The following is a 72,089-nucleotide window of genomic DNA, read 5'->3' as shown; positions in this document are numbered from 1 at the left end:
ATACTCTGTGTAAAAATTGCTTGGAGATCCTAGATCACTTGGAGCTCTGCTCTGATGATGCCAAAGTGCCACAGCCCTTGTGCATTCTGCACCAGTACCCCCCATAGTTTACTGCTAGTCAATCAAGCAACCAGGGATTGTTAAAGCGCACCACCTACCCGTTCGGATCTCTCTTGGATAGGGCAGATCAGTTGGGGTCATCTGAAGAGTCAGGCCTTGAGGTCTTTCCTGAACTGGAACAGTGTAGGGCTTTGCTGGAGGCGGAGTGGGTGGCATTCTTTCCTCAGTCTCCCCTTTCCTTTGTGTAGGGCATTCTAGAAGCTTGCCCTTTCAAAGCCCCTCTTCTAAGCCATTCTGCTTAGGATGAGCAAGACCTACTTACTGCTGCAAATCTCTGCCTGCGAAAGAGAGCGACGTCCACCTCATTGTAGTGCAGTTAATGAGCAGGCTTTGATTCTATTCCGCCTTCCTCATATAGCCCAGGATCACGCGTGCTGTATACAGTCAAAGCAGTCCTGTTTCTTGCAGAGCTCACATCAAATTAGAGGGCCTCTAAGGAGATACATCTTGTTATCAAAAAACCTCCTATTGTGGGACTTCCTTATAGCTTTATAAGAGAAATGATTTTCAGAAGGCAGAGCATATGCAGGGTCAGACTGGCCTGAAGGGTAGTCAGGGTGCGCCCAAAGGACTGGTCTGACAGGTCAGTTTTGTGGCTGTTTGTGGACCTGTTATATGGTCTCTTGGGTTGGTTTTTAGTGATGAATCCCGTCATATTGAAAAAACATTGTCTGCAGCAAGCTCAAATTCATACAGTCTTGCATAACCTGGGAAACACTTCTATAGCATGTCTTTACAAGTTCAAAACGGCCCCAGTTTACAAGCATGGGCCCATTTTTTTAGGTATCTAATTCACTAATGAGGGCCACTTTTACTTTGGTGCCAGGCCTTATTCTCTATCCCAGTTCGACTGTAAGCATATTTCCCATATTTTGCCTCCAGTAGAGAAAGATGTGCCCAGAAAAACAGATCAAACGGCATCTGGTTCTAGATGTTTTCAAGGTTTGGCGTAAAGAACTTTGGGCCATATTTATGAGCCCAGGTGTGTCTCTCTTGCACTACACAGCCTGGTGCAAGAGAGGCATAATTCAGAAAAGAGATTTCTGAAGCCACACAAGGCTTGTCTCGACTTGATTAATGCAACAGCCTTTATCTTAACATTCAAAAAAGACACTTAAGCCGACTTCAGGTCGTGCAAAATGCAGCAGCCAGGTTCCCCCTGGGTACTCCGAAGTACGTCTCAGTGAAGAAGGGACTTTTGAATCTACACTGGCTTCCTGTAAAACAACGGGTGGAATTTAAGGCCCTTTGCACTGTTTTAAGGCCCTAAGGGGTTTGGGCCCGGCCTACATGAGACAACACCTTCAATGGTATGTTGCCAGCAAAGCACTGCGCTCTGCCGGGGCAAAACTAATAAAAACTCTGCGAGAAAAAAAACAGCTGGGGGTGCAAGAGTTTCTTCTGCTGTGCAGCTAAAGCATGGAACGGTCTTCTCCTCCATCTCAGAAGTGCAACAGAGCTCCTTTCCTTTAGAAAAGGGCTGGAAGCTTTGCTTTTTTCCTGAATCGGTCACTTAACCAGCATTCCAAGTGGGCAGCTCTTTCAGCACCAGGACACCTTAGGGTAGCAGCACGCTTTATACGTTTTTAATAACAGAATAACATAACATACCACTTTGCATGGCTCTGCGTGGCTTCATATATTTGGAGTAACGCCACACAGTGCAAATTGCTGCATTGTATTATCTTGCCCTGGCAAGACACTTCATTGGCATTGCATGGCTATTCTTATTCAACTCCCATGGTTTTTTGCTCATTATTAGATTTCCTAGAACTTGTAGACCTGAGAATGATACAAAAAGATACACTTTCTCAGGGGATGCATAAGGAGTAGGTATATCTTTATTTCTCATTGTTACTTCCTCTTTTTATGCAAGCTTCATCCTGCAGCACACATAGAAAGAGGAATATGCCTCTCATGATTTTGTAGTGAAGGAAGATATCCTCTTCTTCACCAAAACAATCCTGCATGCAACTCAGGCACCCTTGCAACTTGGTGCAAGGGTGCCTGGGTTGGCACTTGGTAGCCCATTGTGTGCAAGCGCTAGGGAAAGGACAGGGTTGTGCCATATTACATTAAATATGATGCATTCCTGCCCTTTTCCCGTAACACAGCACTGCAAGGTGATAAGCTTTGCTGTGTTGCGTTGTGTTACAATCCTATAAATATGGGCCTAAGTTTACATGTCTAGCACTTTTGCCTGCAAACTGTAGCGGTTATGCCATTTCTGTTTTATAGAACTTCAATATTTTTTTTATAGATTTTGCTGGGCACGAGCATCTAGAATCAGATCTTCTTGGCACGACTGTTCAAGAACATGATGAATTTGGCTGCTGTTGATATCTTGTACAGAAGTGGTCATTTTCTGAGAGGTGCGACAGGCAACATGGCTATTGCTAGTAGAATGAAGTTAGAAGAAATATTTAATATGGATGTATGTGTTTTCAAAAGAAAACACACATGAAGAAAGTGGTTCTGATGATTTCTTTTCATTGAACACTTTGCGATGAATTATTTTTCAAGAACGGCTTTCACCATGTTGACAAAAAAGACCCTGGTGAAATCTTTTCTGGTAAAGGATGCATTTTTTGTTGTGTTTTTCGTTTTGTTTTTGTTTTGTCCCACCAGGCTTTCCAAAATCTCTTCTTTTTTTCCCTCTTAAAACCCACCCTTTAGTCCTACATCACATTTTTTCACTTCCATTAAAGTACCTAGCACTGCAAAACATCACTTTCCCCCAGTTAATCTACTTACGCCCTCAAAGAGATACCCCCATACTCTTCCACCTTCTTATCTATTCTTAACTGAGCACCCTTCTATCTTAAATAAAACTGCAGGCTGCGCACCCAAGGGGGCCTTGCTGGGGGACCCTTAAACAACGCTTTCCGACATAGTTTCCATGTCAGACAGGCCAGCATGGAAACCATGTCGGAAACTGTGCAACGTAATCCCAAGGGTGGAAAGGCCTGCTCTTTGGGATTACGAACCCGTTCCGACTGGCCGGTGGACTCCTTGTGCCCATTGGAATCCAGCCAAAATGACCAGCCAGCTGCATCTTTATCAGCTGGTTGGAATTGAAACGGACAATGGAGGTCGGACGGCATCTGACTGAAAGTCGGAAGCTTTCTGACCGCCATCGTAATAAGCCCCTCTATGTGAAGGCGGTGTCTACGAAGACCAGCGCCTTCTGGCATATTTACTGGAGTTGGTAATTGCTGCAATGAAAGAAGCAAGTACCATAAAATGCCCTTAATAAACATCGTTCCAAAGGCTAATTGAATAAAAAACTAAATACAGACAGCATTTTATGATAAAAATGTTCTGTGCAGCTTAGTTTCATTGTGAAGGGAAGAGCTACTTAAGCTGTATTGTGCTCACTGACAATGCAATCGACAGTGACTATAAAGCATAAGTTAAGATGGCCACACGCTGGCTGTGAGATGAAATGGAGATATGACAGCACGTCTCTATAGCCAATGATGTGTTATCCAATGGGAGCAAGTGCAGTTATATTTTAAGAACAGTCCGGTGACTTTACACGCAAAACATTGGCGAAAAAAAATCAAACTTTTAACAACCTGCAGAATGCTCCTTGTTTCTTTTGGAATTTTGTTGGAAATTTAACAACGTAAAACCATTTACACGGTATGGAGGCACATGTTCTATTGTGTTTGGAAGTTTCAGAGTGGCATTTGTGTTGTATATCTATCTATCTATCTATCTATCTATCTATCTATCTATCTATCTATCTATCTATCTATCTATCTTGATAGAGAGAGATAGCTAGATAGATAGATAGATAGATAGATAGATAGATAGATAGATAGATAGATAGATAGATAGATAGATAGATAAATAGATAGATAGATATACAAATGTATTGTTTCACTATGAAGAAACACAAATTCTATTTAGTGAGCTCAAGTGATTTTATTCAGGCAACAATAGACTTCATACCCTATGCGTTCCGAGGATTGCTCCCCTTGCTCATGGGTCAAATTAAAATGGACACATCTACACATGTTATACAGTGACTGTGCTTGTAAACATTGATGATGATCTGTGCACATAGTGTGCGCATAGTGCACGTAGTGATATACATGGAAATCAGGTTTGGACTGATTACAAAGTGATTGGGCATTGCCCATTATTCATTGTATAGTTTCATCAATGTTCTTAAAACAGTAATCTTATGACTGTGATAATGACATAAGAATAATGAAATTATTTCATAAAAATTGTGACAAAAAATGTCACATTCCGAAATGATGCTACTTCATTTTTGAGAGTGATCAGTCATTTTTTTGCTTTCAGAATATAATTATGGAAAAAGTTAAGAATCATGCCCAGTGGACTTGTGCTATCCACCAACCTTAATAGTACGCTCAGTAAATTTTTCAATAAATACTATCATATTCAATTTAATGAAATACAGCATATCAGTCCGATGGGTCTATCCATAGTGTGTCATCAGTCACAAGCTAACTAATGGTGTCAATAATAATCTAACCGGTCATTTATTTTTTCAAAAGCGACTAGTGTCCACAAGCTATCTCCTCAATGTATAGAGATGTTAATACTTATAATTGGTGTATATTAGTGTCAGCAGTTGTTATCTTTAAATAAATTACAAAGTTATTTGAAGCCCATCTTCCATGAGATCATGTTGTTCATGAACGCTTTTAGGCACCTGTGTAAAAAACATTTTTAAATATTCTATTAAAATCGAAGTGTACCCACTTCACTTATTTACAATCCAAGCTCTTACTAGTAATATGTGAAAAATTGGGAATAATTATAACAATAAATAAATACAAAGTATTTATCCCAAGTGAACAGCCAACTCCTCAACGGAGTTCAAACCGACCGGACATTAAATATTATACACAATAATGCAGCGTGAATTCAAATGTCTTAGATTAAGGATTCTGTTACTTCCTCTAAAGTTCGATGCTATTCTGTCAGTTACCATTGTTTATGACGGAGTATTGTCCCCAGAATGGAATTCATTGAAAAGCCTGGCAACAGAGTATTGTCTGTCATTGTGAGTGATTGCTCTGAGGTGTTCTTCACTTTATGGATCATGCTTCCAATATAGAATATATTACAACTGCATTTCAAACTGTTTAAGCCGAAGTCTGAATTGTATGTAAGGTGTAAGTTTATAGTGAAAGTTTTAACAGTATTGCGGAATGGTATCTGCTTGATATTCAAACTATGTTTACTTGCTCCCAACAGCCTAGGTATAAACTCATATAGCTGGGAGTGAAACAAGTACCCATCGCGGTGCCCTGGGTCTACTACAGTTTGTCATCAAGCTACATCCTAATGAATCAAGTTTATGCCTAGGCTGTTGAGAGGAACCTGGATATGAGGTCGGGGATTTTGTAATGTAATAACTGCAATTGTTTGGAAATATCACAATCATTACCTCATTTTTCAATATTGCAATGTGGCCAAGATTTTGATATGCCTGTTAAAGAAACAGATGTGAAATGCATTGGAGTCTTTAGATAGAATCCTTTCCAGTGTGGAATGCTGGCCTATGGCATCCATTCACTAAAATCAAAAGGCTACTGAAAAATCTTGGTTTTGATACCAGTGATTTCAGCAAATTTGAAAAACTCTTTCTGCAGCAGGGTATGGAAGAAGACCTCATATCTATTTTTGTGTTAAAACACCAGCCCACTGGTACATTTTGGAGTCCACATATATATATTTTACAGTTTGTATAGCACAAACACGGCCCAAGGGCATTGGAGCACTTCACATGAGCATCAGATTGCATTCTACAATGTCAGATTCATTTAATTCTAAGCACAGGGGAATAAGTGATTTACCCAGAACCACGGGACATTGAGCCAATGATGGGACTCAAACCTGATTTTCCAGATCCAAAAACTGCAGCTCTGGCCAATAGGACACATCCAGATTTCTCAATGTATGTGTTAAAGTCATAGCTAAGTGGTATGGTTGTGTATGATCTACGTGTGGCAGACCTATTGCATCATAGGTCTCTCACCCGCGGCACTGCTGTGGGGGCTGAATCACATTCAGCAAAAAATTCACGTGAATAATTTCCTTAGTCCAATTCACATTTTAATTCATATTTCAGTTTCATAATTTTAATCCATATGCGCTCTCATCATGCTTTCTATTCCTTGTTTAAACAATTCCAATTTTAAATAATCCAATGCATTTCGGTGCATCCAGCACCTTCATCAGGGAAAAATCTAGAACATACAAATAAACAAACTTCAGTATAAAAAGAAAAACAATTGTGGCCACTTTCAATGTTACAATGTTGCAATCATGTTACACTCATATCCATACTTTGTAATTCCCTGTTTAAGCTCTGTATTTTACGGAGAAAGCTTACACTTGACAGTTAAACCCATGATTCGTGTAAGTATACACTACTCTCATGTAATGCCTCAATGTTAAAAAACAGGTCGCGTATGAGCGTTGCGTGGGCGGGTCTGTTGCTGGAGTTAATAAATAGCTAAATACGCTGCCGTGCATGCTTGCAAGTTAGTTCTATATGTGCATTTATCTCGGCCATGTTCGCTCTTACCTCACGGTTGTAGTTCATATTCTACCGTTCCCTCTCCGTATCAATGCGGATTACAGCCGTCCGCTCTGGTCGGGTATTTACGTTACGCGCGTTACGCGCCTAGGTTCTGGGAGTGGCTAATGTTTTTTATCAGTTTTAACTTTATTGATTGACTGCTATATGCATTGTGAACATCGGGACCTTTCATGTGAATGCTACAGTCTGTACCTGTGTGAAATATTTTAGTATGTATTCAAACATTAGTAATGATTAGAATGTGTCAATATGCTGCATTTAAACATTATAAATAACATGTAAGTTCAACACGATCATTGAGCCCGTTGGGCTTGTAGCTGTTTAGGTGGTATATCCAATAGTTTTCTCGCTTGAGCAAGTTCTTTCGATTTAATGAACCCTCCGTTTTTGGAACCACTTCTAGAACACAAGCTTGCAATTGGCTGATGTGGTGTTGTTTTTCCATAAAATGTGTCGCCACTGTAGATTTAAGGGAACCAGTCCTTATGTTGCTCTTGTGCTCATTTAGTCTGATTTTAAGCTTTCTCTCTGTTTGGCCCATGTACACTGACCCACACGGGCACTTCAATACGTAGATAATGTTCATTATATCGCACGTGGCGTTGACTTTTAGTGGAATTTTATGTCCCTTCATGGGATGAGGGATTGTGTTTCCCTTTATTATATTATGGCAATTGCTGCAGTTCATGCATGGGATGGTTCCTCTGTAAGAGTTCAATGTCTCTGTTTTTTTCGTGTATTTCAACATTTCTCCTAAGTTCCGGCCTCTTGTATGGGCAAACAGTGGTTCCTTGTCAAATATTCCTTTGAGATCGGTATCCAGTTTTAACATTTGCCAATGTCTCTTTATGACTTTTTTAAAAAGAGAACTCACTTTAGAGAATTTGCTGACACACGTGATTCTGTTTTCTGTTTGTTTAGGTTTGCCTATTAGTAATTCATCTCATGGTTTCTGTGAGGCTCTTATTAATGCTGTCTTGACCGTGGTGCTGGGGTATCCCCTATCCAGGAATCTATGTTCCATGTATTCCAATTGTTTGTGGCATTCTTGTTGATCCGAGACCACTCTCCTGACCCTGAGAAACTGGGAGTACGGCAGATGAGTTTTGAGTGATTGGGGGTGATGACTATCGAATTTCAACAGGTTGTTCCTATCTGTGGGCTTTCGATACAGGTTTGTGTGGAATGTGTTGCTCTTTCTGGTTATTTCCACATCAAGGAATTGAATGTTCTTCTGACTTATTTGCCATGTGAAGCTTATGCGGTCGTTTCTCTGATTGAGTACTTCCAACTGATTAATCAAAGATTCAGTCTCACCTTTCCAAAAAATGAAAATGTCATCAATAAATCTTACATACATGAGAAGTTGTGATGCCCATTCTTGGTTGTTGTAAATGTATTGCTCTTCAAATGATGTCATGTACAGGTTAGCATACGCTGGAGCAGCGCAATTGCCCATCGAAGTTCCACTCAGTTGAATGAACCATCTGTTGTTGTATGTGAAATAACTGTTCATAAGGGTAAATTCCATTAATTCCATCAAAAAAACTTGTAAGTCTTGTGGGTATGTGCTGTTCTATTGCTTCTAGTCCTTCTTGGTGGGGTATCGACGTATATAACGCCTTAAAATCGATAGTCGCCATCACAATGTTTTCTTCGGTATGTAAATGACGAAGTTTGTTCAAGAAGTCTGTAGTATCTTTAATGTAAGATAATGTTTTTAATACCAAAGGTTGTAAATACTTATCTAGGAATTTTCCCACTGGTTCGTGGAGGCTTCGTTTGGTAGACACAATTGGGCGGCATGGAGGTTTATGCAAATCCTTATGTACCTTGGGTACCATATATAGCGTTGGACTCATGGGATTTTCTTGTGTGAGGTATTTTTGAGTCTTTTCAGTGATGATCCCTCTTTCCTGTGCTCTTTGAAGAATCACTTGTAAAGATTTCCGAAAATCCTTTGTTGGATTATGTTCTATCTCCATGTATAGTTGTTGGTCTTCTGTGTGTTCTCTGACCGTTGTTTGGTAGTAGGATGAGTTCAATATTACCAAAGCCCCGCCTTTATCCGCTTTTTGGCATGTAATTTCGTTGTTGAGAGCTATAGCTTCAAGGATGCCGTATTCTTTATTGGTCAGGTTTCTCCTTTTGCTTTTCTTGTTGAAATGTATTTTAGCGATGTCACATTTACATATTTCTTCAAATAGATCAATGGTCTTATGGCTGATCGGTGGCATATAAGTGCTGCTTGTTTTTAAACCTCTGAGTTCATCTTCAGGCTTGGGTTTAATGTCAGTAGCCACGTTTTCAAAGAAGTGTCGCAGTCTCATTTTTCGGGTGAGTTTGAACAGACTGACGTCTAATTCCAGTTTATTAGTGTGTGCCGTAGGTACGAAAGACATTCCTTTTTGAAGTGTATCAATCTGAGTTTTGTTAAATTTTTCATCCGAGATGTTGATGACTAAATTTTCCATGTCTGTTGTTGTTTTTTCGGTTTGTCTCTCTTGGTGGTGGTTCTCGTTTGCGGTGGTGCTTTTTCTTTGTTTTTTTCTGCCTCCCCTCCGGGGTCTTCCCCCTCTATGACTCCTTCCTCTAAAAAAGGCACCGCTGCGGATGAAGTGGTCTTAGTCGCTGGGGGTTCGGTGCTACGGGTTCGCCCTTGGGGGGCTGTTTGCCTTTCACTATCCGTAGATGATGTATCGGTGTGTGATGTATAGCTTTTCGTCTGGCGTCTTTTAGCGTACACTTACGCCCACGTATATACTTCCGGTAGCTTATAATCAAGCGTGTCTCTACGATATTTTCTCAGTTTCCTTTCATTGACTTCTTGAGTGTGCTTGGATAATTGATTATTTATGTCCTCAAGTATTTTCTTTAATTTTTCTTCTGAGACTGCTTTTTTGAGCTCTTCTGTAGTGGTTTTGATATCCGTGGCAGAATCACTTGCGTCAGCAAATTCTCTAATGTGAGTTCTCTTTTTAAAAAAGTCATAAAGAGACATTGGCAAATGTTAAAACTGGATACCGATCTCAAAGGAATATTTGACAAGGAACCACTGTTTGCCCATACAAGAGGCCGGAACTTAGGAGAAATGTTGAAATACACGAAAAAAACAGAGACATTGAACTCTTACAGAGGAACCATCCCATGCATGAACTGCAGCAATTGCCATAATATAATAAAGGGAAACACAATCCCTCATCCCATGAAGGGACATAAAATTCCACTAAAAGTCAACGCCACGTGCGATACAATGAATATTATCTACGTATTGAAGTGCCCGTGTGGGTCAGTGTACGTGGGCCAAACAGAGAGAAAGCTTAAAATCAGACTAAATGAGCACAAGAGCAACATAAGGACTGGTTCCCTTAAATCTACAGTGGCGACACATTTTATGGAAAAACGACACCACATCAGCCAATTGCAAGCTTGTGTTCTAGAAGTGGTTCCAAAAACGGAGGGTTCATTAAATCGAAAGAACTTGCTCAAGCGAGAAAACTATTGGATATACCACCTAAACAGCTACAAGCCCAACGGGCTCAATGATCGTGTTAAACTTACATGTTATTTATAATGTTTAAATGCAGCATATTGACACATTCAAATCATTACTAATGTTTGAATACATACTGAAATATTTCACACAGGTACAGACTGTAGCATTCACATGAAAGGTCCCGATGTTCACAATGCATATAGCAGTCAATCAATAAAGTTAGAACTGAGAAAAAACATTAGCCACTCCCAGAACCCAGGCGCGTAATGCGCGTAACGTAAATACCCGACCAGAGCGGACGGCTGTAATCCGCATTGATACGGAGAGGGAACGGTAGAATATGAACTACAACCGTGAGGTAAGAGCGAACATGGCCGAGATAAATGCACATATAGAACTAACTCGCAAGCATGCACGGCAGCGTATTTAGCTATTTAATAACTCCAGCAACAGACCCGCCCACGCAACGCTCATACGCGACCTGTTTTTTAACATTGAGGCATTACATGAGAGTAGTGTATACTTACACGAATCATAGGTCTAACTGTCGAGTGTAAGCTTTCTCAGTAAAATACAGAGCTTAAACAGGGAATTACAAAGTATGGATATGAGTGTAACATGATTGCAACATTGTAACATTGAAAGTGGCCATAATTGTTTTTCTTTTTATACTGAAGTTTGTTTATTTGTATGTTCTAGATTTTTCCCTGATGAAGGTGCTGGATGCACCGAAATGCATTGGATTATTTGAAATTGGAATTGTTTAAACAAGGAATAGAAAGCATGATGAGAGCGCATAAGGATTAAAATTATGAAACTGAAATATGAATTAAAATGTGAATTGGACTAAGGAAATTATTCACGTGAATTTTTTGCTGAATTTGATTCAGCCCCCACAGGGTGGGAGACCTATGATGCAATAGTCTGCCACATTTAGATATATTCAGACACACTCCCGGAGGGGAGTGATACCTTCGAGCACGCGTAAAAACATTTAAATCAAGGCTGTGCACATCCCCAACCTAAAGCCATGGTTGTGTATGATCACATATAGTTAGCACACTCTCTGTTTAAATCCCTTTGTAAAGAACGAAAAACAGCAGCAACAACTACTGGAAGGTTCACCTGGAGTCTTGCTTGGGAATACTTGCATGCGTTTGGTTCAAAAGTGAATTTAAGGACAGTCTTCTGCACCTTTGCAGCAGTGTACAAATAGTTCTAATCATTTTAAATATTCCTTATAAATAGGCCAGTACTTTCATGACCGCTCCAAAAATAGACTTGCAACCTACCCGTGGATTCCAACCCACAGTTTGGGAAATGCTCAATTAGTGTGATTGGAAAGGTGTTTTCAAAGCTAGGTGAATGGTTTCAACATCTAGGTGGAATTATCCTAGGGAAAATATTAATGCCCCTGATAATTCTTTTAATTTATGTAATGGGTGTTGCTATTTTAATTAAATGTTTGTGATTTATTTTGTTTAAGAGTGGCTTGAATATTGAAAGAAGGTGTCAAAAACGATTGAAAGAAACAGAAGAAGAAAAGAGCATAAGATGGAAGTATCAGAACCCCATTTAGAGGTCTACAGGTTAAGCAGGGGTTACTGGGCCTAACATTGGGGGTTGAGGCGTTTTTGTCCTGATGTCCCAGGACCAGACTTATTATGGGTCCTGAGCAACTGGGCAAGTACCCTTTAAAACTTGACTATCAGTGTTAGCGTGGTTTGAGCAGTCCAAAACCTCTCGAGGGTGCTTAGACACGGGGTAAATACAGCCTTACAGCTCAAACTAAGAGCAGCAGCAGCAATAGATGATTTTCCACACAAATATTTGCTTTTAAAAAAAAAGAGTATTTATATAAGAACAGAAAGGTCAGGGCTCTAGCATTTCATAGATTGATCCCAGAATCCCATCCTCTCAAATTAACTGCAGTGGTTACTCCCCATGCACTTTAGGTGACATTCAGGTTATGTGAAGCCCCACTAGTTGTCCCAGGAGTGCCGCTCTGATTCCATATTAAAGTCAAAAATGTTGTAGCGCCAAAGCACTATCAGGCCTACAAGTTTCCCCGGGGTCATCTGGCCCAAAATTGGTCTTACCCATACGATCAGGATCCGAGTGACAGGAGTCTCTGCCTGTGGAAGCTGGAGATGCATAGGCTGTCTCGAGTAAGTTTTATCATGCTGTCCATGTGCGTTGCACTCAGCTGTCCTAGAGTTCCTCCACACGCAGCCCTGCAAAAGCACAAGTCAAGGTTTTTTCCCGGCTCCTCCAAGCTCGGTTTGCTCTTTGGTTCTTCCCACTGGTAGTGGGGGGGGGGGGGGGGAGCGATGAGCCTGGAACTGGTCATTAGTTGCTGCTCAGGCCTGTCAGGGTAAACATGGTGGACTCTTCATAACGTTCTCACCTGACATATCGGGTCATCATCTTCACACTGTACACAGGTCAGAATCAATTTGGTGCATCAGCCTTTCTGGCTTAATTCATGGCAGCCCTCTTCTGGAATGTGGAAATCACTGACTTTCCCTCCTCATGAGCACTGACCCAATCAGTACAGCAGTTGTCTCCTCACACCTCGCTAAGGGAATCCACTCACTAGGATTCATCACTAAACCTCACTCCCTCCAGTGCTCTCCTCTTCCTCACAGGGCACAAAGGTTTTTGATAAGGAGGCAGGTGCTAGTGCTCCAGGCTCCAGATTCCAGGGGAGATGGTCTTGGATCCCCTGGGTGATGTCCCCTCACCCAGAGACAAGCATGCCCCCAGTCCTGGTCATAGGAGGAAAACCTGCATAGTTTCTCCTCTATGCACAACATTACTGGCTGCTTGTTAGTAATTTTTGGACTCAAGCTCCCCTTCTTATGGTCAATTTCCACACACCCAATGTGATATACAGTCTGAGTTTTTGAAGTTAATGTTGGGGGTCAACTTCTTTCTGAAGTGCTCACTCCTCTATCTTCTCTTCCTCCAGAAGGCAGTCTGTCCGAGCAGGAGTGACTCCAAAACACAGATAATGGGAGTGAGTAGAGGTTCACACCTGGATGTCAGCCAGAGTGATTCTCTTATCATCCACATCTCCTTCTGAGATATGCCCAGGTCTTTTCCTTGTGACTCTCTCTGATTCAAAGCACACCCTTTGAAGTGTATTGGAGAGCCTGGCTCTCCCTTCCTCCAGTGTATCTCACCCAGCTTCCAGGAATGCAGCAATGCATAAATCTGTCTGGGGGATTTCTCTACCTCCTCTCCTCATGTTTCTTCATCCATGTGTTTTTTGCAACTCCCAAAATGAAACCCAGAGTCCTCCATGTATTGTATCCTGCACAGATATACATACACCCACTAGATGCATATACACTCTGCACACCAGCACTATAGCCTTCATGGGTTGTACCGTTCACAGGCACACATACAAATACCACATGCACTTCACAGCACTACATCCATTATGTATTGTACCACTCACAAGCACACATAAACCCAGCACATGCAGAAAATATACATGTGCTGCACAATACTGCATTATCTCAGGCTTCGACCATTCACAGGCACACATAAAATAGAACATAGATACAACAGCTGCACTCTGCAGCACCACACAGTAGGCAATGGGTGAGTTAAGCAAACTGCAGCAACACTTTAAATGAGTGACCCTGAATGCTCCACTCCATTGACACAGGTAAAAGGGACCTGTTCACTCCTACACACAGAAATTAACGTTTGCAATCTTTCACACTACATGCTCTTGGAAGCTGAGACGTCTCTCCTTAAAAAGGTTTGCCATTTCTTCCACCCACAACCCAAGATGATATACAATGAAAAAAGAGGTTTTACAATTCCTTTGGAGAATAAATTCACAAGTCTTCTTTACTAATAAAGAATACACAAGCAAAAAAAGTGTAAATGCTTTAAACAATAAATTACATTTTTGCCCTCAAACTACTGAGATGGCTCATCAAATAATAGTGTTTGATGAAACCATTTTTAATGAACTAGACAACCTAAACCATAAACACTCCTTTGTGCCTAAAACCCCAGACTAGGAAGAAACATACTCTTTGAAATCTCAATCACAAAACTTTAAAAATCTAGTGAAACCTGCAGATGAAGGCGGGGGAATTGTTCTTGACTCTGAAAAATATGACAAAGAGGTCCTTTGCCAGTTGAAAACAAAGAGCATTATCACCGCCTTACTCAAAATCTTGCCTTTAAACTCTGAAATAATGTCTCTCACTGAAGAGGTCCATACTAACAACTGGATAACTAATAAGGAATTTGACTTTCTTCATAATAAACATCCTAGAAGGCCAGTAATATATGTTCTTCCCAAGGTTCATAAAGATTCACCAAATCCCCCAGAGTGTCCAATCATTTCAGGATGCAGATTGCTACTGAGGAGTAGTGATGGGCCTCGCCTTCATGCCTGAGATAGCCAATATATTTATGGCTTATATTAGGACAAGTTGATATACAATGCCAGTCACATATGCCAAGATAACATCAAATCCTGGAACTGGTTTATAGATTAAATGTTTTTGATCTGGCAAGGGCCTGCTGATACTTTTTTAGAGCTTCATGGTGGGCTTAACAATAGGTCTTATGACCTCCATTTCACAATATCTTAAAGAACTTTTCTGGATCTGTGGGTGCCCATAGAAGAAGGCCAGATTTACACCAATCTATACACCAAGCCCACTGATCATAATACCCTTCTTCATCACAACAGCAGTCACCCTAAATTGCTTAAAAATATTCTGCCATATGACCAATTTCGGTGGATATGCAGATATTTTAGCGGAAAGATTATTTTACAACTGCAGAGTTTTATGCAGCATACTCAAAAATCAGGGTTATCCTAAATAACTGGTAAATACATCTTTAAATATAGCCTGGTTCACACCAAGGGCAAGCCTCTTGATTCCAAAAAAACTAAAGATAACAATATCCTGCTAACATGTGTACTGCTCTTTTTGACTCTTGTCAACAAAATAAAAGAAAATCATATACACAACCTTAAAATGATGGCACCATTCCAGATCTCTAACCCCTTTTTCTTCTTTAAATGGGGCAAAACCCTACAGCAACACTTAGTTAGAGCTGCACACAAAACTTGAGCCCAAAGATTTAACAGGAAACGTCCTCTGGTTATAGGACACCACAAATGCTATTGTGTAGTTCCTATATATTCCTATACAGAATCTGCACGGTCGGATAACATAAAATGTGGGTGTGGTGGCAGACTGATTCCGAGCACCCCCACCGGAAATGTTAGCCTGTTTGCATTAGCTAGCTCACAGTCTTTTCGGGGAGAGAATAGTTTCTGGCAACCTTAGTACATGACAACCCTGATCGCTCAGGATCGTGGAAACAATGTACTACTTTTTGCTCAGTTACTTGTGCTCACTTAGTTTGTCTCAGAGATACACAGAATAAACAGTCTGGGTGTTTCAATAAGAATTTATTGTATAGTTGTCATTCTTGTGTAAAATATATGAGCTGCAACAACCATTAGACAGTAGCAGAGATAATGATTAACAGTATAGTGAATATGAAATGATAGTACAGTTTACCATCTTGCAATAAGCATGAATAAATACATGAATATAAAATGCATGATAAAAGTGTGCGTACTCCTACGATGCCTATCTAGATGTACCTAAGTGTACCTAGCATGTGAGTAGGTGTAAAGCCAAGAATAACTCTAGGTTTTAGTCGAACCCCATTACCTGAAGTGTGAAAATATAGGAGCTTTTCTTGGTCTTGATTTGGACACCCACGAGGGATGTTCAGACCACTGTCAGCTGGAACATCTGCATGCAGGAGCCACAGAGTCTCTAGTCAGTGTGCCGGCCTGAAAGTCTCAGTTACCTTTAGCTAACACTAGCAAGAGGTGCTGTATTTATACAGAAAGTATCCAGGGTTCTTTTTGTCCCTTGTTTCTTGTATTAGCCATTGTTGGATTTTAGGATGATATATGGGATGAACCGTGTACGTAGATATGGGGAGAAAGGTGGTGTAGCCCCAGCCTGGTTTCCAAGAACTCCTATGAATATTCAGTCATACTGTGTGGATCTCTTGGTGGAGTTATAGGTTATTATTGTTTAGCAGAACCCTCCATCGGCACCCAGGACTGGAATTAGGTAAAGGTTCAATCCTAAAAGGCTCATTACAGTGTAGTGTAGGGGAGGTAATGTAGGTGAAGGGGTATGAAGTTACCCGAGCATATATTAGGGTACCTATATGAAACATAACCCCCACTCCTCTTTCGAATAGTCAACAATAATAAAATGCTACCGAACTACTATTTTTACTAGGTAGCAGCGCATAACATTATCAGTAAGCCACGTAAAAACATTTTTTTAATCATTAAAATCTTTTTAAAAATAGTCTAAGAGGGGAGAACATTTCTGACAATTAGTTCTTGGAATTGTTCTTTAAGCAAAAGTCCTAGATGAGTTTGTTTATATAATTCAAACCACTACAAGTGTTTAGAAGGCAATGTTTTTTCTAGCAAAAGGGTCAATTTTAGGAAAACTTCCAAATTTAGTTGAATTTCGAAAAAGGGAAGCAAAATCCAAATACTTTCCCAGCACACGATGAGCCAATTATAGATTAAATGTCCTGGCTGGGAGATGCAACATCGTCGTTGCTTGCTGCAGCAGGGGACAGACCTTGTAACGCATCACAGAGTATGTCAATGGAGCACAGATGATATTCAGCACTGCCAATAGCTGGTGTAGAGGCAGCCGGTGATGTAGTCGATACCTGGGTGCTAGTGGTGCTAGTGGTAGAGCTGATGCTCAACCCAGTTGTAAAAGGCACCTGTGGGTTTTCAAGTAATGCAGCCATCAGTATAGGAATACGCTGGGGACATTGCCGAGCATGAGATCTCAAGGGTTCCAGCCTGGTATTCAAGTCTGCAGGCGTGTCTGTTGCAAGTGTCACACAGAGGTCCAACATGCATTCTTCACCACAAAACAGGTATCGAAGACCAGGGAAGATGCAGCCCATCCAAACTGGTCTAAACAATAGGAACCAAAGGTGCTCAGTTCCCGTAGGTGGGGTGTGCCCAGATGTTGAACCATGCGTTTACGGTATTTTCGTACCCAGGAGTGCTTTTACCATCTCGTTAGTGATTGGGCCATCCATTGCGTAGCAGATAAATGCCGATTGGGATTCCTGCTATTGAGAGAAGAATCAGAGGTAAACCTTCAAAAATGGCTCCAAATACGGAGTGTATAAAGTTTGGAATAACTCTGAGGATTGTCTGAAAGGTGCTTAGAAATCCTGACCCTCTGGTCTTAAATAGGTGTACAATAACACTAGTATCAGAAATATAAAAGATACGACCCACCATTTCTGTGAAATAAAAGGGGCAGTTTGTATGCATAAGTGCCTGTATCTCAGTCGAGGTGATTTGGAGATCAATGGTCTCTAGAGCGGAGGTTAAGGGTACGGTTTGCAGTAAAAGAATGTCTTACAGTCTGCTTAAAGTATCAAACTGTATAAAAGAAACATTCAAGAAAGGCCATAACTGTGCCTCCTTGATTGGGCTTGTTGGGGGAAACAATAATTGCATACAGCAAGTAACCCTGGAGTTCACAGTGACCAGATAGGCAATGCTCGGAGGCATCCCACAGGAACCTTGATCGTTCACATCAAGTAACTCCCATTTGAGAGCAGTTCGAATACCGGTGTAATCACGGCAGCTGGGGTCCCTTTCATGTGGCAAAACAAATTTGCTACCGAAAGATTACATGCTTTGTGCAATGAAATTTCCGTCAAATTCCGGCACAAGATGTCCGCCTAGTAGGAGCTCCTGTTAAGAGCTCCCAGTGCTTGGGATCCCAGTTAGGGCTTTATCCCTGCTAGCACCCACCAGTCCTACAGAACGGAAACACGGAATACAATTGGAAAAGCTACAAAAGTAACTGGATTGCCCGCTTACCTGATCCTGGAACCTGCATAGCCCTGCGAGCGGCTACTGGACACTCGCCTTCAGGCACCCCCATCGCGCTGCTGGACTGTGCAGCTGAAGCCCCGGGAACCTGCTGAGTTGATCCTGGAACCTGCATAGCCTGCGATCGGCTACTGGAGCCCCGGGAGCCTGCTGAGCTGATCCTGGAACCTGCATAGCTTGCGATCGGCTACTGGACACTCGCCTTCAGGCACCCCCATCGCGCTGCTGGACTGTGCAGCTGAAGCCCCGGGAGCCTGCCGAGCCTCCACTTCCCCGCGGAGCAGCGCTGCGACCGGCAGAAGAGCCCCTGCGGCGTCGGAGGACTGAGAGAGGCCCCCTCCCGCCCGCTTCATGGCAGAGGACGCAGGTTGTGATGCCGGGAGCCCGACCGCCCCGCTGCACCGGAGCACTTGGGAGCTGATACTGGGCTAAGCGGCCGAGGCTTTTCAGGAGCCTGCCTGCAGGTCGCTGGTTGGGTTGCCTGGCCGAGACGAGGCTACGCGACGGTCCCCCCTCCCGCCCGCTCCACAGCACCGGAGGGTTGAGAGAGGCCCCCCCTCCCGCCCGCTTCAAGGCGCTGGTCGCTGGGTGCGTTGCCTGGCCGTGACGAGGCCACGAAGACGGACCCCTCCCGCCCGCTCCACAGCACCGGAGGATCGAGACAGGCCCCCCCTCCCGCCCGCATCAAGGCGCTGATCGCTGGGTGCTTTGCCTGGCCGGGACGAGGCTACGACGACGGACCGGAGGGCTGGGAGAGGCCCGCCCGCTTCAAGGCGCTGGTCGCTGGGTGATCGGCCAGAACGAGGCCACGACAGCGGACCCCCTCCCCCCCCGCTCGCTCCACAGCACCGGAGGCTGGATGAAGCACCAGGAGGGTCGTCGGTTAGTGGAGCCTGCCTCCGGCTGCACCGAAAGATGAATGCGACCGGAGGTGTGGCGTCACTGACCGGAGGAGCAGCTGAAGTGAGCCCTGGGTCAAACGAGAACTAGGGGGCCGACAGGAGCCTGCCCCCACCGGCACCGGGCGTGGATACTCGCTGAGGAGTTTCCCCACCGCTCAGGGAAATACAGGTTTGGAATTCTTGTGGTAAATCAGTTGAGATCACGTCGCCTGGAAGGTTTGGAGCCCTGAGGCAAACGCACAGCTCACATATAACTGCATTTAGGCACTTGGATTAAAGCACTGCAAATGCAAAACTCTGCTGGCAAGCTCAACACGCTTATGGAGGCATAAGGTATTTATTTCAGCCCACCCGACTGCTCACATTTTTAAACTACCTCCTTGGTGCAAAAAGGCTGGGGCCATAAAACTGCTCACATTTTTAAACTACCTCCTTTGTGCAAAATGGCTGGGGCCATAAAACTGTAGCCATAAATCCCCTCCGGTATCCTTGATGGCCGCGAGGCTCCTCAGCTTGCCTCCCCCACACAAGACCAACAGAAATAGAGATAAGACTCCCTCCCAGCAAGCTATGAGCAGTGCTTGCACAAATAGAAAGTGATATTGCCCTTCCCGGGGCTCAAAGCAATAGCAGCAGACAGAGGACCAACATTTCTATCTCCCCTTTCGGTTCGGCCATATTAGTCTGTCTATCTTTGGGCGACCATCATGGGCTAATCATCTCTACCATCGGACCTATGGCCTTTTTAGACTACTCATATCGGTTGCACAATGTACACCACTTGGCGCTTTCACGTCGGACTATGATAGAGTGTCTGCCTTTTATAGTGGTATTATATTACTATACTCCTAACTGTATCCAGCACATTTCACTTTATCTGCACCTGTAATGCACCGATTGCTACCTCATATATTTTTGCCGTTTACAGTGGTATTATATTTTCATATTCCTAATTGTATCTTGCACCGATGGCTACCTCATATATTTTTGCCTTCTACAGTGGTATTGTATTTAGTGTCACTTGTCTCATGTGACTTTTGTTTGCAATTGTATTTTGCTACTGACTCATGTACCTCACATATTTTTGACTATTCACTATTGTCACCTTCGATTCAGGTATTTTACTGTTTGCATAGGTATTTTATTCCAGTATATTATTAGTATTGTACGTCTACTTTATTCTGCATTTGACTTTTGTGCCTGCCAACAGAGACTCCACCGTGTTGTTACTGGGTGCTCCTTTGTTGTCTATTAAACCCCACGCCTCGCGGCCCCCGCTGCGCGGGAGCCGCTCGAGGCTCTCACCGTCCTGGTTGCCGACTGCCTGCCTGAGTAAGAGGTTTCGCCGAGGGATTCAAACATCACCAGGGACTGCGAGGACCAGCGGGCGCTGCGGTGAAAACTCGCCACAGCTGGTCCTCTTCCCGCCCCCTCCCGCCGGACCTTAAGGAAAGAGGGTAGAACTCACTCTGTGTGCCTGCCAACGGAGACTCCACCGTGTTGTTACTGGGTGCTCCTTTGTTGTCTAATAAACCCCACGCTTCGCGGCCCCCGCTGCGCGGGGGCCGCTCGAGGCTCTCACCGTCCTGGTTGCCGACTGCCTGCCTGAGTAAGAGGTTTCGCCGAGGGATTCAAACATCACCAGGGACTGCGAGGACCAGCGGGCGCTGCGGTGAAAACTCGCCACAGCTGGTCCTCTTCCCGCCCCCTCCCTCTATATAACTCTAACCAACGACGCGCTAGCGGGACGCGCGCGGGGCAAAGCGCGGAGCGAAGCCCGGGCAAAGGGCGGGCCGTTTTAGGCCGTTAGAGGCCGGAAGAGACCGGACCGGGCCATCCCTCTGACGCCCTGCTTCTTCCAAGAAGTAATTACCTCCTCTGGATTGCGACCTTTGTTTTCCCTAATATAATATGGCCACCAGGGTATCCAGGAGCAAGGCTGCCCAACAGTGCACTGGCACTTTGGAGAAATTCTTCCCCAAGGCCAATGCTTTGGCCAATAAAGGATTAACTGTGCTAGACAGCCAACCTGAGGAGGGCATAGATAATTTGTCACTGGACTCCCCGGAATCTTCAATTGATGCTAGCACACCACTACTTCTTGATGCCACCCACCTGTCGCTCATGGATAGTATTGACCAGACTATCGAGTCAGTCCTACAACAACTGAGGACTCCTTCAACTCTCCAGAGGGATAGAGAGTCATTACGCCTCTCTGGGGTTGTAGATCCCTCCCCTAACGTGGATTGTACGGAAATTGAGCTGCAGGAGGTGGGCCAGGTCACAGTTCCAACAGAACTCGCAAGTAGCAGAGGGGATCAACCGTCCAAAAGAAAGAGGTCAAGGAAGCCAAAAGGTGCAAAGAGGGCTAAAGTTGATTCAACTATGCAAAACCAGGATGTCAATACAGGCATCTTGGCCTCGCCTGGGGCTACTTCCCCGGGAAACAGGTCGGAACATCCTAGCCCCACACCAGCCACATCCATACCAGTGTGTACAGGGCCATTCATATTTGGTGGGGCCCCCCCCCCCAATACCACAGACTTGCTCATCAGCTCACTCACGGACATTTTTAGAAACTTACTGAATCCTCTGTCTGATAAATTGGACTCTATAGAGGCTAGACTGATGGCTATAGAAAACATCCACAAGAAAAACGGTCTTGGTCCGGGGGTGGGTTCAAATGTACAGAGGGCCCCCAGGGAGATTGCTAGGAATAGTCTTCCGACCCCTGCAACAATTACCCAGCCCCCAAATGTTTCACCAGTACAGCCAGGGGATATCTCTAGCAACAACATTGTTTCTGTTCCCCAATTGCTTCCTTCAACATCCCAAATGACGAGGCCCCCCGTTCCTGCTCCTAGAAGGTCTAAGCAACCGGCACCGTCCCAACAAACGAGAGAGGAAAGTTCAGCCAACGGCCACATTGGTCGTCCCATCAGCCCCAATGCTAGGCGCAGGATGGTTAATCTGCCCCCTGAGGCAGTAGCATACACTGCGATTATGGTGGGAGTGCCTGATCTTACCGGTGGTGCAAGGGAGCCGCAGGATTCGCTGCGCAATAAGGTAATTAGTTGGCTCAACATCAACAGGCCCCTTCCACCTAATTTAAAAGGAGAGGTTTTGATGGTCAAAAGGGTTCCATGGATTGGACCTACTCCTAAGAATAGAGTGGGGGACTGTATAATTGTTAGTTTTAAAAGCCCACAGGTTGCCCCATACATTTGCAATTGGCTTGTTAGGGCTGATAACACCTCCATTGAATTAGTGTCTCTCTCACATTTTTATCCAAATGCAGGTAACCCAGCTGTGGGGAGGGAACAGGGGTGGACTAGAGTAGGTTTTGCAGTGGATGGTTCACAATATAGGCCCAAGCACAGTGTATTTTCCACTCATGGTAATTTTATCCACCCGAACAGATTTTCCTGCCTTGATCAGGTGGATTGACCACAAAAGGGCGATATTCAACAGGCCCCAGTAAGATCTGTTATCGGGGTGGTAGGCAGGGGGGAAGTGCGAGTTTCTCATGTGACTAATAACAGGGCGCAGGATCTCGCCAAACAGGGAAGGGCTTCTCCTAGAAGCATCAGGGGCCAAGTACAGTCACCACTTAATACCCCGATTGGTACTAATTCGACAATGGCAGCTGTGGTTGTACCGCCTCCCACACTGGTTGCCACAAATGTCCCGGGAAATCCTGACCCTCCCTCAGTCATCGTACCAATTCCATCTGGCGGGGCAGGATCACCACCACGTGGTCCAGGGTTGAGAATTCTCTCCTGGAATGTGGCGGGGATCACAAATAAGGTAGACACACCAGACTGGGATCTCCTGATAAACAGCAGTGATATCTGCCTTTTTCAGGAGACATGGGCGAGGGAACCCCAGAGTAGAACGGCGTTCGAAATCTTTGAAATCCCAGCAAAGTGGAACGGGAGGGGGAGGCCCTCGGGTGGCTTGGCGATCTGGGTAGCGAGCCACATTGGGTGCCAGGTGGAAAAGATGGACACACTTTCGCAGGACATCCAGTGTGTGTTGCTTAGATGGCCTGGTAGAACAACATGGGCCATTGTCAACATTTACTCGCGCCCAGTCGCCGCGCCCAATGAATTCCCCACTCTAGACGAATTGTCATCCTTTTTGGGCCAATTGTCAGGCGACCACAAGATAGTGATGGGAGGGGACTTCAACTGTCACTTTGAACCCCTGGAAGGATTAAAGGAGGGTGCTCTCACCACTGAGGACGACTATTGGGGAGTCCCACCCTCGTCTTCACCCCACCCTAAATCCTGGTCCCCGTTGGCAGTACAGCTTATGTCCCTTACCTTGAACTTCGCAATGAGGGCTTGCAACGGACGTACTCCGTCCGATACCCCCTCAGTGTGTACTTTCAATAGAAAGGACCATGAGTCAAGGCTGGATTATATACTAATAGACATTACCATGTGGCCCAAAGTTCACGACTTCAGGGTGCTATCAAGGACAGATAGCGACCACAATGCCCTGCAACTGGAGATTCAGCATCCTGCACCCTTAGATGGGTCGTCCACCACTCCTTCCTGCGACGACCGTGGGGACTTGCTTCTCTTCACAAACAGGCGCCGCGTTAAATGGGGAAAGTTGCTTAATAGAGAAGATGGTATGAAGAAGTTATACGGTTTAGCACTCCCCAGGTTCAAGGAAGTCGATGATCTCATAAACCAACCGAGACCCACTGATTACAACGAGAGGCTAGCTAACATTCATGAGGAGCTAGTGAGGGGCCTTCCCGAGGTTTTCCATCCGGTGGTACCATCGCGCAGGAAAAAGGCTCGTACCCCGACCTGGTACAACTCCTCCTGTAGGAAAATCAAGTCCGAGTTAATTGCCACTATTAAAGAGGGCTCTGACAAGGCCAAGGTTGCAGATCTCAGGAGGGAGTAAAAAAGTAGCAATGGCTAACGCAAGGGCGGAGTGGGATTGGAACCATTGGCATGATCTGTCTGAAGCCTTAAATGCTAAAGATTTTAGGAAATTCTGGGCCCTGGTGAATACTGGGACAGGGGAACTCAAATCCGCAGTGGAGCCTAATATTGCCTCCTCTGTCTGGGAGACCCACTTTGGGACACTTTACCAAGATACCATCCTATTGCCCGATGGAGTGGCGGTTGAGCCCTCTGTCTCCCCGGAAGTGGCCCTGGAATTTTCTCTAGGTGAGGTGGTGATTGCAATGGAGCGCTTAGCGCTGGGAAAGGCCCCTGGTTTAGATAAGTTACCGGGGGACCTCTTCAGACATCACCCTGAAATCTGGGGCCCGTACCTTCTTATTCTTTTTAATGCCATCTTAGGAGGTATGGCGGTCCCGTGTTCTTGGCTGGGGGCAGAGATTGTGCCAATATACAAGAAGGGGTCTCCTCTCCTCCCGGCCAACTACAGGCCGATTAGCCTCATAGATGTCCCCCAAAAGCTTTTCGCGCGCCTCATCCTGAACCATCTGCTAGACTGGGTGGAGGCCAATGATATCATGAGCCCCCTACAGGCTGGCTTCAGAAAAAACACGTCGACCATGGACCAGATTTTCCGCCTCGTCCTGCTTTACTGGAAGACGGTGAGGTTGGAGGGGGGAAGGCTGTACATGGTCTTCGTGGATCTGAGGTCAGCTTTTGACCTTGTCCCGCGTAAGAAACTCTGGGAGGTCCTGGAAAAGTTAGGGGTACCCCCTCAGATACTCAGCATCATAACTAGGCTACACGAGAATAATTATCCGCAGGTTAGGTGCGGGAGGGATGCCACTCTCTCGTCCAGGTTCCCTGTCCGTAGAGGGGTGAGGCAGGGTTGTGTCTTGGCACCGACCCTGTTCTGTCTCTTTATCAACAACGTTATATCCCATCTAGAAAACGTAAAGGACAATGATGCCCCACATTTGGCAGGCAGGAGGGTTCCGGCAATCATGTTTGCCGATGATACCCTCCTGCTTTCCAAATCCCCGATGGGGATCCAGAGGATTCTGGATGGATTTGGTCTTTTCTGTAGACAACATGGTCTAGAGGTAAACACAGAAAAGACCAAATTCATGATATTTAATCCACCAAATAAAGCCAGGCCCAATCCCACCCTGGGCACTGCTAGCCTTGAGAGGGTAACTACTTTTACATACTTGGGGGTAACACTACAGGAAAATCTATCATGGGATCGACAGATAGCTAAATCAAGACTTAAATTGTCCCAGTTGTCGGGCGCAATCCTGAAGGTGGCCAACACTTCCACTTTTAAGCCTATAAGCCCGGCACTTGAAACCTACCGGACCCAAGCTAAGGCAGCTGCTATGTATGGGAGTGAGCTATGGGGGTATAAAGCAGGCCAAGATTTGGCAAGAGTGGAAAATAACTTCCTTAGATGCCTACTAGCTCTTCCACGAGGCACACCACTCCTGCCATTGAGACTAGATATGGGTCTCCCCTCTATTGCTGAGGAGCTGGTGTCAAAGCCAGTGAAGTTTTGGCACAGGCTTTGGTCCACAAACGATTTACATCATTATAGGTAGGACCTTATCCATGTCATGAGCCTGAATTGAAGCAATAAAATCCCCTGGCTTGCTTTCGTAAAAAATGAACTGCTCACTATGAACTTATCTGAGCTATGGGAGGATCCCGTGCAAGGCTGCCAAAGGGTTTCATGCAAAGGTCTGACCCAAATCTACAAAGACAAGAGTCTCTCACTTTTGATGAATGCTCAAAATAGCGGCACCCTTACAGTGCGATTTTTGGAATCCAAAAATTGTTATGTATTTGAACCCTTTATGGACTTTATTTTCCCTATCCTTGCGAGGAAATTGTTTGTACAATGGAGGTTAGGCTCACTCCCCATCAGAAAATTTACCCACAAATGGATTAAGGGGGGTGATAAAATGTGTCCATGTTGTAATACCTACGAGGAAGACGACCTCCACATTATGTTTGTGTGCCCTGCCTATCACAGACCCAGAAAATACTGGATAGCGCCGCTCTGCAGAAATTTGGGGTTTAGAAATTACTCACAGGCATATAGAGTACTGAAAACCAGCACTCTTGGCCATATGGTGTTCGCAATAGCCAAATTTCTAATGGCAGTATGGCTAATCAGGAAGAAAAAAGCCCCTTAAACTGTGGTCGCTGATTTGATACGCTTTTTACCTCCTCGCTGGATAAGTAGGGAACTTTTTTATAACTGTGTTTTTAATATGTATTTGTGTTTTGTATTGTATCTTTTATGGTCTATATGGCCGAAATAAAGAATTTTTGGATTGGATTGGATTTGACTTTTGTTTGCAATTGTATTTTGCTACTGACACATGTACCTCACATATTTTTGACTACTCACTACTGTCACTTTCGATTCAGATATTTTACTGCCTGCATAGGTATTTTATTTTATTCAGTATATTATTAGCATTATACGTCTACTTTATTCTGCATTTGTTTGTAACCCACATCAAATTCACTTCTATTCCTGTAATGTACCAATTAATTTCTCATATAGACTTGTCACATTGATGTAACCTGCACCCATTACACCGTTCCCTCCCGTACACACTGATTACTACTGCACATATTTTAGTTGCTCTCCGGTGTCGCCCCTGTGCCATGTAACTCATTGTCTTCATCAATATTCCGCTCCTGCTACAATTTTTATCCCTGTTTGCGTTGACTACTACCTCATATACCTTGGCTGCTCACTAGTGTCACTTTTATTCCCTGCAACCGGCGATTACTGGGCACCCGCACGCTCCTACTTATTCCGTCATCCCAACATGGAGCTCATCGGCAAGCACACATATAGAATCAACTACCCACCCGCACTCACCAAAAACGCTGCAAAACGCTTTAAACACAACTTACTGAGGTCCCACCCTGAAACCCCCTTTGCAGACACCTACTTCTCACCGGTCAATGGTGCTGTAAACATTGATATCATCTTCCACACCACACGAAGAGCTCAATGGAGAAAATCGTTCCTCTCTTTACTGACCGTCTCCAATTCTAGGAAATCCGCTCATGGCCGAACACTCACCATCACACCTTCCCAACTCTTCCCGGGCAGAACCACCATCACTATCTATAACAACGGGATTGTCCTAATCCTATCCACAGACAGGAACCTGGAACTACTAGACAACCTGTTCCCCACTTTCATACAGCACCTCTCCAAACCGCGCACCCCCACTCACAGCACTCTCAGTCCTATCACCCTTGACTTCACAGCCCCCAACCACAACCATTCTTTCCTAGCTCAGCCCCTAAACGACACGCACCTCTCCTCTACCCCCGGCACCACAGTCATTCCTCCACTTACTGTAGCCACCCCACATTCCTCATTCACAGACTCAGACCTCTCCCCCACATCCCCCACATACACCAGCCGCACCCCCTCCCCCCACCAACACCTTGACCCCCACTCATACCACTCCCATTCCGCTCACCCCTGACACCTCAGCCCACATCCACAACGCCGCTAATCTAGCTCAGCCCCAAAACGACACGCACCTCTCCTTTACCACCGGCACCTTAGCCATGCACCCATCCACTGCTGCTACCCCACACCCCTCAATCACAGACATAGATCTTGGCCCCACATACACCAGCCGTACCCCCTGCCCCCATACACCAGCCCACATTCCCATTCTCTTCACCCATGACATCACAGCCCCCACCCACATCCCGCCTAATCAAGCTCAGCATCAGATCGACACGCACACAGACAAACCCCACCCTTTATCCCCCCCCATTCTCATCCCCCACTTCCACCCATTAACCAACCACACAGAAGACGCCGCCTCTATCACTTCAACTCCGCCTCCTCAACAAAGAACCACATACAATCCCACTTCCCCCCCATTCTCACCCCCACTACCCTACATGCGCCCTCATCACCACTAACATACGCCCATCCTCCACCCTGCACTCTCCGCCTACCACCAATACCCTCTTCCTTACCAACAACCTCCCCCCTATGTCATCCACCCCCAACCCTCCCATCCCCACCACCAACACATATCCCACACTAGAGTACGTTATGGCCTCCCTCCACCAGCTCAAAGAAGACATTCACATCATCAAACAACTACTCTGCACACACTCCAGTCACTCCTCACCCACCACCCTCCTCAAGCTCAAAGAAGACATTCACATCATCAAACAACTACTCTACACACATCCCAGACACCCGCCACCCGCCTACTCCACCAGCACCACCCCTCCCAACAGGACCCCCACCCGGTCGGCTGACTCTCCTACTCAACGCCCCTCACACTGGACCTTAATCCCCGTTCGCGATCGCGAAAACCGTCCCCACCGCTCCTGCAACGGACTATCGGACCTTGACACAGTCACCCTCCTCCGCTCCTACGACCCAGCTCCCCATAACAACACACCCACCACCCTCCGCGCCATTCCAACGATTCATCCAAACCCCCTTAGACCTCCCACACTGAACAACAGAATTTCTATCCATAGTAACCTGAGAAAAGTCCCCCTCTCTCTAGAACCCCCCTCCACCTTCGATGCACCCCGTCTCAAATGCACCCTCCTCAACTGCAGATCGGCCTCTAGGCACTCCTCCGCAATCGCTGATCTCATCCTAAAACTGGACCTTGACCTAATCATCATGACGGAAACCTGGCTAACTGAATCGTCTACACCTATAATGGACATACTGGTTCCCCCCAACTACCACATCACTAGACTAGACAGGGTTGGTCAAAAAGGTGGGGGTGTCGCATGCATAAACAGGAGTAGCCTCTCTGTCCTGAAAGTAACCTCCCCTTCCCTACCCTCCCCAACCTCCTATGAATACATCTGCCTCGATATTATCAGTGAGGGCAAACCGATATGCACTCTTCACGGCATTTACCACCCACCAGGGGACAACCGTACCTTCTCGCAACAAATCATGGATTTGATCTCAACCAATTCTGGTCGACAACTCACACAAATATACCTTGGTGACTTCAACCTCCATTGGAACGATCATAATGACGCGGTGGTAAATAGTCTTAAAAATTTCCTCAACGCCCTCGACCTCACCCAAATATGCGACAGCCCGACCCACGAGAAAGACTCTATCCTTGACCTTATCATCTCCAAAGAGGACTCTATCCAACTTGAATCTATCCAACCCTGTGACTGGTCAGATCATCATATTGTCACATTCTACATCAAGGAAAAAGTCAAATTGAACCCGGTTCAATCCTTCAAGCCCAAAGTCTGGAAAAGAGACCTGAAAAAACTCAATCCAAACTCTCTACCCCCCAACAGCTGCAACCTCCTACTTCCTCCTACCGGCGTCACGGATGTCCAAGCTTTGACTGATCACTATCTCAACGCTATGACCTCAATAGTTAATGAAGCTGCACCTATGCAGCTAAAAAGAGCCTCCACAAAAATGTCCAATCCCTGGTACGACGGGAGTCTCAATGACGATAGACGGGCTATGCGAATGGCAGAGTGCACCTGGAGATCAGCTCCCTCCGCACTGCACCTAAAAACGCTGAAGAAAAAGAGAAATGCCTACTTCAGGAAAATAAAACGGTCTAAATCAGAATTTTTCAGCCGGCAGCTCGACCAAGCCAAAAATCGTCCGAGAAAGCTGTTTGAGCTAATCAGAACACAATCCAAGGAACAACCCCAACCACTCAGCACTCTGGACAAATCACCCTCCTGTGAAGACTTCGCCTCTTTCTTTATCCAAAAAACCGATAACATAAAGAATGATCTCCTCATTGACGTAAGTCTTTACTCCAAACCCCATTGCACAGCACCCACTGAACCAAAAAACAATGCCACATGGTCATCCTTTGCCACCTATTCAGAAGAAGAAATTGGTAGACTGCTCAGCACTGTGAAACCAGCCAATCACCTCACGGACCCCCTTCCTGCTAACGCTGTCAAAGACCTTACCCCGTCGCTCCTCCCACTCTGGACTAAAATTATTAACAGTTCACTTCAACAAGGAACCATCCCCGACGCCCTTAAAGTTGGACAAGTCACACCTCTACTAAAGAAACCGACAGCCGACCCCTCCGATCTAAATAATTACCGTCCCATTACCAATATTCCGACTCTAGCCAAACTGTTGGAAAAATGCACACAAGTACAATTGACTAAACACATTAATCAGTTTGATCTACTCAATCCTCATCAATCAGGCTTCAGAGCAGATCACAGTACAGAAACTGCTATGACTCACACAATTGACGACGCCCTTCAAATCCTAGATCAAAATGATACCTGCCTCCTCATCCTTCTTGATCTCTCGTCTGCATTCGACACCGTCAAACATGAGAATTTACTCGAACTATTAAACACAAGAATGGGTCTATCTGGAACTGTGCTCAAATGGTTCACGTCCTTTCTACACAACAGATTGCAGAAATTCAAGAGTAACAACTTGATGTCTTCGCCAATACCTGTATCGCTAGGCGTCCCACAAGGATCCTCCCTTTCCCCAACTTTGTTTAACCTAGTTATGGAGCCTCTCACCACCTTGCTAGAAGCATCCAATGTTCACTTCCACATGTACGCCGATGACACCCAACTGTATCTCAAATTACAATCACCCAAAGACATTATGCTCTTGAATTCTACGATCAGAAGCACCCAATCCTGGCTGGCCGCTAATCATCTCAAACTCAATGCTCTTAAAACAGAGTTCCTCTTGATCTCACCTCCCGCGAAGATCACTACCGCTCAAATTTGGCTTAAACACCTAACGGCACTCAATGTTCAGCCCACCATCGTGGACTCAGCAAAATCTTTAGGCATAACACTTGACACCAACCTCAACATGCAGGAACACATCAACAAAGCAACTAAGGGTGCGAACTTTCATATCAATACCCTAAGGAAACTCAAACCCTTCCTTCCAGCCAAAGATTTCCAAACTGCGGTACAAGCACTAGTCATCCCTTGAATAGATTACGGCAGCATCGCCCTCTGCGGTCTCCCCCTAACTACTACGGCACCCATAAGAGCATCTCTAAACGCAGCAGCGAGACTCCTCACTGGATCAAAAAAACACTCACACATTTCCGCTGACCTGAAACCGCTGAACTGGCTGCCTTTTGAAGCCAGAATACACTTGAAAATCGCCTGCATGATGCACAAGGCGGTCCACCTGAGCTCACCCGGATACCTTGCTCAGAAGCTGACGATTTCTGGAGGCTCCAGAAATACTAGAGGCTCAAACAATCTTTTGCTAAAGCCCCAAAAATTCCGCAAGGAAAAAACCTATAAACGCTCCTTCTCAGGAATGGCACCCAGGATCTGGAACTCACTCCCCCCTGAAACCAGGCTCATCTCCTCCACCATACTTTTTAAGAAAGAAGTAAAGACTATCCTCATGGCTAAATACACTTGAATTATCACTAGGGAAGATTTTTACAAACGCTGAACCATTCTGTTCTACTGATCATTGTGCATTTTGTATGACTCGTATTATTGACTTACCTGATGGTTTACGTTGCCTCCTATTTTTATTTGTATCACTATTGATGTATCTATCTGACTATGCTCCTACATTTACCCTCCCCACCCCAATTGTTATTTACTTACATGTTGTACCCATCGTCTGTAAAGCGCTCTGATATCTGCAAAGATCTTGTTCGCGCTATATAAAACTTTCAAAATAAATAAATAAAAATAAAACCGCTTAAAGCGCTCTTTTCAGTTTGTACCACTTAGAAACACTTCTCGATCCCCACTCCGGCATTAAAATCTATATGGTAATTCCCAGGATTCCTTGATGTATTCCTTACCCGTTTGTTCATATTTGCCAGCCTGCCTTTGCTCAAGGCAATATTGAAATTGAAAAGTAGTGGCCGGTAGAGTTATGTGGCCATGGAGTAGCCATTCTGTTGATGGTGAATCCGCTACTGTGAATGATAATCTATCCAGTTTTTCAATACTCATCATTATATATTCACCTCCCCTTTGTGCCATTTCAACCTGTTTATCTGTTAGATTATATTCAGAAAACAGAGATGCACTGTTGTTGAAACGCCAAGACACACAGCCTGCATGCAAAGATTTCAGCGTCCAGCTTAATAACATAATAGAACGTAACTGAGATTACCTATGTTGTAATGTGTCCAAATCTTGTTCTAATAAGTCTATCACAGAAGACACAATGTTGCTTAAAGAATATATCCTGGAGGTCAAAGTCCTTAACCCATTTTCTACCACAACTAACAATTTTTAGAAGTTAATACAGTCTATTTCCTGTATTCTCTCTGCGGCCACTTGTTGGAATATTTTCCAAATTCCATTATAGGCAGCATAAATGCCAGCATATATGATACGCTTCTGACTGGGATTACTGGGACCATGTAAAAAATCCTTAAAATTCATGTCTTGTGAGAGTAAGGATAAGTGTTATTTCACATCTATGAGTGTTGAGGTTTCTAGCCAATCAAGGTACAACTCCCCAACATTGTAGGATGTCCCTGCACCTGGGTATTGTCTTTATACATACCGTTGGTCTGGCCAATGGATATTGAACCCTTTGGTGATACCCAAGAATCTTTTATGACATCGGTTTGTGTCTAAGGGCAAAACCAACCATTCTTTCCAATTAGGGTCTGATCTATAGTACTGTAAAATGTCAACCACTGTTGCCCTTCCTGTGAAGTTGATTTGTGCCACTGGAAACAGAAGTGTGTTCTGGTCCTTGTTCTTGGCTAGTCCACAACAGGATGTCTGTTACACAGTACCATTTAGAAATATTATCTGCTGTGGAATGAGGCATGCTCTAAATGGAGCTTCTGTTCCCTGGACTTGCCAGTCCCTAGATCACCAGACCGATTTTAATTCTATTGTGTCCTTCCATAGGTCAACACCCTGTTCAGGCAATTGGGCAATAAAGTAAGCAGAGTAAATCTGTTTTATGTTTGTTCACATAATTTTCAGTACTGAAGTTGGTGTAACATTATAATAATATGAGGTTGGGTCAGTGGTGTTAAATCCTGAAAAATATGAAACTTTCTGTGAAAATGTGTACGAATTACTTTTTGGTGGTGAAGGGCAATGTTCTCATTGGTGGTATTCAAAAACATTGCTAGGTGAAATAGATGTGTGCAGGAAATGATGAGCATAATGTTGGTAACAGTACAAAGTATCATAGTCTGAGGTACCTTCTAACATTTCGGCGTTTGGAAATGTGGCAGTTTTTTCTAAACCAGACAATATGTTATTAACAGTTTCAGTGTCCCAATCATCAGAAAATGTACTGGAGGTAATGATATCACTTAATGAAATTTGAATTACCTGAGAAAAAAAGTTCAGTCGAAATCAACCTTGTTCCAAATTATTCTGCCCGGTATAGGAACTGCTGTGATGTTCACTGATGACAAGTCTCTTTGTTCACAATGTGATGACTGATGTGGCTTCAGGATCAGTTTAACCTTTTGGGCTGTAGAGCTTGTTGAAGGTATCGTCCATTAATAAGCATGCTAAAAGTTATAACTAAGCCTAGCCAAAAAAGTAAGAACAGTATACCAGTAATGACCTAAATTCTACCCAAGGCGATACCAGGTAAGTCTTTTTTGAGAAAGTTCAGAAAGTTCTTGATTTGTTGCTTACGTGTTTCTTGGGGTGGCATCGTTTCCGGTTCACTTGGATCCAAGGAAAATGTATCAAAGATCATGAAGTAACCTGAAGCAGTTTGATCATTTTTTGGAATTTCATCTGGGTTTGTTGAAATTGTATTTTGCTCTCATCGAGGCATGTCGACGTCAATGTCTTTATTAGGTCTAATTGCAACCTGGTTATAATTTTGCGTTTGATTTTGAAGTTGAACTTTGGGTTCAAGAGGAATGAGTTCCATAGCACTGTTGAATAGTCCTTCATTCCATACAGGAGGCTCTTCAAACGTGATGAGTCATTCTGTTTGAACTTCTTGGATTGTAGCGAGAGGAGGGCGCCTGCTATTGTGGAGTCCACGAGGCCAACTGTTTAGTATCTGCCACATAGTGTCAATTGAGACAAATCTTTTCTCCTTTTTCCCGGCAAGAGGCTGCAAAAGTACAATTCTTGTTCCTTGTACTGCTAGGACAGATACAGGTTTTCTGTAGGATGCTCAAAATTCTTTTTGTCTGTTATTTTCGCTCTAACCAAATCCCTAACCATTGGGATCCAGACAGGTCTTGCCGTGACTCCCTTGACTTCCTCAGTGGCGGTCTGTTTTATGTGGACGTTACTTTGTTGTGTCCTGGATTCATTCAGATCCTTTGAGACAGCCAAACGATCATGGATATCAAATGGTTTCTCATCCGCCACTTTAGTATAGACTTGACCGTGCTGCTTGTCTCTGGACTCTGTATGCTCTTCTATGTGTTCTGACCGTCCTTCTCTCTCTGAGTTTTTTGTCGAGCCCTGAAAGGAACGAGAGGAACGTGTATCAGTATCCTGATACCTGTCAGGTTTCCTAATATTATCCCTATTTCTAAGGTTGTACCTCTTTTCAGAGTGATCCAGTAGAGGAGATCTACCTCAGGATTAAGAGCTCTTTTCTGTAAAGTTTTGTTGTTCTTTATTAACCACTTATTTTTAGAAGAGGCAGGTGTCTGCTTAGAAATGTCATTTTCAGGACTGCCCATCAGTTGTGGTTGAAAGCTTTTCCACTTAAACTGTCTCTGCCTAATTCTGCATGTGCAGGTTCAATTATTTTGGGCAGTTCGTGTGGTTGATCCAATGGACTGAACTCCCTTAGGTGTTGGTGGATTGCCACTGAAGCTGCTTCCCCTTTAATATTAGCTAGTATTATGGCTGATACCTGGTCATAATTATTTAGTTACTATACCCCTAAGTTCAGAGAAGGCTCTTCTCCGTACTTGTTCTGTATTTGTTTTGATACATCTGGTATCACGGCTAATGAGGGAATACCATGTGTCCTGGTATATATGGCAGCAAAGTCTGTACCCCAAGAGGTGGAGTCCTCTACTTGTGGTGAAATCCCAATGGGCAAGCAGATTGTTAGCATTCTGTGTTTTTCATATGGGGTAGTATGTGTTGCGATTACCTATTTGCAGACTTGTAGGGAAGGTAGTTCCATGACACGTTTCCCTGTTGTGCCTGTGAGACCTGTGTACACTACATTACCCAGAAGGCAGTGGTGGGGTAAAGGAAAAGCAAATCAGGTGACCAGAGCAAAATGGAGTGTTCAATATAAGCCCCACCTCTTCCAGAGGACGCCGCTTGACAATTTGGCCAGACCGAGTAGCGGAAGGTGCTTCCCTGCTGGATTCACTTTGTGCTTTTGAAGAGAGACTCGGCGTCTCATATTTCCTCGCATATTCCTGAGAGCTTGTAGCTCAAAACCTTTGACCTTTTATGAGGTGTTCACGTAACCGGCAGAGCTTTGTTTGGTGCACGCGTTGACTGCCGGCGTTTGCTGTGTTAATTTGCCTGCACTTGGAAAACGTGCTTGGACGCCTCACTGCATTACCCCGGTGCCGCTGACAGGTATTGAGCTTTCCCTTGGAGAGTGGAAGACTGCACCTGGAGGAGCTCTCCTCTCGGGGATTAGCTTTCATTTCTATATTAAGTACTCTTTGCAGTGGGTGCTGGTACTTGTATGCTATGGTGGCCCATGTTAGCATTTTCTAACTTTTTGAATCTATTCAGAAGCGTTTCTTTCTTGTAACAGGAGGTCTCCTTTTGAATGCAAGCAATTCTATGGAGATGATAATGATATTCCGCTTCTGCTTTGGTGTGATTTAACAACACGACAAGAGATATTTTGGTCTCGAGACATTAGAGCCTAGGTACTGCATTTCTATACAAAGTTCTGGGGTATGACTATCTGCTAATAACCCTCCTGACTTTAGAGGCACAAGGATAATTGGGCTTCTCCAAGGAGGATTACAAACAGAGTCTGATTGAAGTAGGTACCTCACGGTCTGCTTGAATGTATATAAATATCATTTTGTATTTATGACGGAGGAATGCATGTGGTGTCTCTCACTGTCTTCTCACGTTTTTCTTACGTATATAGAACCCCTTCAAAGAAGATAGGAGACCTATTCTAAAGCAGACCTTGGAAGTGAAGCGAAGTACGTTTATTATTTTGTCCCCTTCCCTTTTCCCTGGGGTACTTCTTTCTTCCTACTCTGAATATATCTGGAGTGGTAGGGGAAGTGTAGGGGGACTAGGAAGGATTCTCTTCACGGCATCGCTCCTGCTGGCTGCTGTAGACGAGGTTAGTGGTGATTACTTGTCTTGTGCTGCTGACAACCACAACAGATTGTCAAGCCCAAGTTAAGATGCCCCGCGTGAGTGATGGGCACAAACGTAGTGTTAACCTCCCTGTAGAGAGCCTAAACGTTTTACAGCAGGAGGTGCAGACTTCTCGCCAAAAGAACCAGGAACTCCGAAAAGATATGAATACCTTGAGAAGGGAGGTGGCGGGTATATCACGACAGGGCAAGGGGTCTTATATAAAGGAGGCCACATTACCCCCTCCTACAACAGGCATTTATACAACACCTACAACAGGCAGGGGGCGTTTTTGCACCTGCTCATGTCTCTCCTAATCCTCCTACTGCAGGTGATTCCATTACCACAGTACATATTGTTCAGAGCACAGGGATACTCCTGGCACCCCTGGAACGATTCTATGGAGACTCCAAACATTTTTACACAGTTCTGAACCAGTGTGGACTACATTTCCTTTGTAAGCCGGCTGTTTTTCACGACGAAGCCTCTAGGACCGCCTTTATGATGTCCTATATGGGTGGTAATGCTGCCAACTGGACAATACCCTTGATGGAGCGCAACGATCCAGTGTTGCATAACTTCACCAACTTGTGCCTAGAATTACGAAAATTGTTCGACCGCAAATCACATATGATGACACTAGACCTTGAATTGATTACCCTTCGCCAAGGTTCACAGGATTTGTTATCATACATAACGACCCTTAATCGTTTGGTCGTAGAAACCGATTGGCCAAAGAACAAACGAACAACCCTCTTTTATCAGGGATTAGGGGGAGCACTCAAAGACGTCCTAGCTCAGGTGGTTCAATTGCCTCAGACGTGTGAAGAAATGATAGATCTCACCATTCAACTAGATCACAGACTTCAAGAAAGAAAAGGGGATAGGAATAAGGGAGACCTACGGTCGTTTATCCCCCGTGTTAAACCACGTTCGGATGACTCCTATCAACAGCTGGACAAACCAGAACCAATGCAGATAGGAGGCATGAGAGGGCCTTTAACCACTGAAGAAAAGGAGAAAAGAAGAAAAATTAAATTGTGTCTTTACTGCGGAAACGGGGGACACTTTATCCGAGAATGCCGGGCTAGGGCTCAACTCCCAGAACGGAGCATGGGAAAAGGGAGAGGGTCTACACTAGGTGCATTAGAACCGTCGGAAAACTGACAGGCCTGAGCCTGATGGAGATCACTGTCTCATCAGGCACTTTGAACACGAACTCGCCCTCTATCCCTAATACCACTCAGCCTGCAGTAGCACATCTCACAGTGAATATACTTTTAACCATCAATGAAGAATCATCTATCTTGGTGGCAGCTTTACTGGATTCCGGAGCCACAGGTAACTATATTGGTTCAGCATATTCCAAGGCCATTGGAGTGGAGTGGGAATAGAAAAAGACGTCAACACAAGTCAAGGCTGTGGACGGAACCTCGCTGACGTCTGGACCCGTTTGGTACCATACCACTCCAATTTTGATGCGATTTGGTGAAGACCATTATGAATACATACAATTTGATGTAATAGACGCTCCTCAGTTTCGCCTCATTTTAGGTATGCAGTGGCTCACGTTACATGACCCTCTGGTTGAATGGGCTGCCCGCACCGTGACCCTGAATTCCGAATATTGCAAGGAACATTGTCATCAACAGGCTAACATTCTAACCAGCTTCCAGGAAGCATCCCAGGCTACCTTCCTGGCTTCAGCTTGTAGGATACCTTCTTATTGTTGCGCTACATCACTGCCCAAAGAATACGAGGAATACCAGTCGGTTTTTAACAAACAAGAAGCCACTCAACTTCCTCCTCATCGCACGTTCGATTGCCAGATCAACCTTATCCCTAGAGCGGAAATACCCTGCAGTAGAGTATAGGCTTTAACAGAACCTGAAACGATATATCTACGGAAATACCTAGACGATAACCTTGCTTTCGGTTTCATAAGGCATTCGACATCACCCGCTTCTTCACCTTTATTTTTCATATCAAAGAAGGATTGTGATGAATTAAGAACGTGCATAGACTTTCGAGCCATCAACAGAGTCACTGTAAAAAATCGATATCCCTTGCCTTTGATTCCTGTCCTGTTGGACCAGATAAAGGGGGCTAAATATTTCACCAAGCTGGATTTACGCAGAGCGTACCATTTAGTCAGAGTAAACATTGTGATGAATGGAAGACCACCTTCAGAACTAAATTCAGGCTTTTCGAGTGCAGAGTCATGCCACTTGGGCTCTGTAACGCACCTGCAGCGTTTCAATATTTTATGGATGAGGTACTTCGAGGATTGTTAGATACCATATGCATCGTCTACATAGATGATATCTTGATCTATTCCTCCAGCCTTCAGGAACACGTTCAACATGTGAAAACCGTCCTGGAAAGACTGCAACAACATTCACTCTGCGCTAAATTGGAAAAAGGTCTATTCCATGTTCAGGAAGTAGCATTTTTGGGATATGTCATAAACGCTAAAGGATTCCAAATGGAAAATGGCAAGGTGGAAGCCATTACTCAATGGAAAACCCCTCAAAACGTAAAATCTGTTCAAAGCTTCTTAGGATTTGCTAATTATTATAGGCGCTTTGTCAAAGACTTCTCAAGGATTATCCATCCCATCTCTAATCTACTAAAGAAGAACGTGCCATTTGTCTGGGGTGAAGATGCAGAGAAATCATTCAATCTCCTGAAGGAGCGATTTACTCAAGCACCTATTCTCCGACACCCCAATCCGCACATTCCTTTTATCATGGAAACAGATGCTTCCCACAATGCCATAGGAGGGGTATTGTCCCAACGCCATCCCACGACTGGACGAATTCATCCAGTAGCATACTACTCTAAGACGCTCACCCTGAGTGAAATTAATTATACGATTACTGATAAGGAATTGCTTGCCATCAAAAGGGGCTGTGAGGAATGGAGACATTATTTTATGGGAGCCCATCACGTCATTGAAATCTACATGGCTATCATCCCAATATGCTCCTTTTGAATGGCCGACCCAGTCCAAACTCCCAAGTGTGATGGAACACCATGCTCATCTCAGAGCAGTGGTGATAGATGCTAAGAAATACCTGTTAGCATCCCAGCAAGCACAGAAACACTTCGCAGATAGAAAACAATCTCCTGAACCCAGTTATCAAGTGGGAGACAAGGTATGGCTATCCACCAAGAACCTACACCTAAATGGGGTCAACAAACTAAAGCCTAAGTATATTGGTCCATACGGTATAGAAGAGATTATAAACCCTTTGGCAATGAGACTCTCTCTTCCAGAGGCATGGCACATACATCCTGTGTTTCATGTTTCGTTGCTTCAACCTTGTCCCATGAGCATGAGAACCCCTGATCGACCACTCCCTGTAGAAGTGGATGGGCGGGAAGAGTATGAAGTGAATGCACTCCTGGATTCTAAGTTGGTGAGGGGAAGAGTTCAGTATCTTGTTGAGTGGAAAGGATACGGGGTGGAGGATAGAACATGGGGATAGAACATGGGAGCCGGTTCAAAACCTTAACTGTCCTGATCTGTTAGTACAGTTCAATTCGACACATCCGAGAAAGCCTGGATGACGGCCGAGTCGGCGATCCTTGCGAGGGGATTCTGTCGCGATTACCTATTTTCAGACATGTAGGGAAGGTAGTTCCATGACACGTTTCCCTGTTGTGCCTGCGAGACCTGTGTACACTACATTACCCAGAAGGCAGTGGTGGGGTAAAGGAAAAGCAAATCAGGTGACCAGAGCAAAACGGAGTGTTCAATATAAGCCCCGCCTCTTCCAGAGGATGGCGCTTGACAATTTGGCCAGACCGAGTAGCGGAAGGGGCTTCCCCGCTGCATTCAATCGGTGCTTTTGAAGAGAGACTCAGCGTCTCATATTTCCTCGCATATTCCTGAGAGCTTGTAGCTCAAAACCTTTGACCTTTTATGAGGTGTTCACGTAACCGGCAGAGCTTTGTTTGGTGCACGCGTTGACTGCCGGCGTTTGCTTTGTTATTTTGCCCGCACTTGGAAAACAAGCTTGGACGCTTCGCTGCATTACCCCGGTGCCGCTGACAGGTATTGAGCTTTCCCTTGGAGAGTGGAAGACTGCACCTGGAGGTGCTCTCCTTTCGGGGATTAGCTTTCATTTCTATATTAAGTACTCTTTGCAGTGGGTGCTGGTACTTGTATGCTATGGTGGCCCATGTTAGCATTTTCTAACTTTTTCAATCTAATCATAAGTGTTTTGTTCTTGTAACAGGAGGTCTCCTTTTGAATGCAAGCAATTCTATGGAGATGATAACGATATTCCGCTTCTGCTTTAGTGTGATTTAACAACACGACAAGAGATATTTTGGTCTCGAGACATTAGAGCCTAAGTACGGCATTTCTATACAAAGTTCTGGGGTATGACTATCTGATAATAACCCTCCTGACTTTAGAGGCACAAGGATAATTGGGCTTCTCCAAGGAGGATTACAAACAGAGTCTGATTGAAGTAGGTACCTCACAGTCTGCTTGAATGTATATAAATATAATTTTGTATTTATGACGGAGGAATGCATGTGGTGTCTCTGACTGTCTTCTCGCCTTTTTCTTACACATATAGAACCTCTTCAAAGAAGATAGGAGACCTATTCTAGAGCAGACCTTGGAAGTGAAGTGAAGTACGTTTATTATTTTCTCCCCTTCCCTTTTCCCTGGGGTACTTCTTTCTTCCTACTCTGAATATATCCGGAGTGGTAGGGAAAGTGTTTGGGGGACTAGGGAGGATTCTCTTCACAGCATCGCTCCTGCTGGCTGCTGCAGACGAGGTTAGTGACGATTACTTGTCTTGTGCTGCTGACAACCACGACAGAATGGGGAAAAACTGCCTCGAGCTGAGTTCTTTTCTGAGCTACCCAGAATGGCATTTGTTCACGTTTCGTGGGCATTTTTCCCAATACCGAGTGTAAAGTTTCAGGTGTGATTTTAGTTGCTGTAGTAGTTATCAAGAAGGGGAGAGGGTGACCAATAGATCCGAAGGGCACTCGTTACCACTCAAGAAAGTGGAAGGTCCAGTTTCAGCCTGTGCCCCCACCAAGTCAATGTTAACAAAAAGGGTAGCTGAACTGTTCCTGATGGAGAAGAAGCTGTGTTTTAGGCGTGACCATGGGTGTAGATGTGACACCCTTGGGCATCCATTTTGTTGGAAATATTTACCTCAGACACCCGAATGGGTGTCATGCTTCATCATCGGCGTTGCTCCTCGTCGGGGAGGCGGTGCAATCCCCGACGGGCTCACCTCAAAGAGGGGCTCTTTGACGGAGATCTTTTCTTCCAACAGCCTTATGGTGAAGTGTGGGTGTGTGGGCAATGGAGTAAGGGAAAAGGTGATTTAAAATGTAGTAGGGGGTACCGAAAAGAACTACTTTATTCTGGGGGTCTCCCTCTACGGTTAAAAACGTGAAACCAACTTCCTAAGTACCACTGAGTTAAGTGTGGTGGGACTCGGTGAAATTGGATATTGACATGGTCAACATGCTTCTCGCACAAGGAATTTTCCGCAATTCTTCAGGACCTAGAGTATGTACTATGCAGTCATACAACAGCATGCAGGTGTCATGTGTGTAAATGCAAGCACTATTGGGCTATTTTACCTCTGTCGTCATATCCTCTGCCTGGATTGGAGAATAAAATCATTTCGCGAATTTTGCAGATTTGCGGATTCGCAATCCGCAAAATCCGCGAATTCCCGCGAATTTGCGGATTTTTTTTTTTTGTGTTCGCCCGTGTTTCTGCCAGTTCGCGAGGGTTTTTACAATTTCGCAATTTGCGAACTTACCTGTCGGGTCGCAAGTTTTGCGAACTTGTTGGTTCTACGTGTCCAGCCTGTTTGGGACACTCTTCTTCATCACTGCCACTCTCTGTCACCACTGCCACTCTCTGACTACTCATGCCACCCTCTGGCCCACCCATGCCACCCTCTGTTTCATCACCACACCCTCTGGTTGTCCAGTGTACATTATTTTCGGCAAAGCAAAGCACACCTTCCCTGCCTCAAGTGACCTGAATTAATTTGGGGCTGATTAATGTGTCACAGAATATTTTTTTAGCTGGCACCTGCTTCCTTAGTGCGCCCTGATTAGTGATCTTTTGCACTTGCTAAGTGCTTTCATTGTTGCAAAATTAGTTACAACACCTGCCCTGCCCCAACTGACAATAATGAATTAGGGGCTGATTAATGGATTTTAACTTCCAGCCTGGCTCCTGCTTGTCTCCCTTAGCTGTAATTCAGGACCTTTGTGGCATATGTGTAACTATTCTGAGGTTCAGAGCAGGGTCACATAATAGTTTCAACTGGCAACTGAACTCTGGAGGGGCCCCTCAGGAAGCACTACAGGAAATGGCTACTAATGATGAGCCTGAACTTTTGAACCTGGTAAGTAGTTACTTTCAGTTTTGCTAAGATCGTATTTCTGCAATTTTGCACTTATTCGCGGGGCGCGAACTCACGCGAACAGTGCGAGCAGTGCGAGCAAAATCCGCTGCTCGCGAATTTGCGGATTTTGCGGGAGATTCGCGAATCTCGCGGATTGCGAATTTCCCGAAAATCCGCAAAATCCGCGAGCGGAACGGATTTTCCGCCCATGCTTAGGGTGGACCCATCATTACCAAAAAATGCTGGTTGAAGTAACACCCCCATCTACCAGTCTATGTGATGGTCAATGGCCACAAGTAAGACCAGGGAGACAAGGGAGGCAAGCATCTGGGATTAAGTCATGATTAATTCATATCGATTCAGAGTAGTGCTCCCCCGTTTTTTCGCCCGTTTTTTAGCCCGTTTATCAAACTAAGTTGTGGTCTATAACCACGAGCGAGTGCAGGGAGGCAAGCATCTGGGATGAAGTCATTATTAATTAATTCATGTTGATGCAGAGTGATGCTCCCCCGTTTTATCGCCCGTTTTTTAGCCCGTTTATCAAACAAAGTTGTGGTCTAAACCCACAAGCGAGTGCAGGGAGGCATGCGTCATCGACAGACCCGCCAAATGAATAACGAGGGTCGCCTTACCTCTATCTTCCCGTGTTCTTCCTCCTTCACCTACCCATTACCGCCGAGCTCGGATAGGTGATAGAGCTCGGCGGCGCCCGCCATATAAACTCATTCGTGTTGAGGAAGTCCCGCAATGCTCCGCCCATCTATAGAGGTCACGTGAAGCTGGCTGAAACTGGACCTTCCACTTTCTTGAGTGGTAACGAGTGCCCTTCGGATCTATTGATCACCCTCTCCCCTTCTTGATAACTACTTCTAGCGCGGCTCACACCGTGGGAGTATTCTCTTTGGTGGGTAAGATTGTTCTATCCCCCTCTCCGTGACTTTCTCAATTTTTCCTGACTAGTCACGACCCACTTCCCCCATTGGGGAGTGGGCATTAATTTTATCCTTCTAGTCCTATAACATAGGACCTAATTCCATCCTCCTGTCCCGAGACACGAGCCTCCAGACCCCCACAAGATGGACGGCCAGGGGTTAAGTTTTGGGGAGGAAGATGCAGCAGCTATAATGAGGACTCCATCACTTATTGGCCTAGACATTGAACCGGCTACAGGGAGCAATACAGTGGAATGGCAAACCCTATCAGATCTCAAACGAGAATGGATCAGGATCACCATACACGGGGCAATGATGGCCGAATATTTCAAAGCCAAAATAGCACCGAACGGCTTAATTGTCAAAAACTTCCCAGGAATATTCTGGGAAGATGGACAATTCAAAATAGAGTGGTCAAAGATTTCATGGAAGTGTACCCACGACCTCCTCATCCTGATCGTGAACACTGCCAAAAGATTGGCCGATGAACTATTGACTCGCATTCAAGCGGCAGAGGCGGCTTTGAAAACCGCAGTTCCCAATCCAGGTTTTAAAACCAAACTGGCGGAACTCAATAAAGAAATGGCTGAACACAGAGAATACCTCATGAACCAAAAAGTAACGAAGTTACAAAAGGATATCAAGAGGTTCTCAAAAGAAAAAGTCTACCCTTATTTGAAGGAGGACTATGTACCATCAGGCAATAATTAAAACTCAGATTTAAGCACCAACTCCTCCAGAAGGGGATCTAGTAGCGGATCCGACAATAGTGGGGACTATGGAACTCCACATCTACAACCAAGAGGAAAATGAGGGAGGGGACGGGGACAACAACAGTTTTACCAAAACTTCCCACCGCAGGGACCTCCTGTGGGCCCACACATGTGGCAATACCCACAATTCCCCCCTTTCCAAGCACCTTTTGCACCGCAGTATCCACCCTTTTATGCCCCACAAGGTAACCCACGCCCCCCTTTTTTAGGCAGAGGGCGAGGGCGAAAGCGAGGCAACGTTCCAGAGAAGACAGTACAATGGGAGGACACCCGACCACAGGGGATGGACACACGGAACACGAACCGGTCAGGCCAAAGATAAGCCTGGTGGTGAATTTATCAGCACGCCCCCTAACAGACAAAGAGGAGCAAGTTTTGCAAAAAGGACTGGCCTTTGTACCGACCCCAAAAACTGACCTCTTCCTACAAACTCGGGAAATCCAGTCTTTCTTTCGAAAGATCAGATTGAAAGCTTTCTTTGAGGGGAGACCTAGGGACCAAGAGGAAGACTCTGGCCTCCATAATCCCTCAACCTTTACACCTCACAATGGGATGGTTCCCAATGAAGTCCTCACCTACGAACAGGCCGTACTAAAAGGCCTGAAAAGCGTAGACCAGCAAAGACAACATTGCAATATTTCCTGCAAAGAGATGGACATCCTTAAATCACTTGCAGAAGACCCACTGATTACCATTAAACAGGCGGACAAAGGGGGTGCTACAGTTTTGATGAATACTGTAGATTATGATCGTGAGTGTATGAGGCAACTCAATGACAGACGATACTATACACCGATCCCTGGTGATCCTACACCACGCCTACGGACCATAATTACAGGTTTGGTTGATAACGCAGAATGCGAACAGTGGATTACAAAGAAAGAAGCAGACTTCCTGTCCAAAAAAGATCCTAGGGTCCCATACTTTTACATCCTCCCAAAGACCCACAAGGATACCAGACCTATACCTGGGCGGCCAATTGTCTCAGGAGTTGATTCAATCTTGGAACCATTATCACAATTTTGTGATCACTTTCTACAACCCCTAGTGAAACAAATCCCCTCGTGTATCCAAGACACTTCAGATGTACTACGTATTCTTGACACTGTCCATGATGCAGGGCAGATTAATCTTCTAATTACCCTTGATGTAGAAGCCCTCTACACGAACATTCCCCAGAGGGCCACACTTGAGGTAATAGAGGAAAGACTTGGACTTGAGACCTGGAGTTCTAGTACTCCACAGACGTTCATCATGGAGTGTGCTACTCTAGCACTCACTGAAAATTATTTCGAATTCAAGGGTCAGTTCTATCATCAAACTCAGGGGACATCAATGGGCAGCACATTTGCTCCTTCGGTGGCCTGCCTGTATATGGCAGAATTTGAACAACGGCATATTCATCATGAGTCCAATCCCTTCCTTGACAACATCAGGATGTGGAAAAGATTCATAGATGATATTCTCATCTTGTGGACAGGACCACCAACTTCACATGAGACCTTCTTTGATTGGGTGAACACTATCAACCCATATCTCCATTTTACAATGTCTGCCTCACCTACGGAGATCTCCTTCTTAGACCTCACGATAAAATTGAAAGAGGGAGTGCTTAGCAGCACTATGTATAGGAAACCTACTGACCGCAACAGCTTACTACACTATTCCAGCCACCATCCCATAGCTTTACGGTCAAACCTGCCCTTCGGACAATTCCTGAGGGTCCGGCGAAATTGCAGTGCACTAGCTGATTACAAGCATGAATCTGCAATTTTATCTAGGAACCTATTAGACAGAGGCTACCCCAGGAGAGAAGTGACCATGGCCCAAAAAAGAGCTAGAAACAACAACCGTGAAGCCTTACTTGAACAACGGGAAGTGGCACCGATTGAGAATCAACCAATGACCTGTGTCACGACCTATACTCCAGGGTCCAATAAGATCAAAAGTGTTATTAAGCGGCACTGGGGGATTCTCAACACTGGCAGTCTCAGCTTCGAGACACCCAGATTTGCTTTTAAAAGATCTCAAAATGTAAAAGACATTCTGATCAGCACAAGACCGAAAGCACAAAAGAAGGTGACCCAACAGACCCTGTGGAACTTACCTCCAGTCAGAGGCCATTATCCCTGTGGATCCTGTGGAGTATGTACCTTTATAGACATACATAAAACCATCCAATTAAGTGACACCTTCAGCTGGGAAATAAGGGGCCATACTAACTGTAACACCTCCCACTGTATCTACATGATCACGTGTCCATGCGGATTGCAATATATTGGGATGACAACGCGCCCAATCAAGACCCGCATTATAGAACACCGCAGTAATTTCCGCTGCAAGAAGACGAACACCAAAATGTGTAAACACTTTCTTGACTTGAATCACACTCCAGACTCACTGAAATGGCTTGTGTTGGAATCCAGCCCCAATTGCCCCAAACAAGCCCTGTTTCACAAAGATCAAAGATGGGTCCACCAATTAGCGTCCAACAGTAGAGGCTTGAATGAGGATATTCCCTGGCATGCTCTCTAGATACAACCTGCCAGGTTGATCATATAACTGTTTGCACACTCTGGCCCTCCACCACAACCATCCAGACGCCCCACTGTCTCCCTACTACTATAACCACTACGACAGTATTACACATCATGGGGGTACATGAGCCACACGGATTTAGATGGGACTCAGACACACTTCAGCCTCAACGCTGTTCAAGTGTCATGTCTGACACAACACCACCTCCAGGGTCTAGATGGGGCCATCCTTGAGGTACATGAGCCTCACGATTGTAGAGGGGACTCAGACATACTTCAGCCCTAACGCTGTTGAAGTGCCATTTCTGACACCACACCACCCCCAGTGTCTAGATAGGGACACCACACCTCGTATGACCCATGATAATGTATAATGTGGACATACCCATAGTCCTCATGTCAATGTATAATGATAATGTACAATGTGGACACACCGATAGTTCTCATACCATCATAATTCCATTAGACCATGACTTTGGCTTCTTGATGCAGAACAGATAAATTACAGGGCTAGGGGCCACATTTAACCATATTCATCATCGATACACATACCAAGATGCCTTATGTGTTATCTGATCGCCCACTTACTTATATACAATTCATCCATGGTACAGCCGCTCCACCCTTATCTTTCCACAATTTAGATGTTCTTGCAGCCCACCGGTACACACACGCTTATACATGCACCGCCCCTGTGTGGCTACATATAGGTGATCCGGTCTGCACCATAACCTTTCAAACCCACTACAAGATGGCGCCCGCGGCGAACACCCTTGTACATAGCCAACATATTTTTGCCTGTGCACCACGCCGCTTCAGGCAATATTAAGAAACCCACTTTTGCCCTCCTTATAATAGTATAAATGGATTTCAACTCAATAATTCTAGCCCCCACTCCAGAACCCACGTAGGGACACTGAATATCCTCGTCATTCTAATATGGCCGACGCGATACTGAGACGCGTCACGTGACCTCTATAGATGGGCGGAGCATTGCGGGACTTCCTCAACACGAATGAGTTTATATGGCGGGCGCCGCCGAGCTCTATCACCTATCCGAGCTCGGCGGTAACGGGTAGGTGAAGGAGGAAGAACACGGGCAGATAGAGGTAAGGCGACCCTCGTTATTCATTTGGCGGGTCTGTCGATGACGCATGCCTCCCTGCCCTCGCTCGTGGGTATAGACCACAACTTAGTTTGATAAACGGGCGATAAAACGGGGGAGCATCACTCTGCATCGACATGAATTAATTAATAATGACTTCATCCCAGATGCTTGCCTCCCTGCACTCGCTCGTGGTTATAGACCACAACTTAGTTTGATAAACGGGCTAAAAAACGGGCGAAAAAACGGGGGAGCATTACTCTGAATCGATATGAATTAATCATGACTTCATCCCAGATGCTTGCCTCCCTTGTCTCCCTGGTCTTACTTGTGGCCATTGACCATCACATAGACTGGTAGATGGGGGTGTTACTTCAACCAGCATTTTTTGGTAATGATGGGTCCACCCTTGACCAATGCCCTAGCCCTCTTGCCCTTTAATTGAATAGGTATTATTCCACATAAAACCGCCTGGTCTGCCTTAGCCTATACATTTGTTCCCCTACAGCTACACCTTATGGCTCTCCCCTGATGTTCTATTACCGCCGAAGACTCATGCGGCAATTAATCCCAGACTTTTAGGTGAGATGGCTGTGTGCTTGCCCTTATAATTCACTATCACCGGATTAGCACGCACTATAATCAATGTGCACCCAAATAGAAGTTCCTCATTATACTGCGGCTTTTAAACTGTTTTTATCTTTGTTTTTAACTATAGAGCACTCTCTTAGACACGAATGGTTGGTGGAATGTGCTCACTGCAAGCTGCAATTTGGCAGCTTTAGTTCACTTTAGCTAGTAGACATAGACATGGAATTGTCCAACACTGGCATGACACCCTATGTGTGGCTTTGGCGTGATCACACTTGAGTTCTTTACTTTGTCCCAATGTAAATTAACCTTGTTTACATGATTTTATTCTCCAATCCAGGCAGAGGATATGACGACAGAGGTAAAATAACCCGATAGTGCCACATGACACCCGCATGCTGTTGTATGACTGCATAGTACATACTCTAGGTCCTGAAGAATCGCGGAAAATTCCTTGTGCGAGAAACATGTTGACCATGTCAATATCCAATTTCACCGAGTCCCACCACACTTAACTCAGTGGTACTTAGGAAGTTGGTTTCACGTTTTTAACCGTAGAGGGAGACCCCCAGAATAAAGTAGTACTTTTTGGTACCCCCTACTACATTTTAAATCACCTTTTCCCTTACTCCATTGCCCACACACCCACACTTCACCATAAGGCTGTTGGAAGAAAAGATCTCCGTCAAAGAGCCCCTCTTTGAGGTGAGCCCGTCGGGGATTGCACCGCCTCCCTGACGAGGAGCAACGCCGATGATGAAGCATGACACCCATTCGGGTGTGTGAGGCAAATATTTCCAACAAAATGGATGCCCAAGGGTGTCACATCTACACCCATGGTCACGCCTAACACACAGCTTCTTCTCCATCAGGAACAGTTCAGCTACCCTTTTTGTTAACATTTTAGTTGCTGTACCCTGAGATTGAGTTCCATTTGTTGACACTGTTGTTGGTTGCACTGTGAAAGTCCTCATGATGAATTGTGTCAGGTTTCTGTAGATTCTAATTAAATCTTTGTGTTGTATGAGTAAGTCTGGTTGTGGAATTGTATCAATGTCAGTATGTGGTGTGTAGGCTGCTAATATTGGCCATGTTGCTCCATCTCCTCCGAGCGGGCCTAATCTTACTCTGCGTCTTATGTGGGGTAGGGCGCCTTTAAACCAGTATAAATGTTCCTGGTACGTGAGTTAAACCTCTAAGTCCTCGCATAGACCATATTCCACTGGTGCATCTCCTTTAGTATAGTAGTGAAATGTCTGTGTTCATGCATTTGCTGCTGGTAATGTAACCCACAAATAAAATACCTGTTTTATTTGGTTTGTGTGCCTCAATCCCAAAGGCTACTAAGCCACCCCTAGCTGATAAACAATAGTCTAATAGTTTCAGGGTGATTGTATGTCTGAATATAGGTGCAATTTGAATTGCGATTGCATCTCCTTCCTCATCTGTGAGGGAAAGTGCTTGCTGTAGTGGGTCTAAGACCTGGGTATTCATTGTGTACTGCACACAAACTAACTTTCCAAGTAAATTATAAGGTGTTTCGCACAATTTTTAGGAACAAAGGGCCCGATGTAGGTAATATTGATTTACCGATTTTTAATTACCAAATTTTACCGATTCGGTAATTGAAAATCGGTAAATCAATGTGGTTGACATGTAGGTATTTCCAGATGTGGAAATACCGATTCTGTAACATTCGGTATTTACCGATTCTGTAAATACAGAATCGGTATTTCCCATTGATTCCTATGGGCTTCAAAGCCCATAGGGATCAATGGGAAATACCGATTCTGTATTTACAGAATCGGTAAATACCGAATTTTGCAAGGGTGCAGGGGGTGTCACTTTGACACCCTCTGGCACCCCACAAATAGGCATGTGCGCCATGTGGCACACAGACATGCCCTAAGGGCATGTCTGTCTGTCACATGGCTAGGTGTGCATGCACACATGTGCATGCACACCTGAAATCGGTATTTTACCACACAATAGGATTGTGTGGTAAAATACCGATTTTGTAGGGCCTTTGGGACTCAGAAGAGTCCCACCTACATCTGAGATTTACCGAATCGGTAAAAATACCGATTCGGTATTTTACAGAATCGATAACTTTACCGAATCGGTAAAGTTACTGATTCTGTGAAATTGTGCCCCTGCATTTCAAATCATGTATACCGGTGGGTAACGGCCGAAAATACCGATTTTCGGCCGTTACCGACCGACCTACATCTGGCCCAAAGTGTCCTTCAAGCTTGATTAATCAGCTGCCAATAAATAGGATATTTTGCCTACTCAGCTGTGGCGGAATTTCTGCTCACCCACTCCAGACGTCTCTGGTGTTGTGTGAGTAGGGGTCTCTGAGAATTAGCATGACTGAACTACTCAGATTCTACTGTTAAATAAGTACTCAACCAACGTTGGAGGTACCATGTTGTGTAGTTCTTATATATTCCTATATTCCTATACAGAATCTGCTTGTTCGGATAACATAAACTGTGGATTTGGAGGCAGACTGATTCTGAGCACCCCCACCGGAAATGTTAGCCTGTTTGCCTTAGCTAGCTCACAGTGCAACTAGAGTCTCCACTTATCAAGGAGAGAATAGTTTCTGGCATCCTTAGAACATGACAACCCTTATCCTTCAGGATCGTGGAAACAATGTACTACTTTTTGCTCGGTCACTCGTGCTCACTTAGGGCCCGATTCACAGAATGAACTTAAGACTCAATCCTAAACTTACTACTATTTTGGTATTCACAGAATGCACTTAATACTTTTGGCATTCACAGAATGAACTTACTACTTTTGGTATTCACGGAAGTTAGGATTTTGTCTTAAGTTTGTCTTAAGACAGACTTAAGACAGACTTAAGCCCGACTTAAGACAAACTTAAGACAGACTTAAGACAGACTTAGGACAAACTTAAGACAGACTTAAGACAGACTTAAGAAAAAATCCTAACTTAAGTCTGTCTTAAGTCTGTCTTAAGTTTGTCTTAAGTCTGTCTTAAGTTTGTCTTAAGACAAACTTAAGACAAAATCCTAACTTCTGTGAATACCAAAAGTAGTAAGTTCATTCTGTGAATACCAAAAGTAGTAAGTGCATTCTGTGAATGCCAAAAGTAGTAAGTGCATTTTGTGAATACCAAAATAGTAGTAAGTTTACGATTGAGTCTTAAGTTCATTCTGTGAATTGGGCCCTAGGTTTGTCTCAGAGATACACAGAATACACAAACTGGACTTTTCAATAAGAATGTATTGAACAGTTGTCATTCTTGTGTAAAATATATGAGCTGCAACAACCATTAGACAGTAGCAGAGATATATGATTACCAGTACAATGAATATGAAAGGATAGTACAGTTCTACCATCTTACAATAAGCATAAATAAATACATGAATATAAAATGCACAATAAAAGTGCTCGTACTCCTACGATGTCTATCTAGATATACCTAAGTGTACCTAGTTTGTGAGTAGGTGTAAAGCCAAGAATCCCTCTAGGTTTTAGTCGAACTCCATTACCTGAAGTGTGAGAATGTAGGAGCCCTTCTCGGTCTCGAGTTAGACACCCCGCAAAGGATGTTCAGAACACTGTCATTGGAGCAAGCACAAACAGCAGAAATGTTTCTAATTGCTATGCTAAAAATGTGGTTTACTGCATATGGTGTCCTTGTGACAAAATCTATATAGGACAAACCATTCAACCAGTTAAAAACACATTTTGTAACACAGATCTGGGACTTGTTGCAAAACAACAGGTGCCGGCTTAGTTGATCATTTTGCAGATACCCACCTTTCTGAGAATGACATCAAATGCTCAGTACTTTTTGTGGCTAACATGGACAAGTGAGGTGGTTCAATTGATTCCCTTCTACTTCAAACAGAGTGCAAATTCATTGAGAAATACCATACGCATACACAATGTCTGAATAGGCATGACTAATCATGGTCACTTATTAAAAAAGAAGCATATCGCTTGAATGCTCTACATTATCAATGAGTCCATTCTATTTCAGGCTCTATTTGGTATGTTTTATGTATACTGCTGACTACATCTCTATCAAGCTACATGTATACATAGCTATTCATTTTTGTTCTATATTTGGTTCCATAACTTTGATGGGACATGCTATTGTTTATGTTTCATGTTTTATGTGTTTATATATACGTCTGAGTTCCAATGTGTTTACAAATGTCTGCACATGTAAGATATATATGTTGACGGTCTTTTACAAAAAATATATAATCCTCTTCATTTAGAGATTACCACGCTACGTGAGACATTCTGAGTTCTCTTCTAGTACCACATTTTCCTCTCATGAAACTTCACCCCATATGTTGTGTGGACGGACTTATTGTAAGCCCCTATCTAAGTGTGTCCCCCACCCAGTCATTACATTTCAAGATGGCTGATTCACTTTCAAACAGCGGCTATTTGTCCTCATGACAGTCCCTGACTACATCGATGATAAGCTTTATTTCAATTATGGCAGTTGTTGATAGTATTTTACTTCAATAAGGACATTAGCCTTCAATCCTAAATGTGGAATACATTTTTACTGTAGTTTTTCAACACTTTTTATTTGCCCAATTATAACATTTCATTATGAAAGGGCTTGCCATTGTGTCTTCCATTAGCCATTTATGTATTGATTTAATTATTTACTCATTTGAGCACTGGGCATAATAATGGTTTTCTTTACACTTGATACGTTCCAACATGACTTCTATTTCTGACCGCAGCATGGGAACATTGTTCACGAGCCAGTGTAGCATTTTAAACCAGGTGACGTATTTCTCCTGGTCTTGCAGTTTCTCCCCACACATGCAACACGGCTCCAGATTAGGAGAGTTTTCCACTGCTTCTGTGCACGACTACAATACCTGTGGAGTTCAGAATTTGACCTCACCTCCCCGTAGCTCGTGGACACAACCCAAGGGATCCTTTTTTTGCGCTGCGGCTTTGCAACTGCATTCTTGGTGTTTCGTCCTGTAAAGTACATTTTTGTATGCCCCTACGGCTTGCTCCTTATGAGCATACTCCTAGTTGCTTTGTATGAAGTCTACTTTTCCCTTTCTTAATTTGTTTGTATTTGCTTTTTACATAGAGCAGTTTTTGCAGCGACTATTGGTGACTACCCGATTGTAACCAATTACTTTGGTAACAGGATATGATCCTCTTCTCAATGCTAAACATAGTACTTTTCAGCTAAGCACACAGTACAACATGCATTAGTATGTCTGCGCATGTTATTCTTCGTGCAATATGTCACATGCTAGTTTGCTGGAGTAGGTTCCTGTTTTCAGCACCTTTCTGAAGTGCCTTCTTTGTAAAGATCTGTGCCACTTACTGCATCCGTTTTTTTGATGTTAGCTAATTGAGTCATATATTATATTGATAAATCACTTGAATTATTCACTTTTGAAGCATGATGCTAGACAATGAGGGTATGCATGTGCAGTGGAGCAATTTTGCAAAATATATAATCCCATATTTAAGTGAAATGTAAGCATACATTATATTTTATTGCTTACTGTACCCTATTCATTTATCTAAAGCTGTCGGGCACTCCTTTGCACTGTTCTGAAGAAGCCTACATTTGTAAGGCTGAATCACGTCGACAACCTATTCCCAGGAATTTCGTCATTAAAAAAATGTAAAACTAATTTCCAATTTTGCCAAAGACCAGTGCCAGTTTCACCACTATGAAGGTAGCACTTAGTGCATTACTCCTTTTCCAACAAGACTGCAATCCATGAAACTGCCCTAAGTCATGGCACACATAAATGATCTGTGTTTGCCTAAGGCAAGAAAAATCAGCATTAAGGATTCAGACATCTTTGCAGTTGGGATAAACAGGGCAGGGATGCACATCCACCACTAAGCGATGAACTTTTCCATCCCAACCGGAAGTTATAAAAGCGGGTGTGCATGATGAAATTAAGGAGTTGGGGGAATCTAAAAGCAAGAAGTTGAATTTAGTGAAAATTGAAGTGTAAAGGGAAGTAGTTAATGTAGTATCGATAGCAATGATTTAAAAAATCATCAAAGGGGGGAAAAAAGGTTTTTCCTTAACTGAACACACAATAGTGCTACAAGAGTAACATGTAGTTGAGACAATGACAATATTTGAGATAACTACGCTTATTCCAACATAGGTTATTCAAGTCCTCAGTTTCAGAATGGCTGGTGTTGCCTGTTGCCTTCTTTGCAGCATGTTTTCATCTTTTACCATCTCACTCTGTGCACAAACGTTTCATGTACAAGCAACTTAGAAAATACTGTTTTAAGACGTTATGTCTCTTTCAAATGTACATAATGATGTTTCTTTCCATTAAGTTCTGCAGCACAGTGTTCCACTCAGAGTGAATTTTCCCAAGGCCTCTCCTATTGGGACTATTGTGTAATCCTTAATGAGAATTTATCATTGTATATTGACTAATAATGTTTGTATCAACACTTTAGGTGTCTGAAGGCATCAGAGAAGGCAATTGCATTATGTGAATCTGTGGGATAGTGTTGAGAATGTGAGCTCAGAAACGGTCTTGTTCTACCTATAATGTGATTGGTTCAAACCTTGTGACTTTTGCACAATTGTGCTAAATGTATGACTTCCATAGTATAATGCATTATGAAATAAACTTAGGGTAGGGGCTCATTCTATCCTCTTGACCTTAGGCAGCAGGACAAGCTGGTTTTATCTTGGTTTATGATTTATTCATTAGGAAGGAAACTATTTCTGGTTTTGTTAATTAGTTCTTTCATTTCATTCAGAGTGTTGTGCATTTCTTGATATAAACGTTTAGTTGATTGACTTTTTACTATTCAGTTGACTTCTGTGACGTTAACTTGAAATACATCTTCATGGGTTTATTTTACTATGCGTCCCGTTTTCATTGTAAAGCATATAGATTGCATAATTATTTTGACTAGATCATGTTGATAAACAAGAATATCCTTGGGGATTAACGCCACTGCTGGTCCTTTAGAACCGCTTTAATTTGACATAATAAAGAATAACACCATCAATAGTCTGATGTTTTTGCAACATATCATTGGTTTTCCCCAGCAGAATCTGAAATTGTGTCCATCTTTAAGCCTAGATGTATTGTTGAACCTCTTGGAGAGCTCACCGAGAAGATGTTTAATGTTGCTTAACAAATGGAATAGAGTTTACAGAAGGCACTTGCCTTTTCCATAATGTTTTATGCATGTAGTGGGCTCTTTCTCTGCCTCACCAAATATGCCTGCATTTGTTGGCTTGTTTGAATCACCAATTTGTGGTTGCTCTCCCGCGTGCTTTGTCATTAATTACTTTGCTTGTGATTTCCCACAGTAAACAGATACGTGGCTGCCTAAAGTTTGCTTCTTGGTACCCTATGGTATTTAATGCTTCTTTTTGTTTTATTCTAAATTCTCAATTGCACTTCTATGGATACCAACTACAGAAGGTTCATGCCAGGCCTAAGTAATTGGTGATGCTGTGGCAACAAACCCAGATCTCTTGACTCAGGGTGAATGTTTGATTTATTCAGCACTCCATCCATCATTTGTTGCTGCAGCATTTATCACCCTAAATGGGAAGGGTATGCCCAGACGTGGGCCCTTTACTCGCTGTGCCACTGGATTCAAGCAAGCCTGGCTGAAGAGGAGTGATACTCCAAAACTGGTCCCAGGATGCTTGTGTCTAGTCATGGCTGGGTCCAAACAGGTGTGGAGTAGTGAGCAAAACAAAAACGGATTTTACCCAGATCTCTTGGTTGTGGTCAATGTTTGATTTATTCAGCATTCCGACCATCATTTGTTGCCGCAGGATTTTTCACCCTAAGTAGGCTGGGTATGCCCAGACGTGGGTCCCTTGCTCACTGTGCCACTGGATTGACGCTAGCCTGGCTGATGAGAGTGATACTCCAAAACCGGTCCCTGGATACTTGCTTCTGGTCCAGGGAGGACCTAGCTTGGCAGTTCGGGCTGGACTGTTTCCAGGATGAGAAGGGTCAAGGCTGATTTGCAAATGGCTGGGTCCAAACTGGGGTGGCATCAAATACAGTGCAAGCCCCAAGGTCACTACCAATGTTGCCACTAACATGAGAACCTGCCACCATTTACACAGGACCCAAACATATGTATGTCATCAGTCCATATTAGTTCCAACTTATTTATTTCTGAGGGAATAGGTTGTGTCAGTCATTGACATGAGGAAACCTTGAACCTGCAAATGTTTTTCAGTTTGAGAAATGCTCATCCGTTTCAACGGGAATGCATAAAGGCGCATATTTTCTCATGGATTACTATTTTACGTAGTTTGTTCGTTTTGTAGAAATTTTGCTTGACTTTACTATGACTCAAGGGGTTTTGTCTAACAAAAACATAAAAAACGATAGGTTGAAAGCTTCAGTTATGTGCACGTGATTTGGGTAACCGGGCCTTTTAATTCGTTCTAGTTCCTGAAGGACCTGCAAAGATACAGCTATGATACTCCGTTGCCGATTACTCACAATCTTTTGATTGTATAGCACCAGTAATGCAGGTGTGCCACAGACAGTACAAGAACTCGGCAATGCCCTTAATGCAGCTGCGCTACTTACTGGAACGAACGATCGGTTAGAATGGCATGTTCCTGTTTTGCTATCGTATTGCCGGACATAACCCACAACTGCACGCATTGCCTCTGCTAACACTAACAGTGTCGACTATGCATCTTCCTGTACCAAGTTAGACACGATACAACCTGCAACAAAACGGAATCGTCTGCGCAAGATATTCAGGCATCATCGTGTTTTACATTTCAAAGGCTTTTCCCGCCGTTATCAGTGCAGCTTAATTTTCCTCTGGAGAGGGTTCGCGTGCATGAATGAGCCTGCCCATACTTCAAGGGGGAGAGCCCGGCATCTTATTTTGAGGAAGGAGCACTGGCATAGCGAAACTTGAGGGGGACCCCGTACGAGGTACGTGGAAGGGTCCCTTTTGGACTCTTTCAGGAGCTCTCTGGCCAGAGTACTGGGCTCAGGAGGGCCACCTGGAGCTTGCGCGCCCCCTCCCCCTGTGTTACGCCACTGGGAAGCAGATACGTGGAAAAAGGGATCACTTTAATGCCCGACCAGTGGCATGAGAGCGTGGGCTGCAGTTGGAGGCGTCCTGGGCCAAACAAAAAATCGGAGACGTACTTTCAGGTTCACTGGCAGGTGTACCAGCATCTGCAGTGTTTGCATTTTAGAGCAGATGGCGGGCGTTCTTCTAAAAGCATACTACATGCGGCATTAACTGCTGTCCGTCCAACTTCTGACAGTCCACGAAATAAAAAACTAGCACCTGCCATAAACAGAAAAAGATGTTGGTAGATTTGGAGCAGCTAAACCTGCTAATTTTAACCACGCATAGGGGAATTCTCATGCTGGCTCGAAAGATCAAACTATCCACTGCTGAGACAGATGTTTTTCCTTACGTCTAACTGCGCCTTACTCTTTTGACATTGGAACGTGTGCGAAAAACAAACTCAAGAGACAGACTTCGGAACCGTTTACTGTTTTGCCTGCATTTTGAATTTATTTTTATATTTATTAATCCTTTTGTACTTATAGATCGTTTAAAAAAAGTTGTACTTGTGAATAACTAGGCGGCTATATATACCATAGGAGTGGTACCTCTGGACTATAATATGTAGAGAACATCGATAGCAGCACAGTAGAGAGGCGGACATTCGAGATTTGATGAATTACGTGAGGAAGTTGAAGATTTGTAAATGAAAAAATGTCATAGTAAATAGAAGGTATTGAATTCTACTCGAGAAGCCTGTTTTCCACGTGCCTTTTTATGTAATAAATGGAATCTAGATTTAAACCTAAACTTATTTTGGATTTTTCAGGAATATACATAATCTGTTCTTGAAGTCTGTTGCTACTACATCATTCACCCTTTCCTAACCACATCGTTGCTCGCAGAAAGAGAACGTAAAGAACATATGCATGCTGAGCTATCCTTATATTATGCCTTCTACTTACCTGCTTCCGCCAATGGATTGATACAAATCTTAGTAGCTCTAGCATGGTTGTGCATAGATTCTCTCTCCACAGATGTAAATAAAATGCTGTATAAGAACTATAGTCTTTGATTGTAACATATATGCATACATGCATGTTAAATGAGCATTGCCTGCTCCCCGAAAAGACACAAGATAAGCAGAAGTTATCATAGCAGGCACCATCTCAAAATTTGAACAAAAAATCACATCCATCATGTTAAACTTCCAATCTTGAAACCAGGACTTAAATTTGAGCAAAGCTCTGCACAAGAACAATTTCGACATTCTCATAATACAATTTGTCCACTATAGTTACCATTTACTTTCTCCAGCAAACTAAACCTGGTTATCCCAGTAACCAGACCTAATGATGTCCACACTGTGACTAAATCATTGTTCATGTCTAGGCCCATCTGGTCCCAGCCTTCCCACAGCACCACATTCTACCCACATTGGTATATATATACATATATATTCACAAACCCCCCAAATCACAGATTAATCTGGGGTACCTTACAGATAATCTTTGCAGGATGCACAGAATAGTCATCTTTTTACCTTTTGTGGAGAATTTAAAAATGATATTCGAAATTTGAGTGCTCCACAACAAAGTAGGATAGATTAGGGATGTCACCCCAAGAAGCACTATCCAGCATAAGTCATGGTAAATGTGATAAATCCCACAAGAGATCTCATACAGTATTTAGAACCTAGGCAATCCCTGAGGCAGTACTGGGAAATGCCATGTCTGCAGTATAAATGAATGTATGTGATATTTCCAGAGCACAAACCTAACCGAAGGCAGTGGAGCACTGCACATGGTCAAATACAGGGATAAAACCAACAATAAATTTGAGAGGTAGCTGGTTTGTGGGCGGTTGCGGCATCGTGAGGAAGTATTCTTTAAAGAGGGGCATTGTCAGCTCTATGCTGATTTGGTGCACGGTTGGAGGCAATCTTGATGGATATGGGGATGAACATCCAGATTCTGGAAATGTTGTGAAACAGGTTTATTAATGTAAGAAATTGGATTATTAGTTGAGAGGGTGGAAGCCCCACTCAAATAATAAACCCAATCTTTGTGAGGCAAAACTACAAAATTCACCAAAAAATTAGGGTGTAACCCTCTGGTAGACAGGCCAAAAGACGTAACACTTAACTTTGAGGCAATGCATGAGGGGGCTAATTTATGAGCTCTTGTGTCACTTTGCGGCGCCGGTGCGTCACTTTTTGTGACACACCAGCAGCGTAAACAATGAGCCTTGTTGCACCATATTTACAAAGTGATGCATCTAGATAGATGTGTCACTTAGTAAACCTATGCGCCACATTATACCTGTGCCAGGAATAATGTATGCGGGGGGGGGGGGGCGTTCTGATATAAGATTTCACTCAGGTGACCCCTGTGCCCTCGCAGGCGGTCGCTCCCTCCACGCTGCTCTGCCGCTCGCCTGCCTGCCTGCTGACTTAGCTGCTGCCTGGCCGCTCCCTGATTGCTGAAGACCTCCGCTCACCTCCTCTATGCCGCTGCCCTCTGCATCTTCCTCAGGTTTGCCTTCTGCCCGCAGCCTGCCGCCTCTGCCCCCGCTCCTCACCGGCCCCGCTGCCCCGGTCACCTCCGTGCTTCCCGCCGCCGCTGACCCGTAGCTCCGCCTCCCCTCCTCTCCCATTGGTCCTCCCGCCTCCCGCCTCCCGGCTGACCCTCCCTCCCGGCTCCTACTTAAGGGGTCCCTGCCGGGTCACTCACTGTGACCCCTGTGCCCTCGCAGGCGGTCGCTCCCTCCACGCTGCTCTGCCGCTCGCCTGCCTGCCTGCTGACTTAGCTGCTGCCTGGCCACTCCCTGATTGCTGAAGACCTCCGCTCACCTCCTCTACGCCGCTGCCCTCCGCATCTTCCTCAGGTTCGCCTTCTGCCCGCAGCCTGACGCCTCTGCCCCCGCTCCTCACCGGCCCCGCTGCCCCGGTCACCTCCGTGCTTCCCGCCGCTTTCCCGCTGCCGCTGACCCGTAGCTCCACCTCCCCTCCTCTCCCATTGGTCCTCCCGCCTCCCGCCTCCAGGCTGACCCTCCCTCCCGGCTCCTACTTATGACGCCCCCTCAGCGACCGCGCAGCGGACGCGCGCAGCGGGAGCGCCGATTGAGCGCCGAAGGTGCGCCAAAGGTAAGCCCGTCTGCGCCCGTCCGCGCCTGGACCGCGTCCAGCGCCAGACCCCCTGGTCCCCGCGCCCGCAAGCCCCCCTGCAGGACCTACGACTTCGCCACGCTCATCACACTCAATACCGCCCGAGCACCTGGATGCTACCAAGCGTCCCCGCGACGCACCCATGGACCCTTTGTCTGCCGATCCTGCAACTTCTCCTGCCTTCGAACAGGCACTACGCCCACCAAGACGGACAACAGCAACCACCTCAAGTGCATCCTGGTCAACACCCGCTCCGTCCACAGACACGCCGTGGAACTCTGGAACCTCCTCAACACCGCATCTCCAGACGTCGCCTTCCTCACGGAAACCTGGAGGAACGCCTCCTCAGCCCCGACATCGCCATAGCCATCCCGGACGGCTACAAGATCATCAGGAAGGAACGCATCAACCAGACCGGAGGGGGCATCGCCATCGTTCACAAAAGCACCATTCGCATCTCGACTGACTGCATCGACGCATTCAACGCCGCCGAATACCTGCACTTCCAGATCCACACCGACCCCAAGACTACCCTCAGAGGCACCCTCATCTACAGACCCCCGGGACCACGCGCACAGTTCAGCGAAGACATCACAGACTTCATCAGCCCTCACGCCCTCCCCTCCGCCGACTACATCTTCCTCGGGGACCTCAACTTCCACCTGGAGAACAACAACGATTGCAACACCACCGCCCTGCTGGACAACCTCGCCAACCTCGGACTCAAGCAACTGGTCTACTCCCCCACCCACTACAACGGCCACACGCTCGACCATCTCTCCTCATCCAGTAAGCACGTCACCTTCAGCCACTGCACCGGACTCCACTTGACTGACCACAGCTGCGTCCACTTCAGCTTCAAAAAGAACACGGTCCACCACCACCCGAAGCAGGTTCCCCACAGAAACTGGAGCAAGATCACCGTCGACCAGCTCACCACCTCCCTCAGCCAGAACCCACCTATCAGGACAACGGACCCTAACACAGCAGCCCTCGACCTCACGCAATGGCTGACCTCCTGTGCCGACGACCTCGCCCCACTGAAGAACCCACTCACCAGGCCCAGAAGCAAGAAGCCCCCTGGTTCACCAACGAACTCAAGGACTCCAAGAAGGCCTGCCGCACCCTCGAGAAGGCCTGGCTCCTCGACAAGACCACCGACAACATGACCGCCCTCAAACTCGCCACCCGCAGACATCACCAGCTCATCCACACCACCAAGAAGAAATCTCTGAAGGAATGACTGGACAAGAACGCCCATGACAGCAAGGAGCTCTTCAACATCGTCAAAGAGTTCTCCAACCCCAGCACCGGCAACAACGACATCACTCCCTCGCAGGACCTCTGCGACTCCCTCGCCTCGTACTTCCACCGCAAGATCGCCGACATCCACAACAGCTTCGGCGTTCCACCCCCGCACCCATCGACCGAACCTACACACCCCGCCGCCATCCTCCAGACATGGACCGAAGTGACCCCCGAAGACACGACACGCATGATGAACACCATCCACTCCGGATCTCCGACCGACCCATGCCCCCACCATGTCTTCAACAAGGCCGCCTCTACCATCGCTCCCCACCTCCGAGACATCATCAACACCTCCTTCGACACAGCCACCTTCCCGGAGAGCTGGAAGCACGCTGAGCTCAGCGCACTACTGAAGAAACCAACAGCGGACCCGACCGACCTCAAGAACTTCTGCCTCATCTCGCTCCTTCCCTTCCCTGCCAAAGTCATCAAGAAGATCGTCAACAAGCAACTGGCCGTCTTCCTCGAGACGAACGGATCCCTCGACCCATCGCAGTCTGGATTCAGAGCCAACCACAGCACCGAGACCGCCCTCATCGCAGCCACCGACGACATCCGAGCCCTGCTCGACAACGGTGAAACAGCGGCACTCATCCTCCTTGACCTCTCCGCAGCATTTGACACTGTCTGCCACCGCACCCTAGTCCAACGCCTCAACGACACCGGCATCCAGCGGAAGGCTCTGGAATGGATCATCTCATACCTTTCCGGCAGAACACAGAGAGTACGCCTCCCCCCGTTTCGATCTGAGGCCACCAAAGTCATCTGCGGCGTCCCGCAAGGATCGTCGCTCAGCCCTACTCTCTTCAACATCTACATGAAACCCCTCGCTGCCGTCGCACGCCAACACAACCTCAACGTCATTTCCTACGCCGATGACACCCAGCTGATTCTCTCCCTCACCAGAGACCCCGACACCGCCAAAGCCAGCCTACACGAAGGGATGAAAGACGTCGCCGAGTGGATGAACATCAGCCGCCTGAAGTTGAACACGGACAAGACAGAAGTCCTCATCCTGGGACCGTTGCCCTCCGCATGGGATGACTCCTGGTGGCCCCCGGCCCTAGGCACCGCACCCAAGCCAACGTACCACGCACGCAACTTGGGCGTCATCCTGGACTCCTCCCTTTCGATGACTAGACAAGTCAACGCCGTCTCCTCATCCTGCTTTCACAACCTCCGCATGCTCCGCAAGATCTTCCGATGGATCCCGACCGAGACCAGGAAGACTGTCACCCAGGCCCTCGTCACCAGTAGACTAGACTACGGAAACACCCTCTACGCCGGTACAACAGCCAAGCTACAGAAAAGACTTCAGCGTATCCAGAACGCCTCCGCCCGACTCATCCTGGACGTCTCCCGTTGCAGCCACATCTCGAGCCACCTGAGAGACCTGCACTGGCTCCCTGTCAACAAGAGGATCACGCTCAGACTCCTCACCCACGCACACAAATCCCTCCACGACCTAGGCCCAAAGTACCTCAACGACCGCCTGACCTTCTACACGCCACCCGCCTGCTACGATCCGCGAACCTCGCCCTCGCCGTCGTCCCTCGCATCCAGAGAGCCACCGCCGGAGGAAGATCCTTCTCCTACCTGGCAGCTAAGACATGGAACTCCCTGCCCGTCCGCCTGCGGCTAACCCAGGACCACCTCGCCTTCAGGAAACAGCTCAAGACCTGGCTGTTCGAGCAGTAGCAGACCCCCTCCCCTAGCGCCTTGAGACCCTTCCGGGTGAGTAGTGCGCGATATAAATTCCATGATTGATTGATTGATTGATTGACTGCGCCACTTCTAGGATGCAAATGCTTTAATATCTTACGCCTGCCTCATGGCAGGTGCAAGACTGACACAGGTACATTTCACATAAGACTTTCCCATGTGTAATGACCCATTCCTGGAGTTGCGTCACTTTTGTGACACACTCCAGCAATGCGCCATTTTTGCGCCTACAGATACGTTAGAAATACTGACGTATCTGTAACTCCTTGCGACATGATGCGTCATACTGTAAATATGACGCATCATTGGTGTCGCAAGGAGGGTGCAAAGAAAAGTGACGCATCGCTGTTTTCTCGCAGCGATGCGTCACTTTTCATAAATGAGGCCCGAAGTCTTTATGCAGCTCACAAACAGAAATAAAGTGTAAACAACCCCAAACCAATTTAGAAAAATAGAATACATTTTAATAAATAAAATAAGTCCAGAGCAACGAAAATCCAATTAGTAGAACTGGAAATCTGAGTTTTTAAATATTTAGGTAAATAGCACCAAAAACACAAAGCACCACTTGTAGTCATCTGATCGTGCTGGACGGGGGTGGGAGGAGTCACAAGTTCAGCCTGACTATGATGGAATGTACATTAGATACAGGGACTGTTGTGGGGTGCAAGTAAGGCGTCCATCTTGACTTACATGTTTAAAATTGACATCTTTTTAGACGGTAACTTTTTACATATTTTGCACATACGTGATATTGTACAAATAAAGCGTTCTGCTTGCATGCACATTTCTTCGTATGCACTTTACCATGACACTTTTATACTTTGTTTGAAACATCAAGAACATTGAGCATGCTGCCCTTTCATTTTGTTGCCCCCTAGGAGACAGCTCTGCATTGGAATGACAAACAATACCACCAGCAATAGACCTCAGCCACAGAGCGAATGGAGCCAGTTCTTATTATGTAAATTGTTTCTGAGTTGGTCCAACATATTCTGATTATATGAGTGGACTCAGTCCCCAAATATTGATGCTTATGTTGTCCAAATGCGCAGGCCACTTAATTAGTAGGAGCCATATGACTGGACCAGGTTAGTCCAGCTGAAAAGTTACTTCCACAAATCCTGTGCGAAGAAATGAAATGAAATGAATGAGACTTATAAAGCGCACGACTTACCCTGGGGCATCTCAGCGCTTGCTTAGGGAACCCGTCCTGGTATTCCCCTGTGAGATAACCCTGGCAGGGTATCCACAAGGTGAAAGCCAGGCATCCCACCGCGAGGGGCCGTTGTGGAGATTAAGCAAGCTATTGCCCAGAGTCGCAGAGTGTGAACCCGTGAGTCGAGAAGGCACCGGAGCGAGAATTAACGAGTCAGTGGAATTTTTGAGCCCAAGACCCGCCGATGCGGGGAATTGAACCCTGGTCCCGGGCCGAACTCAAGCTCCAGGTCTGCCGCCTCTAACCCCTGAGCCACACTTCTCCACACTAGTGCCGTTTGTGTTGACAGGGGCCCGAGAAGGAAGCTTTACCGCCAGGAGCACATCAGGCTTTGAGGACGATTGCTGCCGTAGTATGAAGAGCTGCTTGTTGCTGGAGATTTGCATTGGCGGTTGATGCAGACGGTGGCTGTCGGTGTGAAGAGCAAGTCCCATTGGAGATTTGTATTGGTGGTTGTGAGGGCGGTCAATTCTTGGTGCAAAGAGGTCACTTTGCGGTCACAAGGAGACCAAAACTTCTCTAGCTTCACCTTTTGTTTCAGGAGGAGTTCACACTGTTGCTAGCCAAGGGTCCAGTACTTGAGGGGCACCTCTTAGGGCTCAGGACTCACTCAAGCAGAGACCACCAACAGGGCTCAGCCAGGTCCAGCAGGTCCAGTTGATGCTGGTCAGCTGGGCAGTTTCAGGAAGTCCTCTGGAAGTTTGTTGTGTTCCTGTAGCTCACACAGGAAGTTCATCCAACTGACCATTGGAGTCACTCTGGATAGCCTGGGTTCAAGGTAAGAAGGTCCAATCTTCCTTCTACCGTCAGACTGGCAGCCCCTCGTCCTCAGACAGCAAGTCAGTCCTTCTTCTGAATCTTCCCCAATTCCAGGAGTGTTCTGATGAGAGGTTCTGAAGGTCCGGCTTTATACCTGATGCCAGCCTTTGCCAGAAATTCCTCCAAAACGGGTTCTGGTAATTTCTTCCCTTGGGTCTGGGTCTAAACTGTCTAGAGTGACAAAGGTAAGGGAAGGCCTGGTGTTAGGTTCCTTTGTGAGTGCTGCAGGCAGCAACCTTTGAAGTGTAATTAGGGCATGGTACAGCACCTCCCCAGCCATCCTTTGAGGAAGTTCCTCTCCGTTCACAAATAGTGCCAGGTAACCCAATGTTAGTCTATGGGAGTGATAGCCTTACAAAAGTGAACACAAACTTTAGGAGTTTTTCACATCTAGTGCATGTAAAATGTAAGTACACATGTTCTACTTTTTAAATGCTATGATTCTTGCCATAGGAGTGATTAGGGCATACATTAGGGGTGACCTATGGGTATTTAAAAGGAAGGTTAAGGACTGGCAAACGGTTTATCTTTCAAGGTTAAAAGGGCCGTCATGTTTGGAAAGGATACTTTAGTGGGTGGCAGAATGGGTGCTGCAGTCTACTAGTACGATTTAATTTACAGTCTCTAGGTACATCTAGTAGCATTTATCAGGCACATATAAGTAAATGAAATATGCCAATAAGGTGTAGTCAATTGCACCCTGCTTTAGGGAGAGGGAGCACAAGCATTTTAGCACTGGTTAGCAGGGAAAAAGTGCACTGCGTTAAATAAACCAACACAAATGTATTTAGCAAAGGAATTCAGAGGAAAGAAAAAATCTGGGGTGACCCTGTAGGTAGGGCAAGTCCAACAATTAGATCGACTGGAAAAATGAAGATAACGAGGTGAGTATATCATCTGACAAGAAATCGTGCAAGGTTGGTGCCAGCAGTGGGAACAGAAAAAGTCACAATTTTATAACAGCAAATACAAGCCATCAACTGGTGTGTACAGTATCAAAGGCACAACATGTATTTCCTTCTATGGTGCCAGTTGTCCTCACACTGTTCACAGACTCACAACTGTCTTAAGTGGAACATCCTGAAGGAAAATAATTACTTATAATGGACTACTCCTTGTTAACTTACAATGCATGCACCTAACCCCTAGTTAGGGGATTAAAACTGAATTAAATGAATTTAAATTCCAATTCTTGTTGCACAAAACGTAGGACTAGTAGAAATTTCCATCCATAAAGTGCACTTTTGTATAACATTGAAACATTGAATCTTACATGGTTCCCCAAGTACGTTTGCATCATTCATTTAGGTATGTGTCCACTACCCAGATGAACAATAATATTACTCCAAGGCAATTCAATTCAATTCAAAGATAGCTTTATTCGATAACAAGTATCTTAAAAGCAGTAACATACATACAATCATCAATAAAAATACGAGTTATCAAGTGAACCATGGTGTAAAAATATACAGTACATAAAAACTGTAAGTTCAAATTTCCAATGGAAGATAACAAGAGACTGTTTCAGATAAAAGCTTAATACAGCCATGAAATTAAATCAATTCCTGCGTTGCAGAGGGTTGTTAAAAGGGGCATGGCCTCTTAACACATCTCTGTAACACAGCTCCCTGGTGCATACTGGAGGTGCCTGGTGGGCTAGTTGGCCCCTAGGGACCCTCAGGATTGAAGAGGAATTAATTCCCTACTTAAAATGCACAGGGTGTGTTTGCACACATGCCACCTGAGGCGCCGCCCCCTTCCTTCACCATTGTGCAAATGCGCCCCCTGGCGAGTTGTAAGTCCACGTCTACGCCCGTCTACGCCCGTCCGCGCCAAGCCCGCGCCCAGCGCCAGACCCCCTGGCCCCCGCACCACCCACCCCTCCCGCATTACATATGACGCCTCCACCCTCTTAGCCCTAAATCCCGGCCGACTCCCTAACTGCGCCCAAGCCGCTCCTGGACACACCCATGGACCCTTCGCATGCAACTCCTGCAAGTACGACGGCACCAAGTCCAACTCCACATTCACGAACACCAAAAAGAGATCTGACACCAACCACCTAAAATGCATCCTGCTCAACACCCGCTCGGTCCACAGACACGCCATCGACCTTTGGAATTTACTAGACACCATCTCTCCGGACATCGCCTTCCTAACAGAAACATGAATGAACACCTCCTCAGCCCCAGACATCACCATTGCCATCCCAGAAGGCTACAAGATCATCCGTAAGGACCGCACCAAGCAAACAGGAGGAGGCATCGCCATTGTCCATAAGAATTCCATCCGCATCTCAACCAGCTCAGACGTCAACCTCGCTTGCGCCGAGCACCTTCACTTCCAGATCCATACCGACCCCAAGACCACACTCAGAGGCACTCTCCTCTATAGGCCACCGGGACCCCGTGCACAATTCAGTGATGACATCACTGACTTTATCACCCCACACGCCCTCCCCTCCGAGGACTACATTCTACTGGGAGACCTCAATTTTCACCTGGAAAAGAGCAACGACACCAACACCACCACCCTTCTAGACAATCTCGCCAACCTTGGACTCAAACAACTTGTTAACACCCCCACTCACTACGCAGGTCACACACTCGACCCCATCTTCACCTCAAGCAAACATATCTCCTTCAGCCACACCACAGCTCCCCATTGGACGGACCACAGCTGCGTTCACTTTGTCTACAAAAAGACCACATCCCACAACCATCCTCAACCTACTCTGCGAAGAAACTGGAACAAAATCACCATCGACCAGATCTCCTCATCGCTTCTTCAAAACCCCCCTGCCCACTCTTCGAACTCCAACCAAGCAGCCATTAACCTCACTCAATGGCTAACCAACAGCGCCGACAACCTAGCACCTTTGAAAAAACGTCAAATCAAACCAGACCGCAAAAACGCTTTCTGGTTCAACGATGATCTTAAGAAATCCAAGAAACTCTGTCGCTCCCTTGAGAAGGCCTGGAAAAAAGACCCAAACACCAGCACCAAGGACGCCTTCAAAAACGCCACCCGCACACACCACCAACTGATCCGGACTGCCAAGAAAGCTGCACTTAAAGAACGACTAGACAACAATGCCCACAACAGCAAGGAATTATTCAACATCGTCAAAGAATTTACCAACCCCTCAGCCAACTCCAACGACATCACTTCCTCTCAAACCCTTTGCGACTCCCTAGCTTTGTTCTTCCACAACAAAATCGCAGAGATCCACAACAGCTTCGTCAACTAACCCGGAGACCAACCCTCCCAACCTTCTGCCATACCCTCACCCCCCTTGAACATCCTTAATGACTGGAACCCTATCTCCACTGAGGACACCATCCGCCTGATGAACTCCATTCACTCAGGATCCCCCACTGACCCATGCCCTCACCTCAACACAGCAGACTCCATCATAGCACCACACCGCCGAGACGTCATCAACTGCTCCCTCAACTCCGCCACCTTCCCGGAAAGCTGGAAACACGCTGAACTCAGCGCCCTACTGAAAAAACCCACAGCTGACCCCACCGAACTAAAAAACTACCGCCCCATCTCGCTCCTACCATTCCCGGCCAAAGTCATTGAGAAAGCTATCAACAACCAGCTCGCCGCCTTCCTCGAAACAAACAAATCCCTCGACCCCTCACAGTCCGGCTTCCGAGCCAAACACAGCACTGAGACCGCACTCATCGCAGCAACAGACGACATTCAAACTCTACTGGACAATGGAGACACAGTCGCCCTTATCCTCCTTGACCTCTCAGCAGCCTTCGACACAGTCTGTCATAGCACCCTCCTACAACGCCTCAGAAACATAGGAATACAAGGAAAAGCACTGGAATGGATCACCTCGTTCATTACCGGAAGAACTCAGAGAGTCCGCCTTCCACCATTCAAGTCGGAGGCCACTGAAGTCATTTGCGGCGTGCCACAAGGATCCTCACTCAGCCCCACCCTCTTCAACGTATACATGAGCCCCCTCGCGACCATCGCACGCCAACACAACCTCAACATCATCTCCTACGCTGATGACACTCAACTGATCCTCTCACTCACCAAAGACCCGAACACCGCCAAAACCAACCTACATGAAGGAATGAAAGAAGTATCCGAGTGGATGAAGCACAGCCGTCTGAAACTGAACTCAGACAAAACAGAAGTCCTTATCTTAGGTACCTTCCCCTCCGCCTGGGATTACTCTTGGTGGGCAGAGGCCCTTGGAAAAGCACCCATGCCAACGGACCACGCACGGAACCTGGGCGTCATCCTAGACTCCACACTCTCGATGAACAGACAAGTCAACACCGTTTCATCATCTTGCTTCAACATTCTTCGCATGCTCAAAAAAACATTTCGCTGGATCCCCACCGAAACTAGAAAACCGGTCACCCACGCACTGGTCAGGAGCCGCATTGACTACGGCAACACCCTATATGCCGGTACCACCGCAAAACTTCAGAAAAAACTCCAACGCATCCAGAACGCATCAGCCAGACTCATACTAGACATCCCACGTAAAGACCACATTTCTAGTCACCTGAAAAACCTCCACTGGCTCCCCGTCAATAAGAGGATAACATTCCGCCTCCTAACCCACGCACACAAATCTCTCTACGAAATTGGACCTGAATGCCTTAACACACGACTTCCCTTCTACACCCCTTCCCGCCAGCTACGCTCCTCCTACCAAGCCCTTGCTGCTGTACCTCGCATCAACAAAACCACCATGGGAGGAAGATCCTTCTCCTACCTGGCAGCTAAAACCTGGAACTCACTTCCCACTCACCTTCGCCTCACTCAGAACCACCTAGCATTCAGAAAGCAACTTAAAACTTGGATATTCGACAAGTAAATTCCCACCCTCCCTCAAGCGCCTTGAGACCCTCTGGGTATGTAGCGCGCTATATAAATTATCTGACTTGACTTGACTTGACTTGACTTCAATACTGAGGGTCCCGAAGTGCCAACTAGCCCACCAGGTCTCTCCAGTATGCGCCAGGGAGCTGCGTTGCAGACAGGTGTTCAGAGACCACGCCCCTTTTTACACCTCTCTGCAACGCAGCTCTGTGGCGCTTTCTGGAGGTACCGAGTGGGCTGGTTTAACCCTAGGGAATCTTAGGATTCAAGGGGACTTAATCTCTCAACTTAAAACGGCCACACAGCACTTTTACACAGTGGTGAAGGGAGGAGACGGGGCCTAGGCTGACGTGTGCAAACACGCCCTGTGGCGCATTTTAAGTTGGGGAAATAATTCCCCTTCAATCCTGAGGGCTCATGGGGCTAACTAGCCCACCAGGTGCTTCCAGTAAGTGACACTGTGCTGCGTTGTGGAGAGGTGGTACATGCCGTGCCCCTTTTTACACCTCTCTGCAACGACGCTTACTGGAGTTACCTAGTGGGCTAGTTGGACCCCAGGCACCATCAGGATTCAAGGGTACTTAATCCGGCAACTTAAAACGGCCACAGGGCGTGTTTACACAGTGGGGAAGGGAGGGGACGGGGCCCGAAGTGACATGTGCAAACACACCCTGTTGCGCATTTTAAGTTGGGGAAATAATTCCCATTCAATTCTAAGGTCCCATGGTAGCCAACTAGCCCACCAGGTGCTTCCAGTAACCGCCACTGTGCTGAGTTGCAGAGAGGTAGTTCAGGCCGTGACCCTTTCTAGACCTCTGTGCAATGCAGCTCTGTGGTGCTTACTGGAGATACCTAGTGGGCTAGTTGGACCGGCTCTAGGACGGTTTAGTCAGAGTCAATTACCACCAGTACCCACCATAAAAAATTGAGGGTACAAGATGATTTTGCAACAAGGCCTCTTTCTGCTCCTCTGTTCATTCTTTCTGCACGTCTTCCTTCTTCCAGCACTTTTCTTTGTCTTTGAGGACTTCTTTTGCTTCTTTCTGCATTTCTTTTTTTTCTTTCTGTGTGTTTTTTCTTCTTTCTTCACATGTCCTATCTCTGTAGGTTAGAAACTAGCATTTAAAAAACCTTTGAAATTCACTGAAAAAACCATAGGTTTCAGGCACGTTATAGGTAGGAATTAGCATTTAAAAAACCTTAGAAATGTACTGAAAAAAACATACGTTTCAGAGGCGTTACAGTTAGTTGGACATTTCGCTCGTACAAAACCATTGAAATTCCCCCATTATAGTTAGTTCAGCTAACTATAACTTGCGCGT

The sequence above is a fragment of the Lissotriton vulgaris genome, chromosome 6 (genome assembly GCF_964263255.1).
Source record: "Lissotriton vulgaris chromosome 6, aLisVul1.2, whole genome shotgun sequence".
Classification (NCBI taxonomy): domain Eukaryota; kingdom Metazoa; phylum Chordata; class Amphibia; order Caudata; family Salamandridae; genus Lissotriton; species Lissotriton vulgaris.
This window is presented reverse-complemented; position numbering follows the sequence as displayed.